The sequence below is a fragment of the Ceratosolen solmsi genome, unplaced genomic scaffold (assembly GCF_000503995.2).
Source record: "Ceratosolen solmsi marchali unplaced genomic scaffold, CerSol_1.0 scaffold3, whole genome shotgun sequence".
Classification (NCBI taxonomy): Eukaryota; Metazoa; Arthropoda; class Insecta; order Hymenoptera; family Agaonidae; genus Ceratosolen; species Ceratosolen solmsi.
Window position 1 is genome coordinate 3,347,419 of NW_011948428.1, and position 68,661 is coordinate 3,416,079.

Genomic DNA, 68,661 nt, shown 5'->3' on the forward strand with positions numbered 1-68,661 from the left:
ATAAAAGTATTGATATTGATTTTATATGATTTGTAAACTTGTAATTTATTGTTACTGTTTTAGGGACTGTTTAGTTGGCTATATTATGCCAAATTGAACATGATGCAATTGTAAAAATCCACTAATATTTTGTTTTGCCACAAATCAAAGCCGAGATCTTTTCTCTTTACACAGGACGGATTAAAAAATCAAATACTGATATATAATTCTTTTTTCATGTTATCCCCATAATATAGTTACAGTACGAAATGAAATATTCTCCTTATCTCACATATCCCTATCATATCTGTTTAGTCTATATAGTACATAAAAATTTTGCAAACTGCTTCGTAGATTCTAATCCGTTCTATTGTCTTATTTTTGCCTCTATCCTTGTTGTTGTAAAAAATAAGACATGCGTGCGTTCGTGTCGCGGTGCACTAGAGAACAATTTACTTATATTGGATTCAGTGTTATAACTAATAAATTTTGTAAAATATTTTTTTATCAAATTAAATAGATTGTCACATACATCATTCTAATATTTAGTAAGTTATTATTATCAATTAATAATCAAGAATTATTAGCTCGAATATACAGGAGTATTAGAAAATATATAAATGCGTACGCGCAAACTACGTTCAATATCGCATATTTATTTACATTTTATTTTATTTATTGACGACTGACACATTCATTTCCTATAAGTTTATCGATGATTTGGAAATAGATTTCTATATGGCTTTATATTATATTTAATCAATATTATTTTAATTGATAATTTAAATTTAAATTAGTTTCTGTAACAAATAATAAGATAATATTTATTTTTATTTTTGTCTAAAAACGATGTTTAAGGCTTACAACCTTAATAATTAAATTTTTTTTGTAAGAATTTGTATAAACTTGTATTTATCTTTTATTTCACTTCTGTCTTATCGTTTTATCGAATTTTCATTGTCATTTAAATTGTAGTGTACTTCAATTAGATTAAAGATTTCAATGTAATTTGTAATTTACTCTCTTCTTTATTTGGGTTATCTCATATTAAATGGCACCAATATTTCAGTGAATTTTCTAATTATCGCTAATCGTAATTTAGATGTAATAGTAAGGATCATTGAGATATTAGTAAAATATGCGTTTAAAGTTCGAACAGATATAATAGTAAATATTGCCTTAAAAGTATTTTCATAATACAATACAATTTGTCTTATCATTTGTGATTCTATGCCATTCTGTGAATCTTTAAAGTACACATTCTTAATTGTAAAATGAATTAAGATTATAAATTTAATAGTTTAATTTTTTATAAGTATTTATTGCTAATATTATATTAATTTCGTGCTATTATTTCTGGTTTAAAATTCGTTTGCATTTTATGCAGAATAAATGAATAACAATTAGAAATACACGTACTTATTTCAAAGATAATTTATCGAATTTTGTTTCTCATTCATTTTAAATATTTTAGTCAATATTTTTTTGTTGCACAGAAATATTCCTTTTACAGAGAAAAATAATTTCTGTGATAAAATATTCGGAAACAATATAATATTAATATAAATCCTCATTTTACAAAATAAATAACGAAGATTAACAGTAAGTAAGTGTGCGTCTAATGATTTGGGAGATTTTACTGCAGAAAATGTGATTTGATTAGAAAAAAGAAAGACGTAAATATAGATTTTCTTAACAAAAACATAGAATCCCTCTTCTGAACTTGAAAGTCATAGTTTTATTACAAAAGAATCTATCTTTTGAAACACTTTTAGTTTTCAAGCACAAGCCATTCAATTTCATACTACAATAACAAGAAAATAAGTATAAAGACAGTATTGTAACATTTAAATAGCTGCTGAAATTACGAGCTTATATAAGTAAATAAATAACAAATTTTGCTTAAAAATTCCTCCGACAACTTAATTAAAAAATTTCTTTGACCAATGTACACTCAATAATACGTATTGTCAACATACATACATGCACGATATATATATGAATAATTTTAATGTTAATATTCGCGTTACATATTCATTTCAAGCGTTACAACGCCGAGGCAACTCGTACGATTTTCTTTTACAAATTGTATAACATCCACGCATTCACAAAAGAATAAACCATTAGATCGAGATAATGATTTGATAAAAAAAAAAATAAACCGAGGTGTTTTCATATATTTTCGGCTGCCGCTCTCTCATGCATAAAAGAACGCGCTGACTTTTTGTTGCTTTGAAATGCCATTATACCTGAAAGCTCAGTGGCATAGAAACGCTTATCGCACGACACGTCATCCTTACACACACACACACACACACACACACACATAAGGAATAAGAGGATTTGCCAATCGTAGCCGGCGATGTATCTTTGCCACCCACATAACGAAGAATCTGGATTTAAAGTGATGGTGATACTTAGGACGATGTTTATTATGGATGGTGACCCGGGACCGGAAAAGTCGCGTGCGAGCCTCCGAGATAAATACTCGGAAGATAAGAAATGGCCGTCGCGCTCAAAAGTTTAGCGCTGGAAGAACGCACTTCTTCGATCATCCTTGCGTCACTATTGCGATATCACGCTGTCTGCGCTGTTTCCAATCCGATCGAATAAATAGTTCAGCCAAACGATTTACGAGCATTAGGATGACGGTCACTACCGAGCCGATACGAGCTTATTCTCCTTTCAAAATTTATGTCGCCTCTTAGTAGACAAACGTACAATGTTTATAGGGATGAAAGTCAGCGGGATGTGTTTTTAGATTTTCAGGAGGAAAAGTATTTGTCATTGCTCGGCAAGCATTCCCGACATCTTCCTTGCTACATTCCTCCGTGCTCTATAATTATTCTATTATACTACAAATGGACGAGACTTTATCAATGTAATGCTTTTTGTTGGAATCGGCAAACTATGTAAAAACTATGCTAATGCCGAAAAAAGGGTGCTTCGTTTTTTTTTTTTTGTAAAATAAATAGTCGAGCAATTCGACTATTGTTCGACGGTGTGCTTAATGCTCTCGTTTGTTTGGCTTGTATATTTCGCGGGCAAGTAAGCAAAGAGGTTCGCAACACTTATGGGGTCACGTATTTTTGTACGCATTAATTGATGCTCGAAGCGTAGTAATATTCAAACGCTTAACTAATAATAAATTCCTGGCTTAAAAGTATTTTAAGACACGCTTTGTGGCCATCCTTCCAATAAAACAATAACAACGAACACTGGAATGGAGTTTTAGAAAAATCCGACGGAAGTTAGCTATTCTTTCTGGCGAAGGAATGTCGGGAACGACGCGAGGAAGTGAAATAGCTGTCCCGATCCGTGTGGTAGTGTACCTTGGGGTCGGGATCTCGAATTCGCATGGATTTTCCAGCCCCTGTGGACTCCCTCGAGAGATTCCTAAAGCTTTGATGCTCCGTCGGCGCATTTGATGAGCTCACTGACCCCAAAACTGTGTCGAATTCGATCACCAACTTATATCAATCATATATCTTTTTGGCAGAATTTTATCTTGGGAAAGCGAACCGCCGCACATCCTTTTGAACTGGCTCATCGAAATAATGCCGCTGTGAAAACTCGATAATTCCAAGCGACAAAAGTATATGTAACGAGGTCTCTTAAAGGAAATACTATGTATGCCAATAATTTTCTATGAAAAAGTTTATTTTTAAAACTATTAGAAAACAGGTCCAATTGGCTTTAATATAATTAAGACATGTAAAATAATATATAAAATGATCAAGTCAATTAATTAAAGGCAAACCAATTTTAAAATTCTCATCAAATCATTGAATTTAATTATAAATAATTATATATATATATATATATATATATATATATATATATATATATTGTTATATAAAATCTTGTAATAATAAACATATTTACAGGGAAAAGACAAATCAATGCTGATATGCTACGATAAGTATAAATTATGTGCATCCTATCTTCTTTCAGTATTTGTATGAGAAATAATTAATTCGCGACAATTAACAGAGTAAAAAAATAAAATAAAATATTATTTTCTATTAAATTTACAGGTTAAGATGATTTGAAAAATAGAATATAATCGTTTTTAGTAACCCATTACTTCAAGATCTATTGATATTTTATTTTAGACAAAGTTCACTTTCCTAAGATTCTATAATAAAGCCGCAGTTTTCAATGAATAAATTTCCAACTGACTTAACGATAATAGAGTTGTATAACTCTGAAAAAATAGAAGTAGAAAAAAACGTAATGTAAGAGTAGTTATTTAAATAAGATTTTTGTCGTGCGTGCGCTTGTATGTGTGTATACGTCGAATAACGCCTCGTAAATATCCGGCTTTATGAGTATTTAGAGTTAAAATTGTGTTTGAGTCACGAGCTTTCATTAATCGTATCACAAGGTAGTGTGAAATGCTTTCTTCGTGTTCAGGCAAACTGAACTTGCACGTTAAAATAGGCGCGAAGTCAATCGGACATTTCAGAACTTACTCGATACGTACGATAAATTTCTTACGCGAATAGCCGATAGTCTCAGCTTTCAAAATCATCTTGTATAGGAGTCCGTTCGAAATTCCCATCCGATTTCAATGTGAAATCAGCACGTTCGTTGAAAGTTCTTAGTGGTTGCATCGGTATTTTTAGCCAATCCTGTACCTTGGAACTTGCACTTAATAGCTTGTTTATGATTAGTTTGAGTAAACTATTGAGTTGGTCGAGTTAATCGAGTCATAATTGAGTTTTTAATTAAGAAGTATTATAATGTTCGGACAGAGAATTAATGCAGTTTATATCATTATGTCCCTTTTACAAATGTGATTTTATTTTAATGCGAATTTTGATACGAAAATTATGTAAACTAAGTGAGAAATTATAATTATAAAATACGATGTAAATACAGTTACAATAGTATTTAATAAAATTATCGATATTGATAAATATGGTAGTGCAATATTCTTTTGATAATATTTGTTAATATGTTATAATAATGGCATAATTGATTAAACAGTTTTACTATTACTAAAAATATGCCTTATTTTAGTGTATTTTGTATGTAAAAGTTGATTGTGGAAATAAATTTTTTAATTACATCGAAATTCAATCAGGCATTCTTTCAGCTAAATCGTTGAAATTATTGTAATTGCTATCAAATTTATTTGATAAATAAATAAAAGGATCTCGCGCATCTACACATTACGCAATTACAAACGAAATTATTGATAATCAGCATGCAAATAACTAGTGCAATTACATCATATGCTAAAATATTCGGTATTTTAGGATTTATTAAATAATTCTAAACTTATAGGCGATCAATATTTTTATAGCGCATTATAAATAGAAGCGAATCATAAACTTGACTAAATACAGATTTTTATGCAGATTTCAAAATTTGTGTAAGCAGAGTAATACATTAAAAACGCAATTTTATTGAAAATATTGATTAGTGATTCTTTTGTTATATTTAAGAAATGAATATGTGCCAGCGACAATTAAATTGCATAATGCACGCTCGCTCGCATAAAGTATCTTACGATTCAAAGTAATTTTAGTTGAAAATTTCTTAAAAACTGAATGCATTTATAGTAAATTTGTTTGTCTGGCTTATGCAGACTTATCGATAATAAAATATCTGAAATTTTGGCCATGTAGTTAAAGAAATTATTTTGGCGTTGAAAATGAAGTGATTATAAATATTAAAGGAACAGTAATTACAAAAGAATAAGAGATATACTTAAACTTATTATTAAGAATACCGAATAATAATAATATTACTTGATAATTTCAAATGAAATTTGACCTTAAATGTGTATTATTGTTTTTTTATGCGAATCAGTTGAATGTGAAAGTTACTCCAAAAAAGGATATGATTTCGCGATGTTACACATAAAATCTCCTTTGTCCAATGTAACAGACATTTTCCAATGATATTCTTCGATATTTATAAACAAGAATATTAAAAGCACATTATACACCCGATATACATAAATTTTACTTAAATATTCAATTTTTATGCATCTTGATTCATTCACATATAATTTTCGTATCAAATTCAACACTGACGTTCCCCGTTATTATGCAATTCCTTGTTAAAGTTTATGATTTATAAATTTATACAAAATTTAATTGTCACATAAAGCTATGCATTCAAAAGTATATTAAAAATGTCTCATTTAATGAAAATTTGATAATGACGATGACGTATTAAATTAATGCTTTCATCAAAGTTCACATTGTATATAATAATTTTATATGGCGCTGCAAAATATAGGATACAGTACATATAAATTGAATTGATTAACCAGAGATATCTTAATTTCTAATATATTTATCATTCGCATATTTTTTCTTAAAAATAGTGCCTGATTCAACCTGAATAGGTCGAGCAATTTTGGCAATACGACAGCTTAGTGTGTGTGTAGAGTTGATGAATTATGCCATTGTAAGTAAATTATCGAGATAAAAAATAGTAGTTCAACAATTTAATAGTCGAAGCTTCTGAAATGTCTACATTTTATTGGTAAAAATGTACAATAGAGTGGTAAAAATATAGTTACTTAATGTATTAGTTTATTTAATGTATAGTTGTTTGTATAGTTATTGTATTTTTTTTTTTTTTTTTTTTTTTTTTTTTTAATATATTTTTTTATTTTTTATTTATATTTTATTTATATAGTTAATGTATAGTAATAATACATATTTAATGTAATAGTTGAGTGTATTGAATTTTCAATTAACTAAGTATAAGAAATTTCGAATAAAATTTCCAAAAACATATTTATGTTTTATTGATATTTTAATGCTATGAGAATATTATTCATAGAGTACGATACGACAATCCTTTTGTGTACGTTGAAATTAAAGCATCGAGGACTCTCTTATATAGGAAAGTACATTGGTCGCTAGATAAGCTGGTAGATAAGGGACAGCCATCTGTCTGTGCTCTTCACCCCTCCCCCAACTCCATTATACATTCATTGTAATAAGGAAACCTTCGATATTATATTGTATTTGAACATTTTTCTATTACTTTATTACCTGCGGCACTTGCACGGATGTAAGGCAGACAAAAATATAAAGTCCATGTAAGAATATCAATGAAAACCAAGAATATTATTTAAAGGAAAAGTATGAAGTTTTCAAACAAATATTTAACTCTTGTTTATTGAAATTCCATTCAATTTCCATTCATCATTGTATCTCACAATAATTATATCGACAGTACATATTCATTAATTATCTTAAAAAATTAACTAGCAATAAAAGTGATAAGAATATTAGGTAGTTTAAGAATAGACTAAATACTTCTGACTTGATGAGAATTGGACGAGAGTCTCTACTATTTATAGCATTCGATCCATCAATTTATGCGCTTTAACACTATTTTATTGTATTATTTTTTTTTTATTTCCTAACGCATCGCTCACGTGACATACATTTCTTGTATATTGAATAGCAGCACCATTCTAACCTTGCCGCTAGAATAATCACAGCGGCGGTATAATTTCTTACTCATCGGTTCAAATGTATAATTAATGCCCGTGCTTAATCTGAAATATTGACCCGAAAAGGCGCCGCATTAAGCGAATATTAAGCGAATATTAAGCGAAAATTAAACGAATCCACTCCTCGAATTGGAAGTACAGAGCTTATCAGCGCGGATCCATAAATCATTCGGGCGCTAATTAGTCTCCCGACAACCGAAAGTTTAGCCGAGTTGAGAGGACCGGCGGCATTCATCGTCGCCCTGCACTAGGAAGTTGCGAGCGACGCCTTCGCTGAAGCGCACCATAAGTCGAGCCCACGTATTATTGTCCGAGGATTTCGCAACTCGCGCAGATTTACGAGCGTCGCTCTGTATTTCGAATATATTTATTTTCGTTCCCGGTCTTTTTTTATTGTCGTTCTAGTCTCCGGGATATTTATGGACTCTCTGGTGATGCGCATCTTTTTTCGTCGCGGCGTCGTTCTCTACCTTCGATTTTATAGCTTTCGATTTTCCAGATCGGCGTCGCTCTCTCGTTTACCTCAGCTTTTTAATTTAGCGCTCTCTGGGAGCTACGAAAGCCGCGCGATTTTCCATCGATTAATTATGCGCCACGTGATTATTCGAGTGAATTCAAAGCTTACCGTGGTTAACAAGACAATTTATTAATAATAATGCTATCAATGAGTATCGTATAATAAATTTCCAAATATCAAGCTCCAAGCTCTCATGTCTTGAGATCGTGCAAACCAATTTATATACTTCTCTCTCCTTGGCCTTGGCAATGTTAAAACGAAGATAGTGATCGTAATTGATAATTTCATAATCAATTTAATTATACATTTTTGGAAAAATCTGAATTCTATATTCATAATAATTACCCATTAAGCCGAAGCTCGCGCCATTACAAATAAATGTAATAAATATGTATTGAGGAAAGAGTACTTAGGTTTACGATTATTGGCACTAGCCGATACTTAAAAATTACATCGACACAAAGACAGTAATTACGCTAAAGTGTTTTAAAAACATTGACATAATGAGACTATTAAAATTTGATTTTTATTTCGAAGGCGGAATTCAGGGATATAATTATACAATTATCTGGAAAGATAAAATTATCTTTATCGTATTTTTATTTAAGGAAGCTATCTCTTATGCGAAAAATTTTTTAATACAATTTTATGCTTAATGACACACGCGCCTGCACGCACGCGCGCGCGCACACACACGCACAGAGACAGAGAGAGAGAGAGAGAGAGAGAGAGAGAGAGAGAGAGAGAGAGAGAGTGTGTGTGTGTGTGTGTGTGTGTGCTTTTTACAGTGTTGGGTGCTTCAGTGTAAAGTTTCTAATGCATGAAATAAAGATACGATTGGCTATACGAGTACTGACATAATCAAAAATAGAAATGTATAATTAAGAAATTTTTGCCATTCGTTATGTATTTACATAAGTAAATCGATAAAACAAATATGTATATTTGATCAATTGCGCGGATAATTGAGCGAATCTCTTCAGAATTTCGTGAATTGAAATTTATTCCAATAAAGCTTTATAAAAGGATGGAATATAAAACGAATGGAAGTGCAAACACGTAGCCGAATACTTTTACCGTCTTGTTAAAATTCAAATGACAATTGTACTTTGATAGACATTCGGAATATCAATTTACATCGGCCGTCGGTGTCTCACGACGTTATTGCCAATCTGTGAAAATCTCGCTCGTTGCGGTAATTATTCGTTTCCCAGCTGAGTCAGGGCTCTTCCAATTGCCTCTCCTCAGTATTCTCTAAACGGAAGATTTACCAAGAAAGAGTTGCAAATAACTTACTATGAGCGAAGCTTGACGGAAATACGAGTGATGTCAGTTAAAGTATTTTAGTAAGTCGCTTAAAGTATGTGGCGGTAAGGTCGCGGTAAGGGTTAAGGAACTACTTTTCGACGAAATTTAAAGATCTCAGTGTTGTCGATTAGGATGGAAAAAGTGATGGAATAAGTGACCGCAGTATCATCGCCGTCCAGCGGTCAGGCGGACGCCTAAAAAATTAGGAGAGGCCGGGAGCCCCTGATGCCGGATGGTTGACGGGAGATGGGCGGGAGCTGGGACGGGAGTTTGTTGCCAAACCCTCGTGAAACCAGTCCTCCGCGAAATTTGCCGCGGATTTTCGGGTGACGAGGCGAGGAGAGGAGAGGAGCCGCACGTTGAGAAGAAAGAGCGGGACTCACAGAACGGTGGTGTTGGGCCCCACGATAGGCACTCTGTCGAGCTCCTGGAATACGCATCGGACGGTCCAATTGGGCGCGCAGGTGCACCTCGCGGGGCAGTCCTCGGGCTTCGCGCCCACGACCAGTGCCAGGAGGAGATGGAGGAAGAGCGCGAGCATCGCCGCTTCCGGGGGGCTTACGGGTCCGCGTCTTGCCGTCGGCTCGGCGACAGCGGGACTGCGGAGCTCGTCGGGCGCCGCCGTCGTCACGAAGAAGGGAACGGCCGCCGAGTCGGCGGGCGTACGCGAGGGGGAACACGCGAGAAAGAAAGCGAGGAGGCTCCTTCGTGCTCGCCTTCTCTTCTTGTTCTCCGGCCTGTCGGCGGACCCGGCCGGTCCGCGGCCGGCCTGCTAGCCGTGCCGAGCCGAGACATAGAGACACGGAGAGAGAGAGACAGAGAGATAGAGAGACAGAGAGAGAGAGAGAGACAGAGAGAGACAGAGAGACAGAGACAGAGACAGAGAGACAGAGACAGAGGAAGAGAGAGAGAGAGAGGGAGAGAGAGAGAGAGAGAGTGAGTGAGTGAAGGGACGAGGGTATCGAGAAGTTATTGGATGATCGGTGGATTGGTTTGCGGGAGGGGTGGGGGCGTCTGGCTGGGTGTAGGTGTCGCTGGGCTTGGAATCCGGTCGGCGGTGCTCCAAGCTGTTGTCGTAGGAATACGCGACGGGGAATTAAAGTTTGACGTCCGTGTCGACGGCGACCACGCGATCAACGCTCGATACACCAAATACCATTGCCAGCGCATACCAATGCTGATACGATATGCGTTTTCATCTTGCCTCGATGGCGCATTATGCCTATCAAAGGGAGGCTAATCGCATGTACGCAACTATGCACGCGTGTGTTGGTGTGCAGCGCTGATGCACGTGCTCGACGTCGAACCACGTTGGAGCAGTTAATTTTAAGTAGGATCTTACATGGTCGTTATCGTGGCTCGAAGCTATAGTCGAAGCCTACTTTTTTGGCGAGCTTAGACTGATTTTATTGTAGTTTCTGTCTGTGAATCGTTTATCCGAGTCTTAGAGTCGGCGGCCTCACCGTAACGATTATTCGATATGGTTGGATTGGGACAAAATTTTAATCACTGTTATCGTGGGAGTTAGCGGGATGTTCAATTGCCAATAGAATAATAAAATGTGTCGAAAGAGAGTCGTAAAATTTGAAATTTAATTTACGCATGCAAATTATATTACCATTTATAAAATCATCGTATGGAATAAAATAACATCGGACTTGCTTAACGACGTCTGCGCTTATTTGTCCGATTGTTTCGTACGATCGTCTCGATACTTGGTGAACTTTAGAAATCTCTTATCACTTTTGACGCACAAATGTTTATATAAATGTATACGTATATAATCCAGCAATGCATAATGATCTATAAATTTTTGTCTTTAACGGCCGATGCGACGAATGCGCCATGTGCACACGTCATTTATCATAATTTAATAAATGGCCGAGCATCGTAAAATCTATAAACTTGGACAATGCCCGAGACAATGTTAGGATAAGTTTTATAGAATCAGGTATCCTACAATGCGGCATAGATAGTAAATTGTAATTTTAATAGCCGAAAGCCTATTTTAATGCTGCTCGTAAATCAAAGGAGACCCAGGCAAAGCCGCGAACGAACAGTCGTCGAATCGACAATTTTACATTTAAAGCCATTGCACCAACACTCTGTGGCAGCGAGATACTAATCCACGTTTCTTTTCTATCTCGCTGCTCTATGTTGAGCAATAGACGGCAGAATCCCATGTCCTGGACCAGATACGCAACCCAACGATTTTAACGCATGCTCAAGCCGCCTTCACGAGCATGCGCACATAAGCGTCGAATTTTTAAATTTTTCAACATTTTTTCAACATTTTTTTATACGTTTTTTTTTTTTTGTTTTTGTTTATTTTCACGTACGTTTTCGTTCGTTATACACTGTAATGTAGAGAGAGAGAGAGAGATAGAGAGAGAGAGAGAGAGAGAGAGAGAGCGCTGTGGGATAAAGCGTAATGGGGCACGACTTTGACCTTTTATCTATAACTGATCATTGCCAGTCTTCTTAAATAATTTTCATTTCGTAAAAAAGTAGCTTGTTTATTTGCACTTGTGTACAATAAATAATATGTAACAAGGAGACATGTAAAAGTGTACAATGTAACATTGAAAGAAAAATAGAAATAAATCATGATGTTTACGAGTATTTGAGAGATATTTTTAATTTAATGAATTTTTATTTTTACACGTATAAATTTGACTTTGATAGCTACAATGCATAAAAGCAACATAGATCGTTAACGTGCTCTATGCAAGTTTTCAATTTAATTTATAAGCATTATTATGTAACGGTATATTTATATGTGAATTCTTTTCATATGTCATGTTAATATAAACAAATATATATAAATAATATTGACATACGTCTAATTAAGCGAGAGAGGCAATCAAAATGTCAGGCTACATTAATTTCACAACTCTAGTAATTTATTAAATTAGAAATATATTTGAAGAATAACAAATAATGTGAATGACATTGTTCATAATTTACTGAAACGAATAAAAAAAAAAAAAAAAAAAAAAAAAAAAAAAAAAAAAAAAAAAAAAAAATTGATTCACGTCGCATATGCAGTAATAATTATTTGAATTCTTAACTTTTCTTTCTCAAATATATATTATTAATTATCTTTATACTCCAGTAGACTTCCTTGAGATGTATCCGTAAGAAGTTATGCTAATTTATGTAAATAGAGATAGATAAACATCGAACGGTAATTGCTACTAATTGGAAGTAAAATAATTTTAAATTTAAATAGCAAATTCATTTTGTGAATTTTTATTTCAGTGTCATTATTATGCGATAATTGCCGCAAATACAGCAATTATTCCCAAGATTTATTTAGAAATCGACATTTTCTCACACGTTAATTGCCCGATGACTTGTAAATAAAATAATTTATCATTAGCATCTTACGACAACAAGAGACACGAGCTACTACTATCTATTTTTCAATTAACTCGCCTGATCTCGATCGTTCGGTGCTATTCTTATTTGGACACTACGATAGCCTATCACTTCCATCTTCTCATCCGTGCTCACTTATACTTTATCCCGATTAACTTATTATTATAGGAGAAATACGTGAGAAAGTGCTCTCTCTCTCTCTCTCTCTCTCACTCTCTCTCTCTCACAATCCTTATGATTGGGGGCTTTTCTTCAAGCGTTTAACTGCCTTAGAGCGTCTTGGAAGGTATCGTAGTGAAGAATATCGTAGCGGCGTGATCCTTATGCAAGAGCTTACGCCTCCAAAACGATTACACCATTGATTAAAATGCCGACTTGGTTATTGCAAAACAAATGCATTCGCGTAATTGTATCTGTTTGCTCGAGCGATCGCATGATGTTATCAATGCACGAGAACTAAATCGTCGAACAAACAACAAAGCGCAAAGGTCTAATTCATTATGCGCTCGTGAGCTCCACGAGAGTTAACTATGAATCTCGCGATAGGGAGATTATCAATTAACGCAATGCATTGCGAACCTCCCCCGTGCTTTGCACTGCTTCACATGTCAAGGTTGCGAGGGTATTGTTGCGCACTTTGTTAATTCACGTATTGGTGTATATGCACATTTGTCATCGGCAAGTGCAGTGCTGTAATTTCCATGGGATCACGTGACAACTTTCTCTCATACTATCGATGAAAAATAAAGCTGGTACGCTGAAATTTGCCATCTTTCTATGCAAATTAGTAAGTTTATGTGCTCGAAGCTGGAAAAATTATATCGTTTATCATAGGTCCACGAGTGACTGGTCGTCTGCAACTCTTCCATTTTTTTTCTTGGTTTTTTTTTTGTTTTTGTTTTTTTTTTTGCTTTTGGTTTTTCTTTTACTTTCGTCAAATTGCAAAGTATTGCCTTTCGCTTTCTCTAGCTTTATTTTATGATAGTAAGCGTACGACAGCATCTTCATATAAAGAGATAAATCTCTTAAATTAACTTGGAACGCGATAGTCGAAAAGTTATTCCTCGTGTTGCATTTCATGTTTCATCTAATATAAATACATTTTTTGATGCTCTGATTGCCAGACCAATATTATCTTTATGACATTTTTTTCAAATCCCCTGCAACGTATTTATGCATTTATTTTACATATAATTTATTAGCGTGCGCATAGATATATGGAAAAGACTTATAATATTAGATATTTTAAATTTATTTTTCAGCGCAAAGAGAAATAAAATACTAAACTATTTTTATACGAATAATAAATCGTGTGCTCAATTTATTTAGGTGAATAAAAAATAAAAAACAATTGAAAATAATTAGTATTAATAAATGTTGGTATACGGTATAGATGGATTTTAAGGCTTTTTTTACTTAATTTTCTTAATCTAATATAAGTTTGGCTAATTAAAGAAATCCAATAACTTGCCCATAATAGCTAATTTCGAAAACTTAATATTCTTACATCCTATAAAGCAAATTGAAAATATTTATTTTCAGCGCTGACCTACATATATAAGTATTTTTTCAAATATCTACTTGTTGCAAGAAAAATGTTAACTTTTTAGTACTTTACTTTTTAAGAGTAAATTTTAATGCTTATATTTACACATACACACACACACACACACACACACACACACACATATATATATATATATATATATGTACATATATACACATTGTCACATACATATGTAATATACTTTTATAAAGTTTATGTAGATCATATTTTTAATCTACGTTTAAAACTTTTTGCTGAATATGTCACTGAAAACTTAGTTTATGATGGTTAGAAATTGGATTATACCTAAGTATTTCACTCGTACGTATAAGTATATTCACTTCGATTTTATGTGGAACTTTTATGTTTATTAAAAAATATTTTAAACATATGGAGTCGTTATTTTTGTGTCATTTTTGTTGTTGTTGTAATAAACTTATTAAATTAGCAACGAGATCGTCAAATCGAATATTCGTTATTTGCCATCAGTAGGAATTTCTCCCCTCGTTGTAGTCGTTTTAATAATCTATCGGAAAGTATATATCAATAGTAATAATAAAAACATTTACTAATGTCTCGAAAGTCTGCGTTAAACGGCTGATATCTAGAAAAAAGCTCATCTTCACACAAAATTGCACGGCGAGGCTCGCAGTCGTAAATTTCCAGTCTATCATGCAATTAATCTCACAGCCAATCTATCCGATACATAATAACTTTTATAGATCTTAAATATCTAACGTTTTGTTGAAGATGGCCCATTAAAATCCAACACTGTCGGTTATTGCGTCGATTTTGTATGGCGTTGGACCGTCATATGGATTCACATGACCCTTCGATATGCTTCGACATACGAGTTCGTTTGCCTTTAACGAGACAAAATTCGCAATGACGCGGACGCATCCATGTATATTGTAATTGCGCGTGGGATTGGGCGTATAACTGTGTGCGTGACAGGGGCACGTTGACCCTATTACCAAAATCTATACCGTATGGGAAATACTTGCAAGCAGAGCGACGTGATTTAAAAAAAAAAAAAAAAAAAGGTTCTTTATCGAATTTTGAAAAAGTGTGCTTTGGTCGCTTGCTGGGTTGAAAATCTTAAATTATGCTTTTCATTTTATAGGTACTCATTTCCATGATCAAAGTTGTACAATCGAACGACAAATTGAGAGCATAAATATCAACAGCTACATCAATAATTATTATACTACGATTAATAATCTTATAACCTTTATCGAAATGAATCGAAATGAATGTCATTTTAGCCAGATTTAATGTTAGGGTGACTAAGTGCTAAAAGCTTTGATTGACTGAAAGAGATAATGTATATAAAAGCATACTGGGAATTAAATGGACGAACCGCAATTTCACTTTATTCTATAACTGTGAATACTCTTTCCTTATAAAATTATAAGCTCGCCGTCGAATTTGTATTCGTTGAAAAATCCCTACAATTCAAAAAGTCCATACATCTTTTATATTATCGTATGTAATATATAAGAATAAAGCTTAGGGTATGAAACTATTGTGGCTAAGTGGCATTGTGAAACGTCGGAGAGTACTATTTGATAGATAATTCTTCCTTGGAAGGTAGACATTATATTTATGAATGGGGCGAACAATTTATCTAATGTAATATTCGTTTCGTTTGATTCGTTTCGATATTGATACTGTCGTTTAACTTGGACAAGTTGATCAATTTTTTTTCTATGCGGATAGAATACGAGAATACAAAGTTCGAAATGTCATAATAAGTAACACACGTCTCCATTTTAATACAATTAATTCATTTATAAATATTAATGAATGAAAAATTAATAAATTTTTCATTTAAATCATAGATTATTTATGATGCATGATTATTGAAAGAAAAAAGATTGTTATTAATTTCATTAAAATGAATCGATGGTGTTACAGGTTTGAAAATGTCCGAATGAAAATATTGAAATTTTTCACATTCTCGTATTTATCTTATGAAATTGTGAAATTTAAGCTTGAATTGTTTAAAAAGTTGGCTATTAGCGTATCTATTTTATATTCGATAATTCTAATAGTCGATTAGAGAAGGGCTTATTGTTTCATCTAAAATCAATCATTGAAAATTAATTGAACTAAAAGAATAAGTGCCGCGAAGCAACACTCGCTTACGAAAATCAAGCAAAATACTACTCTGTTATATAAATATATACGATTTATTTATTAATGTAAATCTTTATTAAATGTCGATATTTATAATATCTGTAATTTAATAAAATATGTAATTTATTGACAGTTGATCGAAAAGTATCGAACGGACGTGCGAAGTGAAGTTCTAAAATTATATAAGGCTAGAAAAAGATAGCGAATAAAAATATTCGTTGATCTAACCTATTTATAATTAGGTTTCCATACGGTTAAATAAATATTGTCAATTCAGAGATTTGACGTAAAGTAAAATTGACAAATAAATGTGATTGAGCCGAAATACGAAGGTAACGCGTAAAAATGGGAAAAAAACATTTTAAAGGAATTAAAATGAATATAGGCTCGTGCAACGCTACAGTCAATGCCATTCTATAAAAATTCAATAAAAACTGAAGATTTTATTAAATTGAATTGGAGCTAGAAATGGGAGGAACCGTAGATGGAAGGATAATACGAGTTGTATCACAGTCGCGCGATAATTCCTCATATCAGGATCAATAATACATGAATGGCATGAGAATTGCTTTGAGACAGCGCAGCGAAGGAAGCCACAAAATTTCGTGCTACGTCACAGGATGACAATGATTAACTCAGAACGGAAATCGAGGACCCGTTCCAGTACATATCCGTAACGTGCATTCCACCTGTTCAGATATCTCGAGTGACTGTTTCGAGTTTCTCGTCGTACTGTCGAGGCGATTTGCTGAAAGCATTATTCTTAATGCAGGACTTCTCGGAAAGTCCTTTAGCGCCGCTATTCGTTACGCTACGCTATAAAATCATGGCATAATAAAGAGGTTTGATACGCGTGAGATCTCTCGAAAAATTCAATTCTTCAAGGAATGCTCTTAGAAAATCTCATAGTGCGGACTTGCGGTAAGTAATTCGCAGTAAGTATCTTTTTCAACGGACTTTTCTTTGCGCGCGATTGCGTTTCTACGATAATATTTATTTGATAATATTCCTATTTCAGGACTCCTTTGCTTTTATCCATTATAATAGAGAATAATATAATTCAAACAAACAAAACAAAAACAAAACAAACAAAAAAAAGTAAATGAAAAGAAAAGTGAGATGAATACTAATTGTTTTAAAACATGGAATATCGCTGTTTAGGTTTCAGTCGCGTGATTCCAGCGAATGAACGAAGAGGCGAAATTTATAATATGCGCAATGTGCGTATAGAAACCCACGCAATATTTCAATATTTAATAATAAATTTTACTTGAGAAATCTTCATGATCGTGATCACCGTATTCATTAAAATTTTCCTTTTCTATTCTGATCATTGCGACAGATTGAAATTGTTACTCAATAAACAAACTTTATCACAATGAACAACTTGAGCATACTATTCTCGAATCTATTACATTATTATGATTATATTTTATGATAAGTAATAAAAGATATACTGATAAATAAAATTGCATTATGCAATATTAAATATTGTCTTGAATAAAGCTTTTTTAGGCGGTTATGTTAATAAACAGCCGTGATATATTTTAAAGAGTTTTACAATTCTTTAATGTTATCGGAATACAAATTGTTGATTGTTCAACCATGACTAATTGATAAGCTATTTAGAGAATTTAAATATGCATGGTTTATAATTATGATGACGCTGTAATTTTCAATAATTTTCATATAATTAATTAATTCGATATTGAAATATTTATGTATATTATTACAAAAATCTAATGAGTTATAACGGTAATTTTACAATTATAAACATAAATATATATATTTGTATGAATGTAAATTTTTACAAATTTAACATCTTTGAAATAAATACATTTGAAATTAAGACGAGAAACAAAATATCTCTTTACTGGATAAATAATGTTGTAATTTATCTTTATCAATTTATGTCATACAATTGCTTTCATGCTATTTCGATAAATATTTTAGTAATGTACATTCTATTTTTTAAGATTTCGAGATTAGCTTTTTTTTTTTATAATATTTTCCGTTAGTTAATTTTGAAAAATAACACAGTGTTCCTTATGAAGTTGTAGTGACTCTTGTTAGTTTTAGATAAGATAGAAAAAATATTCTGGATGAATGTAAATTTAACAGAAATAGAAGAAAGAAGTACGCATAATAAAAATTTTCAAACAAAGCAGAATTCACTAGAATTTACGGTATCTTTTATTTCACATTTACTATATTATTATTACATTATAAATAAATTATTCAAGTTAAATTCATATTTAAATTTAACAACATTTTATTTATCTTACTTATCAAAATATATTTAATGTACATTTATAATTCTGCTACATAATTTTCCATTAGGTATTTAATATATTCTAATAAATATCAATAAATTTTAATAAATATTGATGCCCATAAAGATTATAGTTTGAAAATTATAAAACCTTTCACTGCCATCGATATAAATTTATTTAAATTAAATCTCGTACCATTAACTTAATCAAAATATTCACATTTTTTCATTATGCAAATTTATTACAATATTTTGGCATTATAATTACATTATATAAAACTATAATTATAATTTTATTTACAAATACATCGAGCTTTAATTTATTATTTTAAAATTGTATAAAATAGCGCATGCTATTATTGTCCACAAGATTTTTTTAAGTTTTTGTTGTAGGCTTAAATTTTATTACAATTTAACTCGAAGATACGCAATTCGAGTTTAATCATAATACATAATGCAAAATTTAACATTTATAACTAATTCCAAGTTAATTTAAAACATATTTTTAAAAAGATAATTCATTCATATACATATAAATATATATATATATATATATATAAAGTTAAACATTAATTTTTTTTATTATAATGAAGTAGAATAAATTATCAACAAGCAGATCGATAATTTGAAAACTGTAATTTCGTAGATCTTATCGAATACCAAAATTTATATGTCAATAAATATATATTGCGATGCAATTAACTGTACAACTTCATTCGGCAACGAGTATTTGTTGTAAATAAATATCTAAACATATTACTCAACCATATTATACGTGCAGAAAAATTTCATTGAAAAGTTAATTAAATCATCGGGATCAAATTATTTGATTGATTTCCAACCAGACCAGTTATTCGCTCTTTTATGTATCGCACAAAGCTCACATTTACTGTTAAAAGTGACACAAATCCGCCAAGTGAAAAAGTGCCAACAGTCATGTTCATCAATTCCATGTCATGTTGATTGGGATAATAACGACTTTACTACTTACGACTAGTGATATCATTTATAAGTCGACAAAAAGATCTTAAGTATTCTGAGAAACGTATATCTTAGCTACAGACACATATGCATAAGTGGTAGCGCGGCATTTTCAACGACGACAGTCAATGGCCTGAAAAAAGACAAAAAAAAAAAGTATAGAGCGGCAGCTCTTTTTTGACGCTCGTGTCCTCTGCCAATGGGAATAAATGCAAATTCTCACTATCGAATGAAGGTCGTTTTTAAATCAGGCTGAATGTACTTTCGACAGGCGATGGCACAATCACATGATAATAATAAACAGAATTACTTGGCTTAATAAGTAATTAAAGCTGCGCCTGTAGATTTTTTTAAAAAGAACTTTAATTTATTTCAAATTTATGGCTATCCTAGGAAATAAATAAGTTTATTCTAGACTTGCTTTTAAGCTTTTGCTCCAGTCTTCGAATTATAAAATTAGATCAAACACCAATAAATAGGAATGTGTATGCCCGTACACTTCACATCATTATTGTATAATAAATAACGGCATTTTATCGCTAAAGTAGACATTTTTCCATTAAATAAAATTCATCGCTTAATATGACGATAATTTATTTTGAAATTAGTACAATCGCGCCACAATTTTCAGGCTGTTGTAATTTGAAAGATAGTCATTTTTAAAAATAGATAGTTTCTCTTATCACCTTACTATCCCTTGGAAAAACTTCCCAAGAAAAATATTATTCTTTGGCAAGTAAGTTATTGATAAAATCATGATTAATCATTAGATTTGATGTCATTATATAAGCGAGGAGAAATTTAAAGAGAAAAATCTTAAAAATCCTAGATGAAAATCAATATAAATTGCGAAATATTGTAATAAGAATGAATTATATATTTACAAATTATATAAGTCATTTTTTAAATGACATATAATGCAATAATAATAAATATCGTCGTGTATTTAAACTTAAATGCTTTCATACATAGATACAGGCAATTTGCTTATTCTATTCCGTGCTGAAAACAGACGAGCATAAAAGTTTTGACGAGGTGAAAATTTCACGGTGATTTGACATAAACAATTGAGTTTTGGAGAGACGGAGTGGACATATATATATGTGAATTATGAATATTGATGCTGTGCGATTTTAATGATGCTGATGCGAGAAAATAAGTATCCTTAGATTAATAAATGGTTGTCATGTCATGTGAAATATGTCAGGGATCTAGTAAGATGGTAATTTATTATTTTGAAAGATGAAAATATATTTTCGTTTGACTAATCGCATGTAAAATTTACATTGAAATCTCATACGAGATAACTAATTTCGTTCGAACATCAACAGTTGGAAAATATAGATTTAGAATATCATAAAGTTCTAAATTGGTAAATGATACGCTTTACGGTATTAGTTATTGTATTAAAATTATTCTTAAATGTATTATCGTTATTATTATCCATAAATTCTTACCTCCGTGTATGTTCGTATAAGAATAAGCATGCAAATAAAGAAAGTCGTTAGTAATCGATAGAAATTATCATATAAATTAAATAAATGCTGTATCGTGATATTTAATTGAAGAATACTTTAATTATACGTTACAAATTGTCTGTAATTACGTAGAAATATATTTGATATATTGAACAAAATCGACAAATTTACCTCATGAATACTTACATAATTCCTATTGAACAAATATTAGATAAATAATAACATCGTACTATATAAAAAAGGAATTGGAAGATTAAAAAAAAAATTCCGTTTCGTACTTACTTGTATTGCGCAAATCTGACGTTTTTATTTTGACTTTTAATAATAAATTATTAACCCTATTCTCCTACAATTTTTAATTAGATTTTAGATTTTATCCATAGGATTTGAACGAATGGTATATTCCAGTACACGTTATTTGATGAAAAAGTCTAGATTTATATAGGTATTTTATGAAATATATCATAAATATAAATAGATATATTAATTAAGAAGAAAAAAACATTATTTCGAATGTTTCCTTTTCCTATAATACAATTGTACTTTATTTCTGGCAAATAGTTAAACATTGCCACATAGAAAAAACTATTATCTCAACTGCAAGCACAACTTCCGTTTCTTTTAATATCGTAAAGTGGCAATATCATTCATTCGATATTATTCTCTCGAGTCTTGTAGCAAAAGCAAAATCATCATTGTAAGAAATGTAATTTCCAAACTTTAGAATAAAAGGCCGAGCAGAAGTGTACACTTGCATTTAAACATCGCTTAATCATCAGGTTTAAGGTAAATACTTAAGACAAATACTAATCATTGATGGAGAACGCAACTTAAACAAGCATTTGGAAAATGTAGTCATGCTTGTAGCAGAATATTATGGGATAATTATAGCCGGGAGTGTCCTAGGAAATTTTTCATCATTCATTATGTAATTCAGTACCGCGGATGTATTAGCAAAAAGAAGATCCGCTGAGAAAACATTATGCAGCCTGTCGATACAATTGTAAATTTGAGTTTTCTCATTGTGAATAAGCCTTTTCGAACTTGTTTCGAACTTTTTCGAACATCATTGAATATTCTATGTAATAATGGCTTAAAAAAAAAAAAAATAAAAATAAAAAATACGCTCATTGTATATGCGATGTCGTTCACCTGTGCGAGTAGTAGCAACAATAAGTACATGTATATTTATATTCTCGAATTGAAGAGCTCAAAGATGTTTTAGCGTTCACAAATTTTTGAATGATTTTTAGTGTATTGTTTAGGATAATTGTTTTACTAATGACATTAATAAAATGAAATATTTTAACTTACTGGCAACTGCCAAGGAATATTATCAATACAGATATCGGTCATATTAACATTGACAATGTTTTGTTTCTACATTAAACTGTCACTTGATTAATTAAAAAAAAATAATAATAATAATAATAAAATAATAACAATAAATAAATAAATAAATTGATGATGCTCAAATTCTTATAATTTTGAAAGAAAATGAAATTTATTATAATTATATAAAGTATTTAAAGAATTCCTATTATATTAGCATTAACACGTTTCATATTGTTTTGAAATTCTTCGGAATGACAGGATAATAACAAAATAATTTACATACGTGTCTTTTTTTTTTATTTTCATTATTTTCATTATTTACGCAACTAACTGCACGACCGTAGTATTATATGAAATATAATTTTCAATTTGTTATTTAAAAATTTCCTCTTTCAGTAAAACACGGATTCGCCCAAACGATTAAACGATTTTTCTATATTTATAAGATACATTTTATTTTCAGGCAATATAAAAGAGTAAAAATTAATAAAATATAAAGTGAGATAATCATAATTAATTCTTATTAAAAACGTTTAACTTGATTAAAACGGTGAGAATGACAGAGAAAACTTTTTAAAATAAAAAAAAAAAAAACTTTTTTTTACCCAAGAAATTTAAGAAATTTCAAACAAAATTATTGAAGTTAAATAGGAAAGTATTTTTATTGTTATGCAATATTATAGAAAAATTTATAATAGTTATTTACGTAGAGGAGTAAAATTAACTGTAATGTGTGTTTTTTGTTTCAATATAAAAGATTTTCGTTCGTGTAAATATTATTTTACTATTAAATATTTTATATAAGTATAATTTTATAATCTACTTTGATTGTCTATGAACAAAGTATACGTACAGCTGATGAAATTTAAAATTTGTGAATATGCAATATTAAAAGTTACTTAATTAATTAATTACAAGAATATATCATGTTTCGGCCTCTAATATATCATACGAAGGAGGAGGTGTGATAAAAAATACGAAGGACTTTCTGATATTTAATACAAATTTATTGAAATTAATGTTATAACTTTCTTATAGAGATTTACTTATGCTCGACACATATTCTCTAAAAGTCATAAGTTATTTATGTGCGCACTTATTAATCATTCACAACAGGCATTACATGTATTCCTTACAATACAATAACAAGTATTTCTTGACCTTTTATATACTTTTTACATATTAGCCATTTAAACGCAAAAATAATTTTAATATGTACAATGAATATTAAGGTGAAGAGAAAAGGAAAGTAAATTACAAACAGCATAAATACCCTTTTGGTTCTGGTATAGTGATTCGCTATACAATTTTTCTATTATTTCTTTTTATATCCTATTATTCGATAAAAGGAATAGTCCTTGCTTATTATAAATAACAAACCAAATTACTTCGCTCTCTTATACATATATTTTATACAAAGTTCGATAGAAATTATTAAACCGATAATTTTCGGAAATTCCTACAGTAATTTCACGCTACTCGTTGAAATGTTGGCGTTGTTTTCAATATTTTCGAATTTAACTTTCGTTTTCGAAATTACATTATGTATTGCAAATTTATAAACGAAGATTGTCAGCGATTAGAAAAATGAAAGTTTAGTAGAATCGATGGTGTCTTTTCATTATCGAAGCATTTACTGTACACAAAACAAACAAAAAAAAAAAAAAAAAAATAATCTTGAAGATCATCCTGCTACGAAAACGATTTGATTTAGATTGTTATAGATATTAATCTCTGGTTTCTTGAGATAAAAAAAAAAAACAAAAAACGAAAAAACGAAAAAACGAAAAAAAAAGTTGCCTCGATGACTGTAACATATCTGCACTCAATCGAAATTACTTCGGCATAACTAATCGAGGCATTTCATAATAATCCAAAACATTGATCTAGTAAATACAGGATGTCATGCAAAGTTTTTCCGCGTTTTTACGGAATAAAATGGCTCTACAATGTCTTCCATACCTCGGAAGATAAAGTCATTAGTTAAATTTGAGAATGGGTTTGGCAATATAGTGGACGTAGTTAGACCGAATTCAATTGACACCTACGCACACGCTCTCGCGAAAACATGTGTTCATAGTGTGACGTCATATCAAGAATAATTACAATTTTATTTCGCTAAGGTATATGAAAAAAAATCGGTCAGATTCAAACAAGATGCGATCGATATCACTGATTAAGGTCAAAGTATTTAGATTCGTATGTTCAATATAAAGTAAAAGGAAAATAACCAGTGCTTATTAAAATATGCAGTCACTACATCGGTTGATGATAATTGATAACAAAGGGCCACCACGACCCTTTATTACTACTGTAACAACGTTTATTCTGATGTCAAGATAATTTGGGCGGAGTAAGCCGCTGCGCTGGACACTAATCTACAGCACATTTTCGGCCGTATACATATCGTGACATTTAATTTATTATTTAAAAATCATCGATTCGTTCAGTGAGGAGGGTTGGGGTAGGGATAGGGGATAGAGACTCGATTTTACTAAAAGGAGTAAAGTAAATAAAAGTAGGCTTTACACGCGGTAAATGGGAATCATTGTATGGTTGCTGCTCGGTCGATTGCAAATGAGTTGGGGAAGCAACTCATCGTCCGCGCGAGGCTAATTAATTAACTCATCGGGAAGTAAGTTAGTGAGTCACGGTATATATAGTGCACGAATCGGATTTTAACGAATTGGTGCCACAATCGAAGAAAACGCCAGCTGCATCTGCTGCAGCATTATCGTTTAATAGGCAGGCGAGCACATTATCGGTGACAAAATAGAAATTTAATTATTTCTTTTATTAAATTGATGATTATTATGTTTGTTTTCAAACTTTCGTTCGACGAATAAGCTAATTGGCACCCAATCATATTATAACAATAAGATTTTTTTCTCTTTCAGCGACGTCTATATACATAATCAGAATTGCAACTATAAACTACAAAGCGACTAGGATGTATTCCTTTTAAATCGTTTATCCGTACATTTTGAAAATATAATTAAATACCATCCAAAAGAATCTATAATGATACAAATAACGAGATGACAATTTAATGCGATGCAATTATTTAAGCAAATATATTGCATTTCATGTCCTTTAAAAATCATACTATATCCTTTTCCATTTAACCTACATATTTAACGTATCATTCTTCGCAGCCTATATCATCATCATCATCATCATCATCATCATCATCATCATACATACATTCATACATACGTACATACATACGTACATACATACGTACATACATACATACATACACACAGACATACAGGCATACACGCGTAATCTTAATCTCCAGTTAAAAAAAAAAAAAAAAAAAAAAAAATGAAAATAATGAAAATAAAAACAAAATTATTTTCGCTGAAACGACTAATTTCATGAGAGAGTAACTAGACTCTTCTATTCAATTCTAATTCTATTATTTAATCGATGAAAAAATAAATTTGTCTTTATGAGAAACGAGAGTAATGATGAATTATCAAATGTCTCTTCTATTATGTTCACATACACTTTTGTCGACATGTCGGCAATTAAATCGTTAATCCGTAAGTATCAAGGTACAAACATAAAGTAGTACATTTTTCTAATGTCCAGGCTTTGTTGAGAAGGAGGATGCGAGCAAGAGCAAAACTCAATCGAGTCGGCCTACTCTCGAGCACGATCTCTTCCGCCGTCGGGATATCGAGACTCGACTGCTTGGCTCGTCAACGCCCGCAGTCCATCCCGCGGTCGTCGTGGCCCCCAAGGCTCGCGCGAACATACGACGGCGGTCGCACTCGGTGTCCCATTTACTCGGGTACGTCCCGAGCAATGGACACGTCGGCATCACAATGATTTCTCTGCACCTCGTACCGCTCTCAAGCGATCTTCATATAGATCGTTCGATCCCTCATCTTCTGGTTTCTCAATTCACGGAGTGCCCTCTGCGCCTCAGCGGGCGACGAGAAGGCCACCCTCGCGTCACCGGTCGGCATCCCTTTGTCGTTGTACCTTCTGATGACGTGTTCGCGCAGCACGGTGAAGTCCGCGAAGAAGTCGATTATCTCGTCGATATCGGCCTTAAAGGGCACGTTCTCCAAGGAGACGACGCAGCCGGGCTTGCCGAAGCCCTCCAAGGAGGCCGGGGCTACGGGCGGATGCCGGCCCATCATGTGCCGCGGGGGCATGCCGAGCATCGGTGGCCCCCTCATGCCGAACGCATTGCCGACGCCCGCGAATCGGGGCGGATGGTGCATGGGTGAGAATCGTGGCCTCGGGTCCTGCAAGTGCGCAAAGTGCTGCTGGTGTCCATCCAGCATTTTATTACTGTCTACGAGACCGAGGGTCTCCAGCATCTTGTTCCTATTAACGAGCTCGATCGTCGGGATGTTCTTCCCGAGGGGCAGGCCGTTCTTGGCGGTGGCTCGCACCGCCTCCTCGCACGAGTCGAATTCGCAGAAGCACTCGCCGGCCGGCTTGCCGCTCTGATTGAGCAGCATGTGGATGCGGTGAGGCACGATGCCAATATCGGAAAAGAAGTCGAGAATGTCGCGGTCGATCGTCTGGTAGGGCAGGCCGCGCATTATTATGCAATCGAAACTCGCGCCGTTGTCGCCCGTGCCACCGCTTACGCTGCTGTTGCTCATCTGCTCGTGATCGCCCTTTGCCTGCTCGAATTTCTCCTCGGCTATCGATGTCACCGTCACCGACTTCGAGCCCATCTTCAGCGACTTGGACTGCGCGAGCTTCGCGTCGTCGAGCCTCGCGAATTGCACGTACGCGTAGTACTGCGTGCCGCTCGACTCCTTCTTGCTCGTTATGAATAGATCGTTGATCTTCCAATCTTGGAAGAGCTTGGCGATGTCCATCTCCTTCACGAAGGACGGCAGATCCGAGACCAAAACGCAGCTGGACGGCGTTGGGCTAATGTCCATCTCCACGTCGTCTATCTTGTCCTGCCTCGACTTATCCGACACGCCGAACGAGTCGTTCGTTTTGTCGAATATCGCTTCCTCCAGGTGTAGTACCTCGACCTCAGAGCCGCGTACGTACTTCGTACCCTTCAGCGCCTGCTCCTTATTCTCGAAGCTGCCAAACTTGACGTAGGCGATGCCCACGCGATTACCTTGCGTGTCGGTAATCAATTTTATCCCGTCGTTCCTTATGTAAATACCCTGGAACGCGTGCCGCACGTCGCTGTAACTCGCGTTCAACGGCATATTTCGCACTTCAACGCAGTATCCAGTCTGCGACTTATCCTTGGCGAAACGCGAATTCCCGGATCCCCTGTCTCTCGTGTCTCTATTGTCTCTGTCCCGATTGTCACGGCCCTCGCGATTGTCTCTGTCCATCCTCGAGGAGCCCTGCTGTCGATCGGGTCCGTTCTCGAACGGTCGATGGGAGGATGCTTGAAAGGCGTGCGGATTCCTACGACTATCCAATTCCTGTACTTTACTAAGGAAAAGATTATTCGGCGGTGGTTTCATGCCCGGCCTGAAGCTACCCAGGCCGGAATTGCCATTGTTGGAGCCGAAGCTCGAGTCCTGGCCGAAGGGGCTCGATCTTGATTGGTATCTGTTGCCGTCCATCCTATCGTTCCAAGGCTCGCGATTATTGCGACTGTTCATATTGTTGGGGCCGCCGGTTAGGGAGCCGCCCAGGGCCGAGGACAGTGGATTGGCCATTGAATGACCGAGGGGAGAAATTTGAGACGCGAGCATACCGCCGACGCCGTTGAGGCCGTTAAGGCCGTACGGGGCCGATGGTAGCATCGAGCCCTGGCCGAGGCTGAACGGCCCGGTCCGCTGCTCCCCGTCCTGCGAGGGCATAACCGAGGCAGCCACGGCGTTTAGAAGACCGGGCACGAGGACGGCCTGCATCTGATTCTGCGGTGGAACCTCCCAGACGCCGTTCTCCGACAAGCCGGGTTTCTTGTTGGGGCCCATTGGGCCGCCGACGCCGCCGCCGCCACCGCCGCCGCCGCCGCCTATGCCGCCACCTCCTACTCCTCCGACGCCACCACCGACACCAACACCGACACCGCCGACGCCACCTACGCCGCCGACGCCACCACCGATGCCACCGCCAACCTTATCCTTGGTGAATTGACCGACGCAGACGACGTCGTTGCCCGAGTCATCCTCCATCGAGCTGTTGTCCTTGCGGCGATCGGGACCGCCGCGCTTCATGTCACGATCGCGCGAGCGCGTACGGTCGCGCGATCGCGACCTGTCGCGTCTACGCCTGCGGTCCCTGCGGTCGCGCTCCCGATCGCGCGAGCGGCTTCTGTCTCGGCGACCGCCCCCCCGCCTGTCCCTGCCGCCCCGGTCCCTGTCGCGACGATCGCGGTCACGGTCTCGGTCGCGATCGCGGTCGCGGGACCTAGACCTATCGCGCGATCGCGACCTGTCGCTCCTGCGGTCCTTGCGATCCTTCCCGTTGTCGCTGTCGTGGTCCCGATCTCTGCTACGGTTGTTGCCACCGTTGTTGTCGTTCGGGCCACCTGGTTTGCTTATTGTCGGTGGTGTGGGTGCGACCGCCACCGGCGCCGCCGATTGCATAAATGCATTCTGAAGGTTAAGGGTCTGTTGCCGCGCGGCCTCTATCACCTTTTGCATCTCCGTGCGCGAGCTCAGTAGCAGTTTTATCTTCATTTCCTTGATCTTGCCGCCATCCTGCATCATAGCCTGACGCGCATCCTCGTCTGTGCTGTAAAATTTTATTATGGATAATGAATGCCGTGTACGAGCGTGATTTTGTCAAGCCTCCTCCTCCTCTCTGCGCAACCAATAAATTCATCGGCTAAGCTAATGTGGGAAAATGTCAAGGTAAACTCGTTTATAACGCGATCCCAAAACAGTATGGCTTTTTTCATTTTTATAAGCTTTTAAACGTTGGGTGATAGTCGGCAAAGCTAAAACCGTCGATTATCGAGTTCATCGATATGATAATTAAGTTCGATATTAAGTGACATCAAAGTTTTCCGATTATGATTACGGATTATGGCTTCACAAAATATATTGCCACGTCAATAATTGTCAATAATTTAACTTTATCCAGTATATCTATATATATAGAAAATTACTAAAATAACAATTTGCCAATTAAAATGGAAAACTCAACATTAGTCAATTTTTTTTCATCTTCTTTATTATATTTGTTAATTGAATATAATTGTTATTTAAATGCGTAAAATTCGTTTTGTTAATGAAAATTTAAGATATTCTTATGTGCTTAATGCCAATATCGTTAAATGCCGAATTAAAGATATTTTACACGTGCATCCAATGGCTTAACATTTATTAAGGAAATGAAAGAGGTAAAAATTACTCGAAACCGATTTTTCTTTTTTTTTTTTGTTACCATAAAAATAAAAATTTTAAATAAATTGAAAAAATTTGACACCGACAAACTCTTAAATACGGTTTTATCGCAATACTTTCATACAACTATGCAACGATGATTTCCAAATGAAGAATGCAGTCGTTGTTATTAAGCTTAATTGTTATTATTATTATTGTTATTATTATTGTTATTATTATTGTTATTATTATTGTTATTATTATTGTTATTATTATTGTTATTATTATTGTTATTATTATTGTTATTATTATTGTTATTATTATTGTTATTATTATTGTTATTATTATTGTTATTATTATTGTTATTATTATTGTTATTATTATTGTTATTATTATTGTTATTATTATTGTTATTATTATTGTTATTATTATTGTTATTATTATTGTTATTATTATTGTTATTATTATTGTTATTATTATTGTTATTATTATTGTTATTATTATTGTTATTATTATTGTTATTATTATTGTTATTATTATTGTTATTATTATTGTTATTATTATTGTTATTATTATTGTTATTATTATTGTTATTATTATTGTTATTATTATTGTTATTATTATTGTTATTATTATTGTTATTATTATTGTTATTATTATTGTTATTATTATTGTTATTATTATTGTTATTATTATTGTTATTATTATTGTTATTATTATTGTTATTATTATTGTTATTATTATTGTTATTATTATTGTTGTTGTTATTATTATTATTATTATTATTATTATTATTATTATTAAGGTATCTATTGTTTAAAAGGCTACAGACATTAATTTCTCATGTCCGCATAATAGTTTGAATAATTACAGTTATTATTGGATATTCATCATAAATAGAGATCGTCGTCGGTGGTAATTTAATCCAATTTTGCCAGTACATTCAATGCGTCGACCCAATAGTACGAGAAGACACACATTCAAACACTTACACCGGATCGGTATGCGCAACATTGTTACGGTTCGAATTAACAAACGTAGTCTCACCTAAAGGCTATGAAAGCATCGCCCAACTCGCCACCAACGATGTGTACGCCGCCTTCCGGTATACTGAGTCCACGGAAGAACTGCCGGATGTCGAGGGCATTGGCGGACCACGCCAGATTCTGCAGCCTAATTATAACGCTCATTTTGTAGGTGGCCCAGGCCGGCTCGTGTATCTGCAATCTACAACAGAGGCAATTCGATATTACGCTGTGATCGATCGAAGGTCGAGGTATGAGAACAATGCCGTATGAGATAAGCCCCGAGTTGTAAACCGAGTGAATGAGAATGATGCGACCAATCCCTTTTGTTTATTTTCCAGCTTAAGCGGGTCGTCTACTTTTCTCATGGTGATTCCGATTATTAAATGTCGATTATACGCTTATATATATATATATATATATATATATATATATAATTTATTGGCTTGCGTTTGGGGGGGGGGGGGAGTGTAACGCATCATTTATGCTCCTGAGAAATTGGCTCGAATAATGTAATGTAGCACTGCTCCTCCTACGTCCTACCAAGCATACATTATTCTTAGACGCGTGATCACCGATAATGTTTATACTACACTTGCCAAATTCCTCAGGACAATGCAATATACTTGTGTCTCATTCAATGTATCCAGCATAATTAAGACCTGATAAATAATAAGCGAATACATGTCGTACATGTCGATCGTTATTAAAATGGAGAATCCAGTCGAAACGAATAATATGAAAAATGCACAATTTGTTGGGACAGTGCAAATCAATTTATAGAATTAGTATTTTTTTTGTTCTTTACTACTCAATCGTAAGAATATTACGTACAATCTCTCATTTATTAATAATAAAATTACAGATACAACATTCAGCTTCATAGGGACGTTTAAATAAACAATCATACAATAGGTTATTATTAATTCTTCAAATGATAAACAATATAATTTTAATTATGAGATTGGGCATTTTTACAAAAATATTGATAACTTTCTATTATCTTTACAAATCATTAATTTGCCAATTTTAGAATAATTGAGATGATAAGATATGAAAAGATTACAGATAGATACGATAAATTTATATAATTATAAATAATCAAGCTCTTCGAGTTTAACATAGCAATTACGGATCGCAAAAGTGAGATATATGAATACTAATTAATATTTGTTAATTATTTCATTGAAATGAATAAAATCTGAAAAATCCGTAAACCTTTTATCGTTACGATCAAGATCCTTTCTTTCAAGGCTCCACGTAAAACAGACGAGTTAATTAATGATTATCGATGGGCGCCCTTTTATCATTGACGCGTTGCCAATTATTCAGCACAGGGCGTTAAAAATACCGCTTTGACAGTATTTTTTATCAGGCGTAAATGAAAAATATTCATGTAAATGTTGAATAGGAGCAGCGATCAATTGGTCTCGCTGTTTAGTGGATGCCAATTACATATCGTCATCGAATAAAATTCGCGTATTATGCGACAACTACACGATGATACTTTGATTGATAAACTGTTAGAAATATTCTGATATTTAAAAAAAAAAAAAAAAAAAAAAAAAAAAATTTTAATATCGTTAATTTATTATTAGCAAAAAGTACATTATAGAAAAAATAGATGGTATTAAAAAACTATGCGAAAGACAAAGAAAACATCTTCAATTTACGTAAAACAAATATTTTCTGTTCTCTAATTACGCCATGCTGGTTTTAATGTGTATTTTATCAGTTGACCGAGGGGTGCTACATTTTCAAAAACATACAAATTCCTCGATCGAGTGCGTGGAAGAGTTTAACCAATTTTCAACTTCAAATTTGATACTTGAAATCATTTATTAATAGATACGATATTACCATTAGATACAACTTTGATACTACAATACGCTAATAAGTATAAATTTATAATCTATGTAAAGCAACTCTTGTCCTTCATAACATCAATATATTGTTTCATTGTTTTATTATTAAAATATTGTTATTTATCGTAGCATGTAACATCCCCTTCGTATTCATAAGTATTCATACTCGTTAATCCTTAATCAACGTTTAATGAATTTTAGAAAAAGCTTTTGGTAAAAACAAATTAATATTTTACAACTAAATACACAATCATTGTTTTACATATACTATATTATACGCATCACAATGCGTATACACACGGTGATGGATCAAAAAAGATTTATACAAAAAAATTATATTACGACGAAAATGATTTTTCATATGCAAAGATCAAAGTAAAGTAAATAAGATAAGCAAATTGATAAACAAAAAATTAATTCTGGAGGAATTATTATTTTACAAAAAAGAAAGCCACTCCTTCTAAAGCTTTGGTAGTAATTTATGTATTATTTTAGTTAAGAAAAGAACTCTTTAGTGATACAAAAGCTTCTTATAGATGGCGTTATGGCAACTAAATTGCCGATGCTTTGTCGTCGAAGATATAAAGCGATATGAGCACTCCGGCTCGTAATACTTAGTAATACAATATTCTAAAATAAAAATATCGATAAAATTCTATGAATAAAAGGACAATTTTTAGATGCACCTATTAAGTGTTTAAAAAACTTTGGAATTTATAAAATGTAATTTCCTATAAAAAGTCTTTACATTTTAAGGGGTGGTGGTGGTGGTGGTGGTGGTGGTGGTGGTGGTGGTTTGAAAGAAAAAAAGAAACGGAAAAAGAGTAAATCAACCCATTGTTATTCAATCGTAGATATTATTTAGTAGATAATTTCACATTTGAAATAATAGTTATTATGTTATTATGTAGATTAACGTTGAATGTGATTTGGAGAAAAGTGCTTTTAAAGTACGGTGCATATACTGTCGTAAGCCAGATTTTCAGCTGAATCTTCAGAATTATGAATCGAATTTCAATTTAAAAACTTATAAATATATTCCCCAAGCACACGCATACACGTGTCACTATTGATTAAAAGAAAAAAACAGAAAGTAGAAAAATCAGGATCCGTAATATGCTGTTACCCATAATAATAACCGTAAGGGAAAAAAAGAAGTACGAGTTATAAATTATTTATCAGTATTTAAATTAATCGACTCATCACTTAAAAGACGTGCAAAAGTTTCAATTCTATCAAACAATATGGCAAAGTATTAAATGATTATAATAAATGCAAATATGGCATTAATATCTTAAGTGTATATCGAATCATTTTATAATACAACAAACACAAAATAAAGGATAGGCATATTATTTCGACTAATTAAACCGCAGAAGTACGAGAGTAAAGAATTTATTTGCTGTAAATTCTGAACTCTGAGTGATCATGTGTTTGTAGAAATTTTTTTAATCGTAGAATTTAGAAACAAATGTAGAAGAAGGCAATGATTAAAAAATGCTTATCGTTGATAAAAAAAAAAAAAAAAAAAAAAAAAAAAAAAAAAAAAAAAACAAAGAGATTAACATTAATAACGCTACATTAAACGATATACTTAATTTTCTTCTTCTTTTTTCTCTCTTTTTTAAATACAACTCAACAATGATTAAGGAAAACAGCTCATCACGCCCAAGTATACAAGTACGTATGTGTATATTAATAGGGCTATCCCTAAAGGTGGTAAAATTTCGTCTCGTATCTCAAAATTTAACGAGTATGCTTCTTTAACGACTTGCATTCGCCTGACCAGCGGACTCAATTTTACCTTTCGCATTTAAATTTAAAATGAAGTTCGTAAAGCACTCTTGCCCTTAACGTATCAAAATTTTATCTATCATCAAATGTAAAATTGAAATAAGCTGTAAACCGCTAATCAAATTTTTTTACGACTCGAAAAACGTTTGCCATATCTCATTGAAGAATATCTGTGATAACTCCATGGCTTTAGACATTTTCATTTCACTTTCTTAATGCCTTGGAATAAAACTTATACGTTAATAATAATATTATAATTATTGCCCAAATTGCGCATGAGCAAATGCACACGATTAATATTTTATTAGTATATTTGCGAGCTTATTTGTCAATATTGTAATTGGATCATCCGAGTTCATACGTATTACGTATAAACTTAGGATGCTGTTCTGTCTGTCGGTCGCGTTAAATAAGTAAAAGCTTGCGCGATATTGTAAAAAATGTAAGAGAAAAATGTGATTTCTGTTTTATGGTGAGAAGGGCGTTGTCGTTGACTCGTTGTTGCAGGAGTGAATGGAAAATTTCATGAAATTTTTTTCTAAGATTAAATTTCACCACAAGTTATGTATTTCATACACTTCAATCTGCAGACACATCATAAACAGCACTATCTCTCCTGTAGCACCTTCTCATCCCTCGAGAAAGTATATGCAATGTCACCGCAGGTACACACAAGGAGCAGCAAGACCGAATTTGATTTTCACACTCCCTCAGCAGGCTTTTCTGTGCGCTGCTCGTTGAAAAATAACTATGTGCTCTCAAGCGCGTGACTTCCTTTTTCATTCCGCCCCCCCCCCCTTTAATCCCAGGGATGTTTTCACTTTGATGCACGAGCAGTTTCACGATGTATGGAAAGAACACGATGTTTAATCTTATTAGGTAATTTTGAATTTCTTTTCAATCTATTTATTGGTACGAGAAATGTTGTTATTTGAAGCAAAAAAAAAAAAAAATATTTTTTTTTTAACGAATAACGTGTCTGTCATTTGTCGTTTGATTGGTTTGTTCGAGGCCCCGTTAGAAAGTTAATAATAATACGTGAATTAAAAGAGAATTACAATCGATGGATCAACTATTAAATTGTGCTCGCTTAAAGAATTAATGCATATTTTTAATTATTAAAAGAAAATTTTTTTTTTCTTACATTACGCTACATTTGACTGGTGGCTTACGGGTAATAGAGTCACGTAAATTTCACGAGATAAACGATTCCCGATGTGTATTTATCAAATCAATGGTTTCGTCGAGTTAAATCTATACGCATATTTAATAATATTATTGTTATCAAATGCTATTATGTGTCAGTATAATGATGAAAATGCATTTTATAATTTGATATATCTCATTATCATTCGACAAAAGGATTATGTCGACAATATACGAGACGAGCATCGAGCAATAAAATTATAATTCTCTAATTTCGATGTTCTGTGAATTATGAAGAATATCACCATGCTAATAAATGGTAAAAGCGTCAAAAGAATGAATATATGTTTGCGTTTGCGTGTGCGAGCGCTGATACATTATGGCACGTTCGCCGTTGTCAATTTATACAAACAAGATTGCCGTAGCTATCAAACCTGAAATCGTCCCAGGATAAAGAAATATCATATGTAACTGTCACAGTGACCCAACGTATCTCATCTCTCGATTAGATCACTGCACAGACTGCGGGGGAAGATCTTGTTATTTTACATTCTATTTCACGCCTACGCACGCTCGCTTGTGTGCACGTACACACAATATATAAACTACGTACACGAAGATGAAGGAAATTGCGTTATTCTTTGTGTCAAGTATTAAGATTGACACATACGTGAATGCTTGATAAAAGATTATGTTGTTGCGACTGTTTTTAATGGAATGTGATCGAAGGGGATGACGATGAATATTATACCAATGATTTATTCGATGAAGTGCTGATTTATAAAGCTTTTACAATGTGTATCGTGAAAAGAGTAACATAAATTTCGAAAACAAATAAAATAATGAACAAAGTCGTTAAAAGAAAAGGGAAAAAAAAAAATAATAAAAATAATAGAATTATAAAAAATTGCAATAAATTTTTCGTGCAATTCTCTTATTATTATTGTTTTCTTCTTACAATATTATACTTAATGCTCCATAATATAATAAATGTAGGAAATTATTCAATATAAAAATATATTTAAATAAAAAAGAAAAAATAAATTATACATTCGCAATTATTGCAAAGATATTTTTAATGACAGATAAAAGCTCGTCAATAACTATTGATATTCTTGATATTAAAAATTTCGACCACTTGATATATTTTTATCAGAATGAGAAGAAAAATTATAATACCAATAAAAACTTCAGCACTGTCCATTTATATATATATATACACACACGTGCGTATGCATTATAAATAATATGTTTACAAGGTTGTAATTCTAGGCTTGTGTAATATTTAAGTTTAATCGCAAAATCGATCAAACTTTATGAATAGAAGCAGCTGGAATCTCCCATAACCTAATTCACTATATATATATATATATATATTAGCCCATATAGCAATGCAATACCTCGTCCTTTCCAAAGCTTCTCTTTTCCTATCATTAAGCCAAAAGCATTAAACAGGCACTTGAAGTGGTTTGGTAGTCGGCTCGTCCACAATCCCCTGCTGAATTTCATAAGCCAATATTTAAGTCTTCGGCGCTTGTGGCTGGCAAAGTGTTTACGCGCGCATAAAACTAGGTAAAATATCGATGAGTCCGACGTTCAGTATGCGTCCGTTGCTCTAGGGAGGGGTTCTCTTGTACATGTACATGTACGTCTCACGAAGCTGCGCTTTGAACTTTGAGAGAAATAGATTGGCTACGCCTCTGACGAAAAAGCAGCAGTACTCTCTTTTTCTTTTGTCACACCTCACTCCACAATCCGCGATTAACAAGGGCGAGAGGGAGAGAGAGAGTTTAGATTGCTGAGTTCTGTTCAATAATCGATAATCGATCGAGCATTATATAGAAATAATAGTGATGTCGTTGATGATGCGGCCACTAAGGAGTCAAGGTTCCTTTCCTTTAAATAGCAAGTAGGCAAGGAAATTATCGGGACCAGCTTGAGTAAGAGTCGCACGTTGACGAGAAAACTTTGAATTTGCTAGCAGTTGATGTTAAATCCATACGCCATTGAGACTCGTGGTATGCTGGTATAGGTTTAAAAAAAAAAAAAAAAATTTTTACTACACGATTACTTTGATTTTTTTTTTAATGTCGCTAATACGGATGAATAATTTTGCGAACAAAAATATTTAATATTTTTAAATGTGCACGATTTAAAAATTTCATCTCGCAAATTGTTAATTAATCAAATTCGTTATTTCATTTCACTTAATAAGAATTGGCGATAATTTATATTCTCCACTGTTAATTCAGGAAGGCATTTTTGAAAATAAATTGAAAATTTTAACATGATTTTATTTATTAACGCACTACTCGCATAACTTTTTCTATTAAATTTAATCTTAAAAAAGATTCATGAAACGTATCTTGAAAATGTTCCTGTACCAATTTCAATATCCATATTTAACGCGCATCATGTAAATTTTTGCAATAAAAAGTAATTTTTCCATAAATTAACTATGTTTTAAAGCAAATCATTGTGTACGTAAAGAAATATAAATAAATTCATTAATTAAAAATCTCAAAAACTTGTCGATTACTTTTTATTCTTCACCTACGAAAACTTATGAAATATTAGAAAAGTCAATTATTAATTTCATATACATACATACATACATACATACACACACACACATGTGTGTGTGTGTGTGTGGGTGTATGTACGCATACATATACTAATTTTGATTTTTTCGTTGCGTACGTATATGTTGAAACTAGTGCTAATGCTACATCTACAAATTTGTCTATTTAAGGAAAATGATAATTTAAAAAAAGAATGATCGCTACTAATAATTTTGTAGATAATTTTTATTACAAAATATTACTTAATATATAAAACAATTCAATAATTAATTATTGATTTAATTTGTTTAGATGCTTTTTATTACAAACAATGATGTCTGCAACATATAGAAAAACATAGCTCGAGATACATATTGTTCAAAGTAAACTAAAGATAATTTCAAACAAAATACAATAATATTTAACGTATTAATTTAAAAATAAAATTATTAAATTTACAAGATGGCGATATTTCATAATATAAGAATCATTTAAATATAACGTTGTTCATAAAATTATTTAGATTTTATGAATTTCAGCTTTTGGCATTATTTATAAATAGTATGTTTCACTTTATTTCATTAACAATACTTTTGATATTGCTTGTATTCGAAAAAGTTCGAGAGTTTGAATTAAATAATTACTCCAGGCATTCATAAAATTAAAATTTTTTTTAGAACGAGCTTACCAAACATGCATCTTCTAATACAAATAATCTTGGAAGAATTAACAATTTTATAATGTATCTCTGTTTTACTTCAAATTAAATGTTTTTTTTTTGCTTTTTAAGTAATGTAATTAAACCAATTATTTGCTTTTTAATTTTTTAGAATATTTTAAAAAAATTTATAATTATTATTAGTTTCTAAGATAAATAAATAAACTAATTTTTCACAATGAAATTCTTGTTTCATTTGTTAAAAAATGTTTAGACTGAAGTTAGTAAAATATTACATAATGCAATCTTAATTTATATATATGAAAATATAAATAAATTGCCCTAACAACACTGCACATCTCGTCGTCTGTTACAATATGGATATTTTAAAATATTTCTTAAAAGTAATAGTTACTTCTTTTGAAGTAATCTTTAATAAATCAATAATATTCGCTTCAGAGCCTATCTTTGCTTTACTGTTTTATATATGGGAAGTAAAATAATATTTTAAAGACCGTTATATTTTCATTATATAATAATGTCCTTTTTACTCAGACCGCTATAAATAAATTTCTTATATTTCTAGTATTTAATTAATGATCCATTAATTAATATTTTGGTGCTAAACTATAGCACGTAACGATAAACTTTTTCAAAATATCATAAAATTTCTTAATAAAAAAAAAAAAAATTTCACATTTAATGTTTATTTCTTTAATATTATTAATTACGTGAATGACTTAATCGAATTATTTAAATAAATTTAGTCACAAATATTAAAATATCTTATATTAATTATGATATATATATATATATATATATATATATAATATTAAAATTGTATAATATTCCTTGCTGATCTGAGCTTCTTTTATTTTTCATTATTTAATCTAAGTCTTCAATTTCTTATTAATCAGATGTAAATCTGATTTTATCTGATATAAAAACTTTTATTATTACTTTTATATCGAACGTATACTTAGTTCAACTAAAAGAATGTTATAATCATACAAATAAGACGAGTTTGATGTTTAATTACAAAACCAAACCATTTTAATAACAATGATCGAATATTATAATTTAAAGAATTAAAAATAAGCTTTATTAGTGGAAATGTATGTGCGAATGGAATTATTCATTATAATTATATTTTTATTTGCTTTTAATATGATTTGCAAAATTCTGCTAAATATTTATTAAAAAATGTTAACAAGCAAACAAAAAAATTATAACAATCTTTGAAATTTCCTACTTTTAAAAAGCTTCAATAGCTAGTTCCATTAAATCATTGGTCATATTTTTAATTCGATGTTTATCGCTGCTAATTACTATTTACAAGTAATTCAATAATTTAATAATGCACTAAAAATATAACCATTATTAATTATATTTATGTAACTGTACAATGTAATTAGTAATAAAGCCTTGTAAATTAAAATTTTTGTAATTTCCACAAATTACGTTATCATAAAAAAGAAAGAAAAAACAAATAAATATCAGAACTCATAAACCAGATTGCTCCCAATAAAATATAAAATTTAAAGATTATTTACAAATAGAAAAAATATCAATAAAATAACAAATTATGTAATTATTCATAAGATTGAAGGGAACAATTATTTCAAAATTTTATAATTGAAATAATTTCTATTTCATTATAAAATAAAATATTTAAAATATCTTAAAATTACACTAATAATGTTAAAAATGATATTTAAAATTACGAGAAACAGAAAATATAAAGCAGAACAAAAACTAACAAATCAATAAGACTTGGAGAGAATTAAAGCTAAGGATAAATCATCGATGGAAAATCTGGTTGCGCGACGACGAGTGAAGATTTCATTCTTTGTTATACGGCTCATGTGATGGACTCGTCACATTTTGGTTGCTGCGGATAGAGCGAGACAGTGTAGACTGAATTCAGTGGAGTGACGTGTGTTCCCAAGGATTTTAATCGCGCGATCGCAGAATTTGCTGGCGTTACACGATCCGACAGTGACATTGAAAGTACTTTTGAAATTAAAATAAAAAAAAAAAAAAATTATTTATGTGAACAATTCGAAAAATGGAACACAAACACAATGAACTGCAAAACTTAAAGCTTGAATCAATAATTCAATCTGTTGATTCCAATATTCAAATCAATATGAATACACTTTGAAGAAAACAAATATCAAAACATTTGTTACAATCCCTTTAATATTTCTTATTCGATTTGTTTTACTTACCAATTATTGAAAATCGTATATATATATATATATACACACATATGCACACAGGCATAAATATATATATATATATATATATATATAAGTTCTTTTTTTTTTAAATTGAACGTTATTCAAGTAAAAGAAATTAAGCATATTCAGTTTGGAATCCACTTCTACAAAAGGTTCAATAACTGTTAACTGTTATAAATTAGAAAATCACAAACTCGCTGTGCAACATATAATGATACATAATGAACAACTTCTTTTAAAGCAATACTAATACTTTGATTTAGTCAATACGTGATACATAAGTTCATAATATTTAATGCTTGAAATTATTATCGGACTATATGTAATAAGATATAAGATTGAATTTTATATGAATTACTATGACGAACATAATAGGAATTTAGACATTAAAAAAGCTTTACTGTCAAGATATTAGGTACACTTCAAACAAATTCGTCTTGTTTATTTCATGTTTGTACATTATAATACTTTTTAAATATAATTATTAAAAAAGTATTTCTAATTATATATACATGATTGTTTGTCGAAAACTAATAGATCAAAAATTTTATATCTGAATAAATTATTAATTGTGATGATAAAATATTGTTTACAACATTAAATATAATACTTTTCCATCAGATATGAAGTAAATTGCAAAATTTCTCATTTCTCTCTGTCTCTCTTCATACATAACAACTAGACTATAAAAACCTTTGGTTATTAGAGTTCTAGGATTTCTTTATTAAATTTTTAATGCTTATTTTAATATTACGTAAAGTTGTACAGTAATTTAAGTAATTTAAGTTTAAATAATATAATTTTATTTATTTTAAATTTGATAATAAATATTTTATAAATAAAATTTTATATTAAGCATTTAGTATTAAATGTAGAAAAACGTACTATATTTTTATTTATTATGTTTGTGACATTTTGTTTATATTAGAATACTTTTATTTATAGTTACTTAAAATAAAAAAGAAGTTGATTTTAGGAGACATAAAACTTTAAAATTAGTTATGAACATAATTAAAAGCTTATTAGAATAAAAACCAGATACGCATATATAAAACAAAATTAAAATTGATTTATCATATTTACTTTGTTCGTTTGTAAATTGTTTTTTTTTTTATCACATTCGAAATCTTCATAGTTTTAAAGTATAATTATCTTTAAATACATGTATATGTACATATATAAATAAATAAATATATATATATATATATATATATATATATATGTGTATATATATATATATGTGTATATATATATAAAATCAATATTTTAACATGTAAAGTAAAATTACTTATTATTTTGTCATTAATCATATTCGTTAAATGAAAAAAAAAAATATATATATAATTGATAAAAAGAAATTATAAAAATTTGTTAATATTTTAATATAAGCAAATCAATATTACTAAATAAAACGAATTCATTATTCTTTTTTTTTATATTCAAATAATTTTCAAGACGTTTTAATAGAAAATTCGTGTTGATGAAATAATCATTTGATAAAATTATTAATTTAATGAATTGTCGAAAATTGAATAGCTCACACATTACGTCTATTATATAGAATTTTTTCATTAAAAATTCTTTAACATAACGAAAATATTGTCATATTGTATAAAAATAGAAATTGAAAATTATAAAAGCAAAAAAATTCAAATAAAATTATAGAAATTATAAAGAAAATGATCTTAATGTACATGTATGACAATATGCTAGATAGGAGATAAAGAGCTATTAAAAATACTAAGTGGAAGGTATGTGTACATGAGTGGAAACACCATTCGTCGAAAAAAAATCTGAGAACGTGTGGGACGAAGTTATACAGATATAACTTCGCTGCGGCGCCGCTGCATCGTAAGAAGTTCTGCACCATGATTTATATGCAATCGCGACGAAATAACACAAAAAGAGGACGCCAGATGAGTGGTTTCTTTTTCTCCTTCTTACACTTGTATTTGAAAAGTAAAAACATTAACCAATTTTTCTGTATAAAATAAAAATCAATAGAAAGAAGATTGTTCTAATAAATCATATCTGCAAATTCGCACTGTAAGCTTTGATTACAGTTTAACAATAAATGTGTTCCTGGATATTTTTTTTATTTATTTATTTATTTTTTTTTTTTTTTTTTTTTTTTAGAAGACTTCGCTTAAGTACCAACTTATGTATTTATTTTGTAAAGTGACACCAATTTTTCAATAATGTTGGATTTTGCTAATGATAAACAAGAATCAATAATCAATAATGTTCAGGATTTTTAAAAGATTAAATAAAAAACGCTTATAGAAAATGCCATAGTGAACTAGAATTTTAACGAAATGTATTGTCGTCACATAATTATAATTACAACTACTTATTTCTGCAAACTATGTAGATATGTAGTAATGTTGCAACATATTAAGACATTTTCTAGTAGTCATGTTACTTCGGAGGCCAACTTTTAATGTATTTTTATACAAAAGTTACGAAAAGTTATATTGCGTGTTGCGATACTTAACTGACTATGTAAAACGGAGTTTATTTGAAAAATATTTAAAAATTAATTTCTACCTAATAGCTTTATTCTGTTTTTTTTTTATTTTTTTTTTATTTTTTTTTTTTTTATAAAATATAATAACGACTATTAGAATTGTGTTTTAAAAAAATATTAGAATTTTCTGGTTCGATGCAATATTCGACTTGGTGTTTAAGACTACAATAAGAATAACTGTTAAAAGAAAATGTAATATTTTGAAGTCGAATGAATACAAGGAATATTATCGTATTCATTAATGTAAAATACATTATTGATGGTTTAGCATTAAAAATGACTTATTTTATGAATTACGTAGGCTTGAAAATTTTATTGACATTTACTCGCTACGTTACCTCAATTCCCTAATGGAATTGTATCATTTCTCGAAGACTATATTTTAGAATTCATTTAATTATACTAACTTAATTTTCAATTACGAAGTGAACATTACTCCCTCCGCACGACGACAAAGTTCTCTCTCCATCCAGCTGCTCGTCCGTGTGAGTTGTCGCGATAGTAATAGCAGTAGTATTAGTATTAGTTTAGTAGTAGTAGTGGTAGTAGTAGTGGCATTAGTAATAGTAGTAGCAGTGGTAGTAGTTGTAGTAGTAGCATCAGTAGTAGTAGTAGTAGTAGTAGTATTAGCAGCAGCAATTGTATTATTAGTATTAGTATTAGCAGCAGTGGCTGTATAGTAGTTTAGAAGTGCGTTAGTAGCAGTAGTAGTATTTGTGCAAACAGACGCTCCGACAACCGTAAGAGAGAACAGCTGAATGCGATATCCAACTGGACTTTATTGCTGCATCTGAGGGCGTGCTTTGATGAAATCATTGCATCCCTGCGATGACTCCTTGCAATAACTCGTGGCAACATGTTCTTATAATTTGTTGCGTAGGTATTTTCGTTAATGACACATATATATGCAGTTTAAAATAAAAATTCAACTTCTCTATTATATAGATGAACGTTATATTGTTTTTCTTAACATTTTTTTCGCCTCGGGCAATTTATGCATGCGCATCTTCAGAATTGATTCAACTTACCTTAAGGTGATAATATTGAAACCAATTAAAAGTATAAAGCAAAAATAAATGTAGCATTTGTTTGTAAATATTTTTGGTAAACGCTTAAGAGATAACAAACCTAACAGGCTAATGTAATAAAAAATTTGTAACGCCTAACTATTATTAATAAGCTAAGGAATTTGTATTGAAGTTTGATGCATAAAAAATATTCCTTTGTATTAATAAACATTGGAAGGAGTTTTTATTTATGTAAACAGGGATAACTGATCGCACCATTACATTTTTATTATATTATCTGACCACTTAACAATTACTTACCACTCACTCGGTAATTTTTGAAGTCAATCAATAAAAATGTGATTATATAAGAGTACTTTTCGGTACCATTAATTAATAATTATTCATATGGAATATTTGAATTCTTTTTAATATAATTATAGTTTCACAAAAACATTAAGCGATGTGAGCAAAGAAGCAAGTGACTAAACATGAAATCACAATACTTCCCTCCCGCATTAAGAGCTAATTTTATTACATTACTAGTAGGAGAATTTTACCTTTTTTTACAGAAACTCGACAACCTTCTTTCTTCGTTATTGTGTGTCACTTGTTTAAAAGGTATGATGCGATTAAGAAGACGACGCGAATTTAGACGACCAAGCAGCAAAGTGGTAAGTGACAATGAAATTCAGCAAAGATGAGGAAAACAAAAGTTCAACCGCAGCACTTTCTCATGTTTATTTTATTTTTTCTCTTTTTTTTTTGCAAAAAAATCCAGCCTTGATCCTGTACCTGATCTTTGCACCTAACACTTGAGAGGCCTAAGTTTCCTGTAACACACCAGTTTTTCCAGGCTAAACCTCAAGCAAATTATTTATAAAATACAGAGAAGTTTTTCAAAAGATATACAGTAAAATTCAATTAAATACTTTTTCCAAAACTTTAATTCTTTACAAAAAAAAAGAAAAAAAGAAAGAAAAAAAAAAAGAAAAGAAACGACCTTACATGCTTTTCAGAAATGTTATTAATGATTAATAAATTTTTAAATGTTACCTTTAAATATATTTATAATTTATTAAAATTTTATCATTAATGTTTTCATATTTTATGCATGAAGAATTAATTCCTACTTTATACTACAAATAATTTTTGTTTAAATATTCTATTTTTGTAGGCGTAACACATTTATTACATTACTTATTCAAATGTATAAAACCTTGGTAAATATATGAAAAATGTATCATAAATTAATGACGAAACATAAGCAGCATTTGATGTATGAATATTCTTTTACTGAAAATTGTAAATTTAAATGAACATTGCATACTTAGTATTTCAATACATATTTCAAATTCGCGCATCTATATATATAATTAATATTGAAAGAGAGAATTTATTTATAATATATGGATTTTTTAATTTAAATATACTTTTGTATTTACCAAAGATTTTTTCATATTACTCAAATAAATATAATGAAATAATGGAAATAATTATATTTGAAGAATCTTATTTGATAATAAATTATACTGTATATCTTCCTCATTGAAATCTATTGATATGTAAAATTTAATTATACTTCAAAATTTTCAAATATTATTTTTTAATTTTTTAATCAGATAATTGAAAATTGCTAATTATACACGTTAAAGGTATATTGCTTCATTATACTCGACAAAAATAATATAAAAAGCATTTTATTCTATTAAAAATAAAATGTTTATGTTCGAATCAACCATTTTTTTCTTATCTTACAATGCTTTATTTTCAAATAAGTAAAAACCGGATATTTGTCATGATTATTTCAAGGCTTTTGAATTATGTTATAAATATATTAGAACTATCAAAAATTACTTATATTTATTTACTGTAATAACTAATTTCTCGCTTTTAGTAGAACTTTCAAACACATGATTAATTATTTATGTTAGAAAATCATAAAGCAGTCAGGTTAAATAATTACAAATATCTCACAATGGACAAATACATAAGATAAATAATTGACATTATAAATTTTAATTAATATGCACATCAAAGATATTATGAAATAAATGTTATATAATGAAGTATATAAATTAATATATAATAGATTATAAAAATATAGGAGAAATTATAAAAATAATAATACATTTTTATACTAATAGAATTAGATTTAAAGAACTTGAATATGAATAAATGTTAATTATTATTCTGATTAAAATGAGAAATGTATGTAACATATGTATTCGTATATATATATATATACATATGCTAGGTATATAGAGGTAGTGTACATTGGTGAAATTTCAAGCATCTTACAGATGTTTTTTTAACATGCATCGTTTGTTTATTTATAATGATTTCAAGTATAGAAGAATTATATGTTTTTTAACAATCCCCTAGTTAATAATTATACATTATGTGTAATGCTTAAAATAAATTATTAAAATTATTTAAAAAATATATAAGTTAGTTCTTAATACAAAGTTTGGAATTAAAAAAAAGAAAAAAAAGTATGGAAACAGTGGAGAATTATGATATCAGTAAAATGGAAGTCAATATTGAATTTTAGAAGCATATGTAATTGTAAGTAATTGTTTTTGTAATAAGTAATAATGTACCATATTGATTATACCTTGTTTTAGAGAACAACGGATTTTATAATGTCGTATTTATATTTTAAGGAAAATTATAAGCTGAATATAGCGTACGTGACCAAAATTAACAACAATACTACGCGACACGTAATCGATCTTCTACCAGCCATATATATAAAATGGGGATGACGCGACGCAATAGAATATATTTTATGTTAACGAGTAAATAGTGCTAAAACTGATTATAATCATGCAAAAACACTTGATAAAACATGCGTAAAGAACATTACGAATATAAAATATTGGCGTTTTAATACTCAAAATCGTTATGAACACGCTGACAATAATTTTATTCATTCTTTGAGAGGCGCCATTCGATAATGGCGTCTTAGGTACTAGAATAATCAAAAAGTGTAACTTTGCTGGTTTGTTTGTTTTTTATGAAAGCCTTGACTCACCCGTCACTCACAATTTCGAAAATAGACGCGACGACTTGAAGAAGATATGTTTCGTCGAGCGACGACAGCAAGGAACGTTCGGAAATGTTAATTTTTATCTTGAATTGGTGAAGCAGCAGCGTCGTAGATCCAGTAAGTTGCTGTCGCCTTGTCCCAGTGAGCGCTGTGCCAAGCTTATATGTTGAAAAATGGCGTCGGCTTCTTCAACAACAGCAGCGACCTCTCGTAGCCCTTTTACCGAAACATTCATTCGCCGTCTCAGTCGTTTTTTTCTCTCGATTTGTCGAATAAGGCCAAAATCCTGTCCCCCGGCACTTTGCATTTTAAAAATAAAATCCACCTTCCTCACTCACTTTCCAAGAGACAAACAAACGAGCTACGTCCGCCCATTCCCTTAACCCATAGAATACATTTCGGTGCATAGCCAACAGAGGGCAGCACCGTACAAGAAAGCTATTCTGCGAATCGCATGGTCGAGTATTTCGTTTGCTAATTTCTCTCTCTCTCTCTCTCTCTCTCTCTCTCTCTCTCTCTCTCTCTCTCTCTCTCTCTCTATATATATATATATATATATATATATATATATATATATATATTTTACTATCTATTATCCCACTATCTTCATTAATTCTATCATTTTATGTGCAATAGCAAATTATAATATTAACAACATTAATAATCCTAATAATAGGCAAAGAGTCGCGGTCGATTAATTATATCTCGCAAACCTAAAATTCCATCGCCCTAACTACACTATCTGATTCGATCGACATCGAACTTAGCAAATATCAAAGGCCATAATAATGCGACAAAGAAATCTCGTGATATTTACACGCTACACTACGAGGCAGCGAGAAAATCTAAGGTTCTTCGCTTCGGGCATTATAAACAAACGAATGGGGAGACGCAGACTCGATCTGCACGTGGGTCGGTTATGCGCGACATTTGAAAAAGTTCGAGGTCACAACGAATGGAATGGCAGGGAAGAAGTCGTCCGGCCAACAGGTTATGTTCGACCCGAGTATCCGCTTGACTAGCGCGCCAATATGATCACGAGGAGTCGAGCGGCTGGGGAGAGCCTTGGATTTGGGTTTGGGTTTGGTTTGTTTAGGCTTGGTCGGTGGCCGATGAGTAGCGGCGGGGCGCGGCGGGGCGCGGCGGAGGTATTAGATGGACGGGCGCGGGGACTGGGCGAGTTGGTCGGCGTCGATGGAAATCGGGGGGTGAACGGGGAAGGGGGATCTGGTGGGAGCGTATGCAGCCGGTGTGCCTGAGCGAGCTTTTGCCAGCGAATAATAGTCGTCGCTGTGTGCGGTGTTGTCGGTCGCTTGCGCACGAGAGGAAGGAAGGACGCGAGGATCGCGCGGGGAGGCAGGCGATAATAATACGCCGGAGATTAACTTTCGAACGCACTGTGCTTAGCGGCGGCATAATAAACGAGAATGACGAACCAGGTGAAGGGCAGCGGCTGGCCGAGGAGATCCAGCAGCAGTTCGTTCGATGGCAAATTACCGCCCAATCCTTCGGTTACCATCAACCGGACGATTAACCTGTAAGTGAGAGAAAGAGAGTGAGAAAAGTCAATAAGAGGCTCGGGGCGCTCTGTAAGCCGCCCGGAATCGGAATTACGCCTCGTACCGAGAGTCGCCACCATGGCCGGCGGAAAGACGCTAACCATGTATAGTTTCATGTGGAAATAAATATTGTAGTCGATAAGCATTTACATTAACGTACATTCGCACTTTTAAGGTTGGTTTCCCGCATTTGATTTCACGATTTCGCTATGCTCGTTTATCAATTGTTGACTGAAAGAACGATACATTTACCTTTACGATATTGTTGTAAGGATAATTATATTATATGTAAATTGGATAATGATATTGTTTTGGTAGATGTGGAAATTTGTTATTATTTAGATTGCTTGTGAGTTAGAGAAGCTTACACGAGCAGCCATATATACTGGTTGTATTGTGGATTTTAGGAAATTGCAAATGCCTATCCAGGTTAACAAAAGTAATCGATCATCGATAATCTTAATAATGTTCGCTCGAACCAACCTTAAAATTATGTGAAGCATTAAAATTTTAATTTACGTTATGTTTATATTTCAGAAGTCAGCTCTATTGATTTTCATTATTTTAAATTTTCAGTGATGTTGAATGACGACGCGCATATGCTTTCGCGCCCGGGCAATAACTATGCACACCAAGGTTGTAGGTGCTAAATTTCTGAAAATTTATATAAATTAACTTTATAAACTACATTTCCCATGGTCAATATAGCTAATTTCAGTGTGTATATATATATATATATACATATATATATATATACATATATATATATATATACACACACAAACACACACACACACACACACACACATATATATATATATATACACATATATGTACATTATTCATTAAAGCTGAACAGAACTGTATTTATTGATAGTAACTTTCAATTTTGTTAGCCTGCCAACATTCGTCGAATGTACTTTAAAAAGTTAATGTTTCATCATTAACATTTTGATTACATTATCAAATTACTTCAGTGTTATTTTTGAAATTGTAGATTTTTAATTTATCATACTTATAAAGAAATTTTATGCATATCCACGTATAATTTTATATTTTTTATTTTACAGCAAATAAGTACCATTGTTTCGCTTTAACTTTACCTTTCTATCAATTTTTCTTAAGTCCATTAGTAATTCTAAAAAAAGAACAGAAATAGTCTTATATTTTCTCTTTCAAAATGATATAAATGTGAAAATTTTAATTTAATATACATAATAATCATAATAAATTAAGATTTCCTCATTGTTTGTAATTAGCTCTTACTTCTCAAAGAATTGGATTGCAATGAAAAATTCAGATTTCTGTACATTTTTTAAACAGAATTTATATTAATGCATGTTGAGTAAAATTTCTGTATCTAATACGTAGTATATCAAGTAATCCTGTCTCTGTATTTTAAAGGCTGCGTAATCATAAAAAAATCATTATGTATATTTATGTTTTGGTTTGATCAAGTATTGATTGTCAAATTTCCAAATGAACGGAACAGCGTTTATTAATTAGTGGATTAATTTATAAACATGTCTATTATTTACCGAAAGCTATTCTATTAATCAATAATTCCTATTTGAATTTAATTTAATTTTCTACTATTTTTTCATGATCATTTATGTGTGCGTACATTTGTATTATCTATGTGAATACTTTTAAACGAGAGTTATTGTAATATATTATACTGTTATCTAAATTATAATCATAAAAGTCTTAATTTCAAATTAAATCTGCAACATCATTTGTAGTTTCATCTGATATAGTTTCGTAAAACCAAGCACATTTTGATTATTTGAATTTGTGAAATATCTTGTATTTTTTTATGAATCGATTGTATATAATTATGTTAGTGCTTGGTAAAAGTTTAGTGGAAACTAATATTTGATTTGATATATTATTTAATGTAAAAGCCTTAACAGAACCAAAAAAACTGATTTAGATATCCTTTGACAAACTATACATTTGGAACAAAAGAGCCATTGTTCGAGAAAGATCCATCTGTACCTGCTCGATTCCAACGGATGAGAGATGAATTTGATAAAATCGGAATGCGCCGCAGCGTCGAAGGAGTTTTACTTGTTCATGAGCACGGTTTACCTCATGTGCTCATGCTCCAACTTGGAACCACTTTTTTCAAATTGTAAGCTTCTTTCAAATTTTAAAAGATCGATAATAAACGTGTATATATTTTATATTTCATTTATACATAGTTATTATATTGTAAATTTAAATTTTGGGAGTACGTAACGTCTAATCTTAATATTCCACAAGTGTCTGGAACGTACGTCTTAAAATAAAGTTTGCCTCCCTATTTGATGTATTTTAATTCAAATAACAATGATAAATTATGAAAATTAGAGAGAAAAATTACTTGATATTTGTCTCGTGCTAACAATATGACATAAAAAGATGCTTGTTTTATAAATATAATTAATTTGATGTGTGTCCGATCATATATGAATATTATTTGTTTTTTAGACCCGGTGGAGAGCTGAATGCAGGAGAAGATGAGGTAGAGGGCCTAAAACGGCTCCTTACAGAGGTAACAGTTCGAGTGGTATTCTTATGCTATTCTTCATGAGTGGCTAGAAGCAGTTTATATTGTATCAATGGCTTAAGTTCTCGTTGTTAATTAATATAAGGCATTTTGAACATTATGTTGAAAAGTCTATTATAATAATATCTTCATCTTTTGTAGATGATAAAACTATCGTTTTCTCATAAATATAAAATATTTAAAAGTGGAAAATTGAATTTTTAATATGTTTGAAGGATAGTTACTGAAATATTTCTAATAATCTTTTTTATACTTTTTATAGTTACATCCTTTTACAAGATATATACAATATTATTATTAATAGTTTTTTTTGGTTTTTTGTTTTTTGTTTTTTTTTTTAAATGTTATGTTGAAAATGTGTAGTAGAGTTACGCTTGATATTGAGAAAAAATGTTTTAATAGGCTTAAATTTTATTTGAAATTTCATATTTTAAATACGTTTATAAAAAGCACAATATCTATTTACAATTTAACGACAAGTAAATTTCAGTACTTTGCTTTATTACTTCAATCGATTCGAATTATCGAACAAGTATAATTATTATGAAAAGTCTTGAAACTTGAATAATTAATGGTATAAAAATTTTTTAACATTCTTAACCAATCTTTTTAAAATTAATATTAAAGGATATTTATATTGTATACAATATTTGAAAATGTAATCGTAATCGTAATCATGTAAATGAATATGTATGTTTGTAGAACCATTGTAACTAGGCTTGTGATTCAAATGTATGTAATTTTGAAATTGACAATTTTATTAATGCGTTGCAAGCTTGGATTCTTCAATGTTTCTAGCCATAAATTGTACAACATTATGTAATATAATTGTCTATATTTATTTATACTTTTAGAATCGTAAAATAAGATATACAATTATTAAAATGTAATGGAAACAAACTGCGTTTACGAAATCTATGTTATTGAATGAAATGTATTTTTTATATTTTTAAAGCAATTCTAAAACCGTAAAAATAGTTGTATACATGATATATTGCGTAACAAATATGTATATGGCATTTTTAAATTAAGTAATCGCATTTTATGGTTATTATGAATTACAAATTATCATACATTATATTTTCAACGAAGGATTTTGTATTTATAAGTTTGTAGTAAAGAATGTATTTACTACTGTAAAGAATATGTGCACAGTATCTATATTTCTTAACGATGTATTTCAAATATTTTCAGATTCTTGGACGACAAGACGGAGTGAAACAAGAATGGCTTATTGAAGATACAATTGGAAATTGGTGGCGACCAAACTTTGAACCACCTCAGTATCCTTATATTCCACCACACATAACAAAACCGAAAGAACACAAACGTCTATTTTTAGTTCAATTGCAGGAGAAAGGTTAGTTAGTACATGAAATATAAGAAAATTCTAAGAAGGTGCAATTTTTTAACAAAAAAATTAAGTAACAATTTTTAATACGTGCATATAAAAATGATTTTATTTTTTATCTTCAAATTTTTATCAAATTGAATATGTTTCTAAGCAACTCTCTTAAAATGTAAATAACCGATTTGCAAAGTATTATTGGCAATTAAATCTGCACTTACAAGAAAATCTAAATCAAGGTTTAATTTAAATTATTTAAAAATTGTTCTTCTTTATCAATAAGCAGCATTCATAGAAAGTTAGTTTTACCTTATTAAATTTATTCTTATTCATAATTGTACTTTAAAATATCAATGGAATAATTTTCTTTTATTTTAGCACTTGTTGCCGTACCTAAGAATTACAAATTAGTAGCAGCTCCACTTTTTGAATTGTACGACAATTCACAAGGATATGGTCCAATTATTTCATCCCTTCCTCAAGCCCTTTGTAGATTTAATTTTATATATATGTGAAGAATTAATTTGAGCAATTTTATTTATACCTATTAGAAATAATGCAAATAGTATTTCAAGTATCGCACTTGACATACGAAGGTATTTGTTTTTTGTAAAATATGACACAATATAAAGGTTTAATAATTTTTGTAAAACATAATCGTTTCTTTCTTTTATGATAAATCTATTTTATACTTTTTTAAATGGAAATGTAATATTAAATTCCGCTACGTTTTGTAAAAGTGCGAAAAGGTTACGAGTTTGAATTTACTGTGTTCTTAAAGTCGCTTGGTTTGTAACTTCACGTGGCGTCTAATTTTGACATTCAAAATGGCGTCACTGATGATCTTATATTACTTGCTGTGAAATAAATTAATTTTTATAAAATGAATATAAAGAGAAATACTGTTATGTATGAGGTAGTGGACTTTGTTTGTTTGTTTGGTGTGATAATATTTTTATACTACAATAAAGTCTTGCTGTTATAGGTACAGAAAGTTCAAGATACAATAGAGCACATATATCATCGAATTAATGTTTTGGAAAGACAACTTGCGCAGCAAATTACCATTGATAATAGAGAGTCATTAGAATCAGAATTAACAATTGCGAAAAAATTACTTGAAAAAAATGAAGATTTGCTGAGAAAGTTACGTAAAGACAACTCAAAAACATTTATGATTGCTGCTTGTCTAGTATTTATTATTTTTTTAATTTTTGGGTTATATTCTATGATCTTTAACATTAATAAATTATAAAATAAATTGATATTATATATAATAGATTGTATAAATTATTTTTCACTTAATTGTATATAAACTATGAAAAGATTTAATTTGCGAACATTTAACATAAAATTTATATTGTTAAACAATATCTGACATTTATGTGATAACAATCCTTCGACTATAAACTATGGTAAAAATCTCGGTGCGCCGGTGATGTCAATCTTGAGTAAGAGTTCAGTGAGTGCATACGTGTACTTGGTACAAAGAAGAGGGTTTGAATTAAACTAAGTCATACTGCGGACTTCCAGCCTGGTGACTTCTTATATACTTTGCATGAGTTTCTAAATCTAAATAACTACCTTTTACACCAAAATCATCTTTCATGGCTAATTTCCATTCCAACTGAAACGACAATGTGACAAGGCTGATCGATAACATTGATAATAAAAATTTATGTACCAATAATAAGTTTATAGTTACTTACCAATCGAAGAAATCTATCACGTGGAATGATAAATTGTTCTCCTTTGAGTATTTTAATAACATCGGCTCTTTCGCACCATGGCCAAATCATGAGATCCAATATACCTGGTTGATTACCACCAAAAAAAGGAGTCCCTCTTTTGGCTAACTCTTTATCAAAGATTTCCAAGCCTTCCAAGACTTCGTTGAACAAGTCTCTATCCACAGTTTTTGCTAAATATATCTATGAAAAATAATGATTTCTGGACAATATTGCTGATTGCACTAATTCTGATAATCTTATTTAACTGAGAAATGAGATTATATAAACGATTTATTTGAGTGAGAAAAATTTATTATTACTATAATGAAAATTTTCCAAAATACTATTACCATATTAATGTATGCTTATTATTTCTATTAATAATTAACAAAATTTATCCGATTCGCGTATATAGACAAAATTATGCAAATAAAACTGTCTTCAAGAGGTATAACAAAAAAAAATTATGCACTATATTGTCAAATATCATTGTTCGTTAAATTAACGGTAATGCAAATTATAAGCTACAACTATATCCATAAATTGATAACTGTTTAATCGTACGCTTACTTTATACATGCTAGTTATGACTTCGTTAAATCTTTCGATTAATAATTTATCCTTTGCCTTAGCTAGTGGATCGTCAGGATACAAACGATGTTCCGGATGAGCTTCGTCTAAATACTCGGCTATAATCAGACTTTCGTACAACGTATCACCATTATCAAATTCTAGGCAAGGTACTTTACCCAATGGACTCTTTTCTTGCAGCCATTCAGGCTTTCGACTTAAATTAATAAAAACTACATCGTATCTAAAATATGATGCAAAAATATAAAATTAAATGCAAAAAAGTATATCCAAGAATTATTTACATCGACAATAGAGTGCACTGCCAATAATATTACCAATATTACAATACACTTATTGAAAGTGTTATTGAATAAATAGGCATTAATTTAATAACAAATAATTATTGGCAAATTAAGTTAATTCACCAATAAAGTAAATACTTGCATGATTGTCTATTTAAAAATAGACTATGAGTCATGTTAATTTTGCAACGATCCTACAATTTTTATCAATAATTTCAAATGTCATTAATGCGTTAGACAATACAACGTTGCAGCCTTACATTAAAAACAAAAAATCTTATCTGTAGAATCTTTCCGTCATCTAATTGTCAATACGTACGGGATTTTTTTCGTGTCTAGAATAAGATGTATCCTTTGAGCGTAAGGACAAAACCGCATACTGTAAAGCCTCAATTTACCTTTTTCCATGGGTGGTGCCTTCGAACCTACCACAGCACGCACAATAAAATTGTTCAATTAACAAATCACGCTGGCATTTTAAAATGTTTATATATCACACTTGCTGACTTACCGACTGTCAAATGTTTCGCTCTGCCCATTATGGTTTCCGTGCTTTTTACCTTCTATTTTATTTTCAACTGGATCCGGGAGCTTCTGTCGCTGAACAGCACTGTTTCAATGCTGGTAATTAAACGATCGATGGATCTAGATTTCACAATTGTATTGTTAATGTGGCCTTCAAGCCTAATGCTTTATTCAACGTCAAGGTATAGGTGCAAACGAGTTTACGGAATGTTCAAATAGATTGAGTGATAGGTTGAGACTTGGAGTCTCCTAGGTCGAAGGACAAGTCGTTGGAGATTATTAATTCTTTACTTAGGCCTTGTGACGGGTAATTGCTGGTAATTGAGGTAATTCTTCATGTTCGCAAACTCATCGAATTTTTCTTCTGCAAAATGTGGATTGGTTAGTGCTTAGTTATTGGACTTGCGTGCGGTTAAAGTCGAGCGCTTTTGTTCGGCGCGAATTCTGATTAATATTTTCTTCGGGCGAATTAGTTCATTTACAAAATCTTCACTCATTGGCATTGTTAAAACTTTCTTTTTAAAGTCCTTCATTACGAGTTAATTATTTGCGCAAAGAACATTACATACACATATCTTGACATTTCAACTTTTAGCATTTTAATTTAATTTCCACACAATTGCTGGCTTAATACATAACACTTTTACAAACATTATTTACTACTTGTTTTTATATAATATTTTTATAATTATTTTGATATTATCATTGTGAATAAATGATACATTTGTATAATAATTAAATTTAGCTTATTATTAAAAAATTACTTTCATTACAAAGCTCTAATAATGTTGACGTACCTACTTTTCACTTCCAAGTATTGATTATAAAAATTTATTTTATAATTATTGACATATTATAATCACTTGAAAAACAATACGAGAAAAAAATTTTCTTTAAAATTTTTTAAAAAATAATTATTGTATATTAAATGTTAAACAATATATATATATATATATATATATATATATATATATATAATTTTTTAATGTTCCTTTTATGAGTATCTTATAACCTTTTAATAAACTTAAGTATTTGTTTTAATTATCCAATGTTGTTCAATTATTTGTCAATAAATAAATGTCAATAAAAATCACATACAGAACCTATGATTAATATATACATTATAAAATCCACGTTCAATGTATTAGAATAACAATTTACAAATTATTAAATAACTTTCATTTTACTCCTTCAAGATTGAACTTTATTTTCTATTTTAAAGTAAATATACATAAATGAAACGAGTATGGAATGAACGTATAATTTACGTTTATATAATCGTGTGATAATTTAAATTAATAATAAACATGATCACGCTTAAGGTGTTTAATAACAAAACATGGTAATTTGGTAATTTTGAAGATATTTCAAACGGTTTTTCGATTATTAGCCTAATAATGTGATATAATAGAAATGAAGGAATTACTAAAATTGCCAGGGAATAATGTATTTTTTAAAATTTATGTATAGTAATAAACTGTTTTATAAATATAATACATTAGTATTAAATTGAATATTTAATTGCAGTTAAATCTCGTCAGATTAAATTTTTCCATTATATAATTAATTGGTATATATTGAAGAAGTAAATACCGTCACAATTTCTCCTATTTTAACGAATAATATTAATTAGTACTTTATAATATATTTATTTTATCCTCTTTGATTTATCTTATTTTCAAATGTGATAATATTGAAAATTGATATATCTTACAATGTCTGCTATTCAATTAGCTATTATGCTATTATATTATATGTCTGCTATACTATAAAACTTAATTATAACATTTCAAAACGTTAATCGCTAATGATAATTATTGTTTTGAGAGATAAAAGTCGAGCTAACGTTAATATATTATAGGATGCAACGGCTTTTGCATGTTACCATACTCAGCACAAATGACCTAAAAAAAGTTTCATGTTTAACCTTCATTATAATAAAGTTTTCATCCGACATTTCTACAGAGAGTAAATACAAAGATAGCTATATACCAATATCACTTGCGTGACCAAAAGTAAGACGAGCCTGTTGATATTTCATACATTACAATTAGCTGAAACTTCCATGTATTGCAAATAAAATGTATTAAACAATTTGCATTTCATGCCCTGCGTATTTGAATATAAATGTTACATTATTACTTTTTAGAAATGTATGTTTGCCCACGTGTTTTGTAATATTTGTATATTTTTTTTTGGTACAATTCTACAAAAATATATATATTTGTTTTGGAAAATTGTTTTATATTTATGCTTGCCAATTCTAATGAGTTTTACATAGTCGTTCTTGATTATGTGAATTTTTATCATAAAGGTCATCAGGTTACGAATTGATATTAATGTAATTGATATTGAAAAGAAATTGAGAAAATTTTTATCATACTGTAATAAGTACTTCATGCATAAAAAAATAATTTATTAGTTTTATGTCTGTATATGTAAATGTATATATTTATCTGTCATGTATACAAGCTTTTATGTTAATATATTTAGCTTTTATCATAATATGAAATCACAAGAATCATAATAGCATAATCGGAATTTATGGTTCAACAATAGACGAACATATTTTGTGCACTTGTTATAGATTTTCTTTTTAAATTCATCAAAATGAAATCTCATTTAATGAGTCGTAATTTAGAATTGTATAAAATGTATAAAAGTTATAAATTGTATAAAATGTATAAAATGTATAAAAAATCATACTAATTTATTATCCGATTGATAATCCTAAACAATTATTAATAATATTACGATCGTAACATTAAGAAATGCAACTCAAACTCAAACTTCTAGCAGTGGAATAAATAGTATGATATTATGAGGAAAGTTTTGTAAAATTTGTGGTATTATGATTATTAGGATCGTCGAGAAAGATAATATTCGGTGAAAGTTCAATTTTTCATATCTACGTCATTCATAACGACTAAAAGTTTTTAAACAGTTGAAAATAATTATGCGCACGTACATATGTTCCACTATCTGATCGAACATTGGTTAAATAAACTTGATTCTTAGATATAACAGATGTTGCTTCTAATGTTTCATGAATTGAATCTAATTTTTCTTAATTTTTCTCAAACTAAACTAATTTTTCAACTCAAAAATATTGTAGATGATTGTCACCCGTTTAAAACTCAAAACAAATTTGTATAATTAAAGTCAACAATCGATTTTAGGGAGGCAATCCGGTTTAGTGTTTAAAGTCACTAGTATCCTTACTTACTATTAACCGAGTTAATAATAAGGATGAATATAGAAATTGAAAATGTCAATTGTCACAACGGAACTTACAATGTAGGCGATTCTATGACTCACACTAGCCTATGATAAAAAAGTAAGAACAATCGAGAAGGAAATTCATTTGGTTCGTAAAGAGTAAGCCCAAGTTACGATCTTGAGTATGTAATGCACGTTCGCTTGGCAAGTTCGATAAAAACAGAAAAAAGGAGAAAATATATATAAGAAAATAAATGAAAAAGAAGAGTACCGGGGTTCGCGGGTTCGAACGACTATGGCAATATGGCGAGCTTGCGCAGGTGAAGAACCAAAACACGAGTGGAAGGAAGGAAGGAAGGAAGGAAGGAAGGAAGGAAGGACGGAAGGATAAGATACACAAGCGGCCGCGGCGGTGGCAACGGCGCGGGGGCAGAAACGACGAAAAGAGAGGGATACGAGCCCTCGTTATACACCCATACATACACACGTGCATGAGGGATAGTCGGGTCGTTTGAGGGGTGGCACTGGTGGGGGTGAGAATCGAAGCCAGCGGTGGGCTACTACTCGACGGTGGGAGTCGAGGTGGCGAAGGAGGGAATCGGAGAGAGAGAGTATCGCGACCAGCCGGGGATTGGTGGCGTCATCGATTAGCTCAACTACGTCCTCTCCCTCTCTTTCACTCTATCCCCCCCCCCCCACCCCCCCCAGAACCTTCCCCTCCCCCTCTCACTCTGTCTTACTCTATAGTACTCCTACGGACGTTAAATTTTCTGTTTGCATGCTTTTCTTGCGTGTTTTCTCTATCGTAATAAATTGAATGGAGTGGATGCTTTCGACTTTCTTTTCGGGGCTCAAGTTCGAGTGATCGTGTAGGTTAATTCCAACTCTGTTTAATCACTTGACTATAATTTCAGATTGTTTTCTTAGGTGGATGACGTGAAAAATTAATTTAAAAATTGTAAAATATATTAAAAAAAAAAAAAATGATTATAGCTAATGTTAAAATTTTCTTAAATATGCAAATAATCTGAAAACAAGGCATTATTAAGAAATTCAAAGTATTTATTATTAAGAATTATTGGTAAATGTTATATTATAGTTATGTAATTTTTATATAATTAATGTAGATAGTGGGAAGGGGTTGAATTTACATTGTGAAGTTTTAATGAGGTAAACGAAATTTTAAAAATTTGAATTGTAAATTTTGACATTAGTGGATAGAATTATTTACCTAAAAAATCTTTCGCATAAATTATTTTATGTTTACTCTTCAATAGATAATAAATGATATTTTTTTATAAATTATAATAAAATAGAATATTGTATTGAACATAGATTCAAAATGTACGTTGATTAAAGCATTTTTCTCGCCCGCTATCAAATTAAATTTTGAAAGAATACTTGAAAAAAAAACAGAAAATAAACCAACAATAAATATATAAATAAAATGAGAATTAGAAAGGAATGGAAATAATATGATTTGACCTATAATTTAGGTGAATATATTAAAGTCGAAACATGTAGGATGTTCTTACAGACAATAATAAATTTACTTTATTAATTAAAAAATAAATCTTATTTTAAAAATATTTTAAAAATCAATAAGTGAGAATTATTCATTTGGCAATACGGGAAGAATTACTTATAAGCTTTAAGAATGATTATAACCTAATAAAAGGAAGAATAAAATGTGTTTGAGCTAATTATGAATTTTTTTTTTTTTTCATTAAACCTCAGTTGATATGTATTTAACCTAATTAGAAAAATGTGTATACCATTGTATTATTAAAAAAATATTTTATAAGAAAAAGTAAAAGGTGTATCAGTCACAGCATCACTATAATTTTACAATACCATGTATAATTCAAATTTTTAGTATTTTCTATATTATAAGGTTTTTTATGCGTTAATTAAGCCTTGGGTTAGCAAATACATGAGCGTTTGCTAAAAAATAACGAAATAGTCTGAGTAGAAACATTGGATTTTCCAATTGCAAATATAAGTTTAAAATGTTACGTAAAATACTTTCACCAAGACAGCCTGCAAAGTATACGTAAAGTGAATGGCGCCTATCTATCGAAAATAAAAGAATAATCTTAAACATTGCTTTCTATTTGTAAATCGAAAGCCAATGAGCCTGTATGATAGACAAATTTTCAAAACGATTTACCACACATTGGCGTGAACGGAGTATTCGGTCTATCATAACCAGAATTTCCCCATAGTCAAACATAAAAGCAAACACCATGAAATCGCGCCTCTACGCCGCGTATTGGATATTCCATTGGATCGCGGGACGAAAATACTCGAGTTTCTATACGTGTATGAGCGCGTTTGTGTGTGCAGGCGCGCGCGCGAGCGTAAATGTATTGCTGGATAAGTAAAGGCGCATCGGGCGCCCGCAGGAGAATGAAAAGCGATCGACCGAGAGAGTTTGCGCACCCTCCTGTGGCGCTAATGAGAAAGCGCGGCAAAGGACGCACAATGCCGCGCGAATTTCCTGAGGCCGTGGGAAGGGGTTTTCCGGTTGGCTCCGCCCCACCCCTTCTTCAGACGACAACGCCGCCATTCCCTCGCCATGGCAACCCGCCGACTATTCGCTAGTCGACGGCGACCTCCAGCACTCCTGGATGGGGGTGGGTCGCCGCAAGCAGGGCGGGGGTTGATATGAGAGAGTAAGAGAGAGAAAGAGAGAGAGAGTGTGTGTGAGAGAGAGAGAGAGAGAGTGATTGAGTAAGTGAGTGAATGAGTGAGGGAGAATGAGAGAGAGAGAGAGAGAGAGAGAGAGAGAGAGAGAATGTATGTGAGGATGGAGGGAGAAAAATAAAGAAAGAGTCAAGAGAGTGAGAGAAGTGTGGGAATGAGGGAGAGAGGGTGAAAGGAGAGAGAGAGAGAGAGAGAGAGAGAGAGAGAGCGAACGAGGAGGATTTTATTTTTGTTCTCGCTGCCCTCCGCACAACACTTTTCCGCTTTCGTTTACGCGCCCTTCGCGCTCCTACATAGTCGACGACTATTTGCCGCGGACTTAAGCAAGCATCCTATACCGAGATTTATACAGATGAAGCGAATACTGCTGGAGGATGTTGGAAAGAGAGACAGAGAGAGAAAGAGAGAGAGAGAGAGCCGTCGTAATGAGCTTTGGCTTCGCACGATAACTTTTTATTTCATAAGAACCAGGCATTAAATCTCATCTAATTTAAGCATTATCATTATTCAGCAATTAATTCTATGATTTTCTATGCGTTTGGCATTGATTAGAATGTAGAAAGTACTTGAAAATAGTTGATAAGGATTATCTTAAATAATAAATAATTTAAAACATTTAATACAAATAATTGACATACTTTCTACTATAGCCTTAAGCATAAGAATATTTTTGGAAAAATAAATTTCTATTTATATTTAATTTTAATAAGTATTATATATGTTTATTTTAAATGCAAAGAGATAATTCTCAATTACATATAGAAGTAGGTAAGATATTATTTATTAAATGATTGCAATTATTAAATCTTCACTTAACTCTATACAAATTAGACGAAGATTTTCAGATTATAAGTTCTGTGAAGTGCTGGAGATAAATCGTTAATATAATTTATTTTAAATATTTTGCATTTAAATTAAGCTTAATTATTAATATCACGCGAATTAAAGTAACATTATAGCAAAAAATTAAAGTTACACTTATTTTTATGAATTTTAAAAGAAATTCAAATATATAGTACATCAAATATTCATATTTTAATTAATTGTTATAAAAGAAAGCGGCGTGAATCTATATATTGACTATTTACTATTTAATCGTTGTCTAAAATTAATCTTTTGTACTTTAAAATGTTAACATTTAAAAAAAATAACCATAGTTATTTAATTTTTTATGTTCTATTTCTAATAAATTACTTTCGTCAGCTCAAATATTAAAACTTTGTCTTTGTATTTGTTTTGTTTTGTCATACTTATTGTTTTATGAAAAATGTATTTTCATTTCTGATAATATGAGATTGAAAAAAAGGATATATATATATATATATATATATATATATATAAGAATATAATTTTATAAAATGATTAAAGAAAAATAACCCAAAATGTGCTGTAATTGAAAAAAATATAACTATAGAACATTATACAGAATTTTATGTTTTGGAATTTTCTTTTTATACATTGTTATTTTACGCTTTTATAATTCCAAAAAGGGAGTCTCGAATGAATTATACTTTAACTTTTCATCTTCTTTAAATTATTCGGTAAGCTAAGTTTTCTATTTACATTTAAAACTTAAATTTTAATTAAATTTTAGTAAAAATGCTTTTTTTCCAGTCAAAATTTTTTATAAGTAAAATATTCATAGACTAGACTAAAAAATTCATAATAAATAGGAGTATTTTATTATATCAATTAATTAAGAAAATTTTAAAAATACATATACATTTAATTGTTAATTTTAATATTTTAAAGCTTACATGCACGTTGGATAAACAAAGTTGACATGTTGAGTTTATTATCATTAATTCATATTAAAAAATTTAATTTTTTGAAAATTACATAAAGTAAAATTATTATATCAATATAATATTAATTTAAAAGTTATAATTATAAGAAATTTCCTTTAAATTTTAAAATGTCATATTTTAAACAAGTAATTTCTTAATTCTTTATAACATAAATTTGTTAATTTAAATATACTATTGTATAGTGTTTTATAATATTTGGATATAATATTGAAAAACGATCTAATAAAATTTCTATTTAAATACTTTCAATAACAAAAATTAAAAGATAAAATTATTATTCCAAGGCTAATATAAGTTAAATGTAATTTAAAAGAATTAGACGTAATTAGGTAGTTGATAGATTAACGATTATTTTCATTTGTTTAATAATTTTATTGCAAACAGTTTGATTTGTTCATGCATATTTTCTCTATAAATAAATAAAATATATCGTTAATTATAATTTACATTAAAAATAAATATTATTTATCAATTACGTCTGTTTACACGATATTATATCCGTATTTATTAATACTTGTTGTAATAGTCTCCCTAAGCATTGATATATACCACTTATCGATTCATCAGATATATCATCTAGAATTATGTATAAAATAATTATTTTATAATAATCTACATTATTATATTGACTTTTTCTATATACTGAGAAAAATTGATTAAATTTGAAATTACTTTATTGTAAGTTGAAATTTTTGTTTGGATAGGATAGGAATGAAAATGTGTATATATATATATATATATATATATATATATATATATATATATATATATATATATATATGTGAGTTATTTTTTTTAGTTTTACTAAAAAAGAAATTTATCATCATTTTATAATATAAAATATAATTAAAATATCGTTTTTTAACGATTATTTCTTCAAATTTAAAATATTATGTACTTTTAGATATACGAAGTTCAGATATAGGAAATGTTCATAAAATATAATTTATATTTTATAATATATATATAAAAAATCACACATACGTACATTCACAGATATATGATAATAAATAGTAAATAAAAGCTTACATTTATTTATTTGGAATGGCATTACGTCTTCTTAAATCAAATTGATCAATTTTATTTATAAGTGTTGACTGAGACGTTTTATACTGAAATTGTCACTAACGCGTATTTTGTAAAATGTTTATGTTTAATAAACAGGCTTGTAGATTTTACAGGATTATTTGTTTTTAATTTACGAATAAATTATTTCTTGAAATCATAAGGTAAATTTTGTACAAATGATTTTAATAAATACAAAGAATAATGTTTAAAAACCGATTGTATTGAGATAGATAGACATAGTGTTATGCAAAATCTGTCAATTATGAATACTTCAAGTAATATGAAAATTATTTTTTCTTATGATTTTTTTTTTTACTTCTAAATATCTTTGGAATATATTTTGCATTGCAAGCAAACTGCCGACAAGAAAGCTTTATTTATCATTATGTTATCGAATGAAACATTAGCAAGTTGTAAAATTATATCGTACGATAGAATCTTTTCATTTGCAAATTTGTCTCAGTTTTGTTATTATGAAATTTTGTTGTTGTTGTTGTTGTTGTTGTTGTTGTTTTTTTTTTATTTTTTTTTTTATTCCCAAACTACCAAATTCGCACGATATTGCGAAGCTACATTCGGCGACATAAGTAAATATTACATATATGAAAAATTGAATAAAATTGAAAAACTTCTCAATAAAACTTAAATTTTATTCATGAACGATGAATCACATTTATTTCATAATAGGATGAACATTATTATTAATAGATGAACATTGTCTCATCATGTTTGTAACAAAGAATTCGACATTGAATAATCTGTTTCGGAATGATTTATTTTTAGTGATACGATTCGGTTTTGTCGGGGATAAAATAATTTAATAAAGTCGAGAACATAAATATTATTTACAACAAATATTTTTATTACTTCCAAGTGATTCTCATAGTCGATTTAAAATGATTATTGCTATTTGCATTACATTCACTCTATTTTTATAAACTTACAATAATTTGTCAATTAAAAAATGAAAACTCACTTTCACACTACTCATTTGTGCATTCGATCTTAGCATCGCTTTTTCCCCCTTTTCGAGTGAGAAAACGGGAGCGCAATAACGAGAACATGGATTTCTTAATATTAATAATCCTCGTAGCTTTTGCCTCTCCGTCACCTTAACAGTCCGATAAAACATCTTATCGCGCTTACTCCCCTTAATCATTTCTCATGGCTATTCTTTGGTATTTCAAACACTCGCACAGCCATTTATACACGCCGAATAAAGACTAGAACCTCTAAACGCAGCTACGCTACACATGAAAACACCCTATCTACATCGATGCCGATTTGCCTCGCGGCTTTGGACTTCGCGCGTTAGATCAATCCTTAAGACGATACAAACTTTGAAAACATAACAAAGATAAATAATATAGCCTAAGGATAGCTTCATTCGGGACTACGATAAATTATTTTACTACCATTAAATTATTATATGAAGTGAGGCGGCAACGTGTTTTTTTTTTTGTTTTTTTTGTCGTGGCGGGGGGGGGGGGGGGGGCGGGTTGGGGAGGTGTTTTTTTTTTTTTTTTTTTTTTGTTTTTGCGTTTCTTGTTTCTTTTCTTTACTGTCGTGGTAAAAATATTAGGGGAAGGAGTTCCTCTCGTGTGCTGCTTGAACTTTTGCCTTGAATATTGCGAGAGGCAGGCTATGTATTTTATCATTTTATCATTTTGTTGTTGTTTCATTCTTTCCGTACTTCGTATGCGAAGATCTGGATTTTCACACGCGCAGGTATATTACTTCGTGAATAAATATCAATTTTAATTGGCGCAGTAACAAAGTGTCTGCAATTTTAATATTATTATCTAATCGAATGTCATGGTAATTTATGCTAATAATGCTACATGTAGTTGGAATTTCAAAGTGGAACTCGGGATTAGAAACGTGGATTATATATTTGCAATGCATTAAATATATTTCGATGGCAAATCAATAATAATGGTTAAGCCCGGAACTCGGGAGCAGACTTTTGCACGATCAATTGGAATGCATCTGTAATTTAATAGAAAGAGAGGGTGTTGGTCCAATCCCGCGAAGTCAAAGGGGCGCCGCATCACTAACCGTTAATATATTTTCTAGTAATGCTTATGTCTTAAGTGTTGGTATGATACATTACACGACTTAAGAATTCCACATTATCGACAGAGGTACGTCATTTTTTAAAAATTTTGTTATGAGTTTACGTGATAAAGTTTTCGCGAGCGAGCATCCGAGACGCAGCTCAGTGACCCGCTTTCGTCTTATAATAATTATATTTTATTTTATATTTTTTCCCTTGCACTTTTTTCCTGTCACTCAATCGTATAAGCTGCCCCTGGCGCTCTTTCATACGTAACAAATAATATTGGTAAAAGAGTTTATTATATGATACACTCGTTAATTCGAAATTTCAACGATTAACACGTCGGATACTCGGCTCGTGATGGTAGAGTAGTATTCTGTCTTTGGTGCGATGCAATTTTATTTTTTTGCTTTTTCTTTCATAGGGAAAATATTTTACGCCAATACGGAGTTTTCCCATTCAAATGCGCGATTGATAATTTAACGAAGAAATTTCCACTCGATTCGTTGGGAAATAGAGCTTCATTTACAGTTTTTTCTTTTATTGTTATCATTATAGAGTCATATACATATAAATTGTCATAAAAATTTTAAATTGTAAAATCTTTTGTAAGCTTTTACGTAGATGTAATAATCCGTATAGTCAACTTCCTCCCTGAGTAACATGGAGAAACATGAAAATATTATTTTAATTTATCGAATTAAACTTTTATTTAGTATTTTAGTTTGATATAAGATATTAATAATTTGCCATTAATTAATCCAGCTTATATAAATAAATAATGAATAATAAATTACTTTAGAAGACGAATTTCTATTGAGAACCTATGAATCGAGAGAACTTTTCCTTTGTGACATAATGACATTCATTGAAATATACGACGTAATGCTCTTACATTATAGTATATAACGATCAACCAAATAAAGATTTCCGTCCTAAGAGTTTGTACGGAACATTGAGGGCTTACACAAATTCATCTTTAAAGTTGCCCAAAAATGAGTTTTTCTAACGGTTTTACAAAAATACATAGGGATTTCGAACCTTTAAAGCTCACGCAGTCTCGTTATTAAGTGAGCTGCGTACAATTGAAGCGCAATGTGTAGCGCATAACGATGAAAGAAAGAGAGAGAGAGAGAGAGAGAGAGAGAGAGAGAAAGAAAAATGAATCCATTTACGAAAGCTCGTATTTTACCGAGTATCCGGCGTTTGCTCGATTATCTTACGTATCGGTATATCACTTACATGTCACGCTATTTACAACGTATTACTTTGTTAATTCTCTCATCCATAATCTTCATCTTCCTTGCCTCGTCGCCGGGATAAATTCGAGGATGACGTTGTCCTTTTCATTTCTTCTTACATTTTATTACATATGTATGTATACACGCGTGCACACGCCCCCGTGATTTTCATCGACGCGGCAGAGAGCAGAAACTCGACGTTGGGATGGCAGCATTCAATGGCTTAGTAATCATATATGGCACACACAGAGCATCATCGACAATACCATCACGGACTGTCCAGCAGGGGATGTGGAAGGGCGGAGGGGGCTGGATAGGTGGATGGAGGGTCATACATATCCACATGCACGCGGGGGGGGGGGATGGGGTTTGGTGGCGGGGAGGGG

General features: G+C 31.1%; 4 protein-coding genes across 5 annotated transcripts in view; 1 reads left to right on the plus strand and 3 right to left on the minus strand.

Annotated features, from left to right (window-relative positions):
- The window catches only part of Pxn (Peroxidasin), a 29,286-nt gene extending 19,285 nt beyond the window's left edge, over positions 1–10,001 (minus strand). The window contains exon 1 of the mRNA XM_011501372.1: positions 9,677–10,001. Coding sequence (XP_011499674.1) covers positions 9,677–9,834 — 158 coding nt within the window. The 5' untranslated portion in view covers positions 9,835–10,001. The remainder of the gene's footprint in view (positions 1–9,676) is intronic.
- A 16,159-nt stretch (positions 10,002–26,160) lies between these two features.
- Positions 26,161–47,836, minus strand: LOC105363628 (uncharacterized). Its single transcript, XM_011501373.1, has 5 exons — positions 47,583–47,836; positions 45,095–45,367; positions 30,756–30,928; positions 28,485–29,115; positions 26,161–28,340 (listed from the first exon to the last, which is right to left on the minus strand). Exons 3-5 carry the CDS (start codon positions 30,896–30,898, stop codon positions 26,286–26,288), a joined length of 2,829 nt encoding a protein of 942 aa, XP_011499675.1. The 5' UTR covers positions 30,899–30,928; positions 45,095–45,367; positions 47,583–47,836; the 3' UTR covers positions 26,161–26,285.
- Positions 47,837–48,822: 986 nt separating this feature from the next.
- On the plus strand, positions 48,823–53,687 carry Cpsf5 (cleavage and polyadenylation specificity factor subunit 5). 2 transcript variants are annotated; one of them, XM_011501374.1, is made up of 5 exons: positions 48,823–49,123; positions 51,079–51,279; positions 51,618–51,681; positions 52,891–53,056; positions 53,423–53,687. In XM_011501374.1, exons 1-5 carry the CDS (start codon positions 49,014–49,016, stop codon positions 53,557–53,559), a joined length of 678 nt encoding a protein of 225 aa, XP_011499676.1. In that variant the 5' UTR covers positions 48,823–49,013; the 3' UTR covers positions 53,560–53,687. The 2 variants fall into 2 exon arrangements, with proteins under 2 accessions (XP_011499676.1, XP_011499677.1); XM_011501375.1 differs by lacking the exon at positions 48,823–49,123 and adding an exon at positions 49,130–49,249.
- An 854-nt stretch (positions 53,688–54,541) lies between these two features.
- Positions 54,542–56,453, minus strand: LOC105363631 (pyrimidodiazepine synthase). The gene is made up of 5 exons (XM_011501376.1): positions 56,161–56,453; positions 55,969–56,074; positions 55,345–55,588; positions 54,754–54,975; positions 54,542–54,671 (listed from the first exon to the last, which is right to left on the minus strand). The coding sequence occupies exons 1-5, from the start codon at positions 56,186–56,188 to the stop codon at positions 54,549–54,551; spliced, it is 723 nt and encodes a 240-aa protein (XP_011499678.1). The 5' UTR covers positions 56,189–56,453; the 3' UTR covers positions 54,542–54,548.
- Between the last annotated feature and the right edge of the window lie 12,208 nt (positions 56,454–68,661).

Excerpts from the sequence above, each read along its gene's own strand:
- LOC105363628 (XM_011501373.1), bottom strand. The coding sequence starts at position 30,898 with ATGAGCGTTATAATTAGGCTGCAGAATCTGGCGTGGTCCGCCAATGCC. Across the intron at positions 29,116-30,755 it reads GATGCTTTCATAGCCTTTAG|CACAGACGAGGATGCGCGTC; the intron begins GTGAGACTACGT and ends AAAATTTTACAG. Across the intron at positions 28,341-28,484 it reads AGGATAAGGTTGGCGGTGGC|AAGAAACCCGGCTTGTCGGA; the intron begins ATCGGTGGTGGC and ends ATGGGCCCCAAC.
- Cpsf5 (XM_011501374.1), top strand. The coding sequence starts at position 49,014 with ATGACGAACCAGGTGAAGGGCAGCGGCTGGCCGAGGAGATCCAGCAGC. Across the intron at positions 51,280-51,617 it reads GGAACCACTTTTTTCAAATT|ACCCGGTGGAGAGCTGAATG; the intron begins GTAAGCTTCTTT and ends TTTGTTTTTTAG. Across the intron at positions 53,057-53,422 it reads AGTTCAATTGCAGGAGAAAG|CACTTGTTGCCGTACCTAAG; the intron begins GTTAGTTAGTAC and ends CTTTTATTTTAG.
- LOC105363631 (XM_011501376.1), bottom strand. The coding sequence starts at position 56,188 with ATGGGCAGAGCGAAACATTTGACAGTCG. Across the intron at positions 54,976-55,344 it reads TCATAACTAGCATGTATAAA|ATATATTTAGCAAAAACTGT; the intron begins GTAAGCGTACGA and ends TATTTTTCATAG. Across the intron at positions 54,672-54,753 it reads GTGATAGATTTCTTCGATTG|TTGGAATGGAAATTAGCCAT; the intron begins GTAAGTAACTAT and ends TTGTCGTTTCAG.